Here is a 72,089-nt window from a genome sequence, read left to right on the forward strand (position 1 = left end):
AAGCTAAGCCTCTGTTTGGGAGTTTTGGGGAGAAAAAAAAAAGAAAAAAAAATTTTAATAAGGAGGAAAAAGAAAAAAAATAGAATAGAATAAACTTTCCTTTCTTCTTATTTAGAAGTTTTAGGAGGAAAGAAAGTATTTTCCTTCTCTTGTTTGGAAGTTTGGAGAGAAAATAAAAGAAAGCTCCTCAGATGGTATTTTCCACCTAGGAGCTTCCACCCCTGAGCTTCCTCAAGGTCAATTTTGATGGGTCTGTGCTAAATGGCGGCACGCGAGTCGGTGCAGGTTTTGTCATACGGGACCCGCACTCCAGGGTAGTGGCCGCATGCGGCTGCCAGTTGTTCGATACATCGGTTCCGGGAGTAGAGCTACGTGCAGCCTGGGCGGGTTTTTGACATGCGCGGGCGGTGATGCGGGCCAGCTCAATTATTTTGGAGGACGACTCGGTCACTGTCATTGGGTGGATCCATAGGGGGTCGAGGGGTGAGAGCACAGACCACCCCTCGATCCGCGATATAGTCAGGATGATGAGAGATGGGGGGCCATCCAGGCCAAGCATGTATTTTGGGAGGCCAATGGGGCGGCTGATTGGGTGGCCGCCTATGCGGCCTACCACTCTGAGTATGTCCTTTGGTCGGAGGAGGGGGAGCTGCCACTGGCATTTCGCGAGTTATTGTATTTTGATCTTATTGGGTGTATTTGTACATGTACTGTATAAAGCACCCGCTGTTGCCCAGATAGACAACCCAAGAGGGGGGGTGAATTGGGTTTTAAAATAATTTAGCTATTTAAAACGTTGTGAATGACTAATTAAAACTATTGCAAGTTGTTTAATTAATTGCTATGTGCTGTGAGTGATATGAGAGGAAGAAGAAGAGAGACAATCAATCACAAACACCAAGTTTTATAGTGGTTCGGAGCTAACCCTTGCTCCTACGTCCACTCCCCAAGTCTCACTTGGGAATTCACTATAACCCCCTTGGATTACAGCCGGTTGTTTTCCAAGCTCACAACCAAACTTGTTGTTTTACGAGCTCACAACGAACTCGGTCGGTTTTCCCAGGCTCACCGACTAGAACCACCCCGATTGTTTTCCCGGGATCACAATCGAACCCTTACACACGTTGGTTTTACACTCGGCTCACCAACCAACCTCAATACCCTTGATTCAATCCCCCGATTGAACCAAGCAGATACAAGTTGTAAATAATATAGACAAACAGAAAACTAAGCTTCTCAAAAGCAGATGGAAAACAATATAATCTGAAAAGAGTTTTAAAGCCCTCAAACGCTTTTAAGTTGGAGAAGAGGAATGGCTTCTTAAACTTCGGGTCTCCTCTTGAATGTGTAGTCGACTTGAATGCAGGAGGAGGATTCTTTAATTGCTGGGAAGATGTAGGTGGATGCAGTTAATGCAGCTCTTCCCTCTTTTTTCGTTGAAGAACAGGTTGCAGAGATTGAATGCTTGAATACTTGGAGTGGAATGGTTGTTTTCTACTTTGCTACAGTCTTCTGTGGCTATTTAAACCAACCCCCACGGAAACTAGCCGTTAGACACCTTTTTCTGCCCGTTCTGCACACTCTGCACAGCCTGACAATGTGTCCGTTGGTGGGTTGGAGTCGACTCGCGCGATCAGGAGTCGACTCGTCTGTAGCGGGAGTCGACTCATACTTTTCCGGAGTCGACTCGGCAACTGTTCCAGATTTGAATTAAAGTTGCCTTCGCGACTGGGAGTCGACTCGTCTTGACCCAGAGTCGTCTCGCCAACTTCTGGAGCTGACTTGGCTTTCTCGGAGTCGGCTCATCCCATGGAGTCCGTGGATTTATTTTTGAATTTGGTCCACTCGAGTCGACTCGTCAATCCTGGGAGTCGACTCAGCGCTCAGAGCCCGAACTCCCTATCTTCTGTCTTTTTGGCTCGTCCAGTCTTGGAGTCGACTCGAACTTCCTCGGAGTCGACTTGGCTCTCAGTTTCCGAAACTTGGTCTTCTGCCTTTTTGATGTGAAGCTGCCTTGGAGTCGACTCTAGCTGTCTGGGAGTCGACTCGAATCTCAGAGGCAGTAACTTGGTCTTCTGTCTTCTTTGTGGTCGCGGAGTCTCGGAGTCGACTCGCGTATTGCGGGAGTCGACTCGAATCTCAGACCCGAAAACTGCTCTCTGACTTTTCTGCCTGTGACTCCTTGGAGTCGACTCATACTTCTCCGGAGTCGACTCGGTAAACATTGGAGTCGACTCGCGCACTTCGGGAGTCGACTCGCTGACAGGTTTTGAATTGAAGCTTTCTGTTCGTCTGTCTGTTCTCAGTCGGAGTCGACTCGTACCGATCCGGAGTCGACTCGAGCCCGTGCCAGTGAACTTGATACGCTTGGAGTCGACTCGTGATACTCTGGAGTCGACTCGAGTCTCAGACTTTGGTTCAAGCTGACTTCTTAACTTATCCAAAATACTATGAACCAAGTCTAGAGACACTTAGAGAAGATTTTCACTGAAAACACTTAATTGAATTCATTAGTAAACAAGAAATATACTCAAATGCTTTGAGCTCATCAAAATCAAATAGGGTTTTAATCAATCACTCCACAATCTTCCCCTTTTTGATGATGACAAAACATTGAGTATATGTAAAGTGAATTGCACAATAAACAATGAAATAAAATCCATAAATGAATTCAAATGTCTGGTAATTCAATTTATCCAAGCTTGAAAGGAGTGAAACAGTAAATTTCGGAGTTAAAGCTCCCCCTTTCATTTGGAATTATATAAGCCTTCATATTATGCAATCAATTGTTTGGCTTATATATCTTTAATGATTTAGCTTTGTTAAAATTTCAGATTCTCCCCCTCAACATATGCATTCTACTTTGTTTTGATTCTTTGAATTTCCTTTTAATGCTTTGAAGTTTTTGAACTGAAATTTTGGTTTTTAGAGGGAAAATCTGTCAATTTGTTCTTGAGTAGGATTCAGCTAATCTCCGAATATCCCTTGAATAGATTCTGGAGATTACTCCATTAGGAGCCCCAAAAGAGAGATAATGAGCCTCGAGGTACCGAATCCACTTAGAACAAATTTGTGTGTTTTAAGAATTTATCTTTTTATTGATTTCCATTGATTCCTTTTACATATTTTATGCATATTTCTCCCCCTTTTACATATTTTATACATATTTCTCCCCCTTTTTGTCATCATATCAAAAAGGAGGTAATCAGAACACACAATCAAACATAGATCAAAAGGCACAGTATTGAAGAAAAATGCGGCTACTCATTGTATTAATTTGTATGTAAGTACATTTCAGAATACAATAAGTAAAGCAAAACAATACATGTCAAAATAAAACACAAAAAGTAGCTATGGTCTCCTCGAGGATGTAGCTCCTCCTCTCGAGGATGTGGCTCCTCCTCTCGAGGATGTGTCTCCTCGAGGCATGCGCTCCACGAGTGATTGGACCGCATTGGTGACGTTCTCGAGCTGGCGAATGATGGCCTGGATGGCCCTGCTCTGTGTCGTATCCAGCTCGAGCACCGACTTCTGCAGTCCGTCCAGCTTGTCGATGAGCACATTCGACAAGCGCTCGGCCCCCGCGGTAGTGGTGGACATGTCACGGCCGATGTCATCCCGCATCTGTCGAGTGGTGCTCGTGACCTCACCCATGCTATGGAACTGGGCCTGCATCAAGGTCCTCATGTTGTATATCTCTTGCCGCACCTCAGCCGTCATGTCAGTCACAGCTGTCAGGGAAGGAACCAACGCGGAAGATGTGGGCGCAGGAGAGGGAGTAGGCATCGAACCTCGGAGCTCCCGAAGCAACTCATCCCTCAGATCTCGGACTATCTCCTGCCGCAGCTCCCGGAGCTGCTCAGGATCAATACGGACCTCCATGGGTGGTGGAGCCGAGGAGGAGGGTCCGGCGGAAGTGGTAGGAGCAGAAGTGGGTGGAAAGTCTGGTATGTCAGGAAAGTCAGAATCGGGCTCAGGACTGGAGGAAGGTCTGGTGGTCGTGTGGTGATGGATGACTTCCTAACCCAAATCCCCTCTCTCTTCCGAAACCCCATCCTGTGTAGGGTCCCTGCACGCATGCGATCAGTCCATCGCAATGCGCGAAAGGGTTCCCCCTCAGGGATAGGAATCTCGTACTCCCTAAATAATAATGTGAAGACCATGCCGTAGGGTAGGGTGAGCCTAGGTCTGTCTAGTGGCTCACACATGTATCGATATATGAGTTTGGGGAAGTTGATTGGGGTGTCATGAAGCATATAGAACATGAGAGCTAGGTCTCTCTCAGATACAAAGTCAAATCTCCCGGTCTTAGGGAAGATGGACCTAGACAATATACTCAAGAGGATCCGCATCTCAATCGGTAGTGAGCTAGCGGATACCTCGTCTATGGGTGACTGGGGTGGATGCCCTAGAACGGCCGTAAGGGCCTCAACCCTGTCCTCAGGGTGTGTGGGAGCCACCCCTACTAGTGGAAGGTGGAGGATGTGGGCAATAAGATCCTCCGTAACGAACAGAGGGACACCGGCTACTGTGCCCTCGATACCCCCATCTCTCCGATGGACGGTACCGTAGAACTCTCTAATGAGCCCTGGATATGTGGGGAGATCTAAGGTGAGGAAGTACTCTAAGCCCTGGGCCCTGAGTCTATCACCTATAGTGAACCCTTCCCGAGAGAGATAGTCGAAGTCGACATATCTCCCGGTGGTGACGGCCTTCCCGGCTAATGGCCTCGCGGGAACCGCCCTAGGCGGGGAACGAGCCGGAGGTTGTGGCCTCGCGGGATCGTGCCGAGCCTTGGAGCGCCGCTCGGGACCGGCCTCGGGTCGGGACCTCTTCCGGACTACGGTCTTACGCGGCATAATGACCTAAAATGGGAGGAAAACCTAATGAACGGTGAAGAACCGACGGGAAAGTCTTGGGGACAACCGGGGACGACCTAGAAAGGGAGGAAAACCCTAGGGGACGGTGAAGGGTCGACGGAAAAAGCCTTGGGGACGACCTAGGAGTCGGCTCTAGGGCTTGTGAACAGTGGCGGCTTGAGAAAGAAGTGTTTTCGAAACGACAAAGTTAGGGTTAAAAAGTCGGATCCCGACTGCGAGTCGACTCGACCTCGAGTCGACTCCAGAATATGCGCGAGTCGACTCTCCTTATGCGCATGTAGACCTCGAGTCGACTCCCGACTATATGTGAGTCGACTCCCCCTCAGCTGTCATCTCTGCGAGTCGACTCCCGCAAATGCGCGAGTCGACTCTCCCTCAGGAGTCGACTCTGAAACTTACTCGAGTCGTCTCTAACTTTGGCACGCACCTAAAAATCATGCTACATTCGTGCCAAATGAGGAAAAAACACTAAAGTATGATCTGATTTGATGATCAGTGAAAAGAAACTCTATTTTAACCACAATCTAATCATCAAAATCAATGAATCTAGTGGAAACTACCACTAGGATGGATCAATCACTCCTAATCCCCTCCTAAGCACACTAAACCTCTCTTCACTTAGGGGTTTTGTAAAAATATCTGCTAATTGATCATCAGTACAAACAAATTGGAGTGTCACATCACCATTCAATACATGATCTCTTATGAAGTGATGTCTTATCTCAATGTGTTTAGTTCTTGAATGCTGAATTGGATTTTTAGTTAGATTAATGGCACTTGTATTATCACAATTAATGGAAATTTTATCTTGTTTAATGCCATAATCTTCTAGTTGTTGTTTAATCCACAAGATTTGAGCACAACAACTCCCGGCTGCAACATATTCAGCTTCAGCAGTAGACAATGCAACCGAGTTTTGTTTCTTGCTAAACCATGAGATAAGGTTTTCTCCTAGAAATTGACAAGACCCGCTGGTACTTTTTCTATCAAGCTTACATCCAGCGAAGTCTGAATCTGTGTATCCTATTAAGTTTAGGCTAGATTCTTTAGAGTACCATAATCCTATATTCTTAGTTCCTATTAAGTATTTAAAAATTCTCTTAACTGCAACTAGATGTGATTCTTTAGGATTAGCCTGATATCTAGCACACATGCAAACGCTAAATATAATATCAGGTCTACTTGCAGTAAGATACAATAAGGATCCTATCATACCTCTATACAGTTTCTGATCTACAGATTTACCTGATTCATCTTGATCTAATTTGCATGATGAACTCATGGGGGTGCTGATTGACTTGTTTCCCTCCATATCAAACTTCTTGAGCATCTCCTTGATATATTTGGCTTGATTGATGAAGATGCCTCCTTCAGACTGTTTGATTTGAAGCCCGAGGAAGTAGTTCAGCTCTCCCATCATGCTCATCTCAAATTCACTCTGCATTAAATCAGCAAATTCTTCGCAGAGGCGATTGTTAGTAGCACCGAAAATGATATCATCAACATAAATCTGTACTAATAACATATCTTTGTTTTGCTTTTTCAGAAACAGTGTTGTATCTACATTTTCCCTAGAGAATTTATGTTCTAATAGGAATTTGTTAAGCCTCTCATACCATGCTCTAGGTGCTTGTTTTAAACCATAAAGTGCTTTGTTCAGTTTATATACATGATTAGGGTATTGATGATTTTCAAAACCAGGAGGTTGTTCTACATATACCTCCTCATTAATATATCCATTTAAAAATGTACTTTTTACATCCATTTGAAATAGTTTGAAGTTCTTAGAGCATGCATACGCTAATAATAATCTAATGGCCTCAAGTCTAGCTACTGGAGCAAAGGTTTCATCAAAATCTATACCTTCTTCTTGATTATAACCCTTTGCTACTAGTCTAGCCTTATTCCTTATAACAATTCCATTTTCATCAAGTTTATTTTTATAAATCTATTTAGTACCTATAATTGGATATTCAGAAGGTCTCTCTACTAGATTCCATACCTTATTTCTAGTAAATTGGTTTAATTCTTCTTGCATTGCATTTATCCAATTTACATCATTTTCGGCTTCTTCTCTATGTTTGGGCTCAAAGTGTGAGACAAAAGCTAGATAGTTATTTAAATTTCTAAGGGATGCTCTAGTCCTAACCGGTTGAGATGGATCATCTAGAATTAGTTCCTTAGGATGCCCGTGAGCATACCTCCAAGCTTTAGTTAGCCCATGATCCACAATAGCCTCTTGGCTTGATGATGCTCCTTCACCCAACTTTTGATTATCATCTTGTAATGCCATTTCATCTATCTTTTCTTCAAGAATTTCAACATCATCATCAAAATTAACTTTCTTACTAGAGGAAAAATCACTAGAGTCATCAAATACAACATGTATAGATTCTTCTATAACTAACGTTCTTTTATTAAAGACTCTATAGGCTTTACTAGTTGTAGAGTAACCTAAGAATATTCCCTCATCAGATTTAGAGTCAAATTTACCTAGATTATCTTTCCCATTATTATGAACAAAACACCTACATCCAAAAATATGAAAGTAATTGACTTTTGGTTTTCTGTTTTTCCAAAGTTCATAAGGTGTTTTCTTTATGATGGGTCTCAATAGAACTCTATTTAATATATGACAAGAGGTATTAATGGCTTCTTCCCAAAAGTACTTAGGGAGGTTACTTTCACATAACATAGTTCTAGCCATTTCCTCTAGAGTTCTATTTTTCCTCTCCACAACTCCATTTTGTTGTGGTGTCCTAGGTGCAGAAAAATTATGAGTTATCCCCTTTTTACTACAAAACTCATCAAATGACAGATTTTCGAATTCGGTACCATGGTCACTTCTAATAGCTATTACAGAGGTATCTCTAGCATTGGTTACTTCTTTATGGAATTTCTTAAAAACAGAAAATGCTTGATCCTTATGTGCTAGGAACATGACCCATGTGTACCTAGAATAATCATCTACAATAACTAGACCATATTTATTTCCACCTAGGCTTGTTGTTCTAGTTGGTCCGAATAGGTCCATGTGTAATAATTCTAGAGGCCTAGAGGTAGAGACACATTTTATGGATTTAAATGAGTTCCTAGATTGTTTGCCAAATTGACATGCTTCACATATTTTGTTCTTTTCAAATTTTAATTTTGGCAAACCTATCACGGAATCTCTTTTAACTAGTTTAGTTATTGTGTCCATGCTTGCATGACCTAACTTGCGGTGCCATAACCAACTAGCATCATTATCTTTAGTTTCATTAACAACTAAACATTGGTTATGTTTTGCAAGATCTTCAAGGTCTACAACATATACATTTCCACGTCTAATTCCTTTAAAAACTAAACTATTGTCATTAGGGTTTGTTATAATGCATAGTGATGGTTTAAACATAACATCATACCCTTTATCACATAGTTGACTAATGCTTAATAAGTTATACTTTAGACCATCAACATATCTAACATTATCAATAAAAGTAGAAGGGGTGATTTGAACTTTACCAATACCAATGATGTGACCTTGGTTGTTGTCTCCAAAAGTCACAGCACCTCCCTTCTTAGCTTCAAGGGTGAAAAATTGATCCTTGTCACCCGTCATGTGCCTTGAGCAGCCACTATCCAAATACCAGCAGTTTTTGTTGACCTTGGCTGCAAGACACTCCTACACAAGCAGATTATATAATTTTAGGTACCCAAGTTTTCTTGGGTCCTTCATGGTTAGTCATGTTGGTTTCTTTTGGAACCCATACCCTTTTAATTTTCCTTTTTATTTTACCTTTCCTAAAATTACACACATTTGCTTTATGACCTATAGTTCCACAACAAAAGCAGGTTATTTTCTTAGTTTTACTTTCCCCAGCTTTAACAAAGAAGTTACTAAGAAGTTTTTGTTTATTTCTTGGTTTATACCCTAAACCCGCTTTATTAAATACTGCTCGTTGACTATTGAGTATCATATTTAACTTTTCAGAACTACATGTAAATTTTTCAACCAAAGGTTTGTATTTGTTAAGTTCTTTGGTTAGTGTTTGATTTTCTGCCTTTAGATCATTTAGTTCTTTTGTGAGATCCTTGTTTAAGATTTGTTTATGGTTTTTAAGTTCTGAAAGTTCCTTAGTTAGTTTTTCATTATCCTTAGTTAAGGTATTAGTCTTTTGAGTTAAAAGTTGGTTGCTTGTCTTAAGGTCTATATTTTCTTTGGTGATTAAATCCTTATCCTTAACTAATGAATCATACTTACGGATATAAGTTTGGTTAGTTACTTTTAATTCTCTGTTTTTAACATTTATAGCCTTATATTCAATCATTAGTTCATTAAAAGCATCATAAAGCTCATCAAAAGTAAAATCTAAAGGCGATTCGAGCGTTACCTCATTTCCATTGGCCATGAAGCAGAAATTGGCCTTTTCCTCTTGTTCCTCATCCGATGAAGAGGATGATGAGTCCGAGTCGGATAGTGTCGTGACAAGAGCCTTCTTCTTCTTGTACTTGCTCCTCTTCTTCAGTAAAGGGCACTCAGCTCTTATGTGACCCGACTTCTTGCATTCGTAACACCCAATCCCCTCATTTTCCCTTTCCTTACCTTTGTCCTTGCGGTAGGAATTTGAGGGGCCTCTCCTTTGATGATAGGACTTCTTGTGGTTGATGAATTTTCTGAATTTGCGCACAAGAAGTGCCTCACCATCATCTTCCTCATGTTCTTCTTCTTCACTGCTGCTACTGCAAGATAAGTCCTTGTTAGATGAAGTAGATTTTAGAGCTATTACCTTTTTCTTATGGGAGGACTCTTCCTCGTTGTGTTGTTTCATGGTTAGCTCGTGCGTCATTAGGGATCCAAGAAGCTCCTCAAGTGGTAACTTGTTCAAGTCCTTGGCTTCTTGGATTGCCGTCACTTTAGCTTTCCATGACCTTGGTAGACACCGAAGGATTTTCCTGACAAGCTCACTGTTAGTATAGTTCTTGCCAAGGCTTTTTAGGCCATTGACAATATCAGTAAACCTAGTGAACATGCATGTGATTGTTTCATTAGAATCCATTTTAAATAGTTCATATTTATGAACCAAAATATTTATTTTGGATTCTTTGACTTGATTCGTGCCCTCATGGGTCACTTCAAGTCTGTCCCAAATCTCTTTTGCAGAATTGCAAGTTGAGACCCTATTGAATTCATTTCTATCTAAGGCACAATAAAGCACATTCATAGCTTTAGAATTTAGTTGTGCCTTTCTCATGTCATGTTCATCCCAATCCTTTTCTAGTTTGGGTACCGTGACACCTTCTACATATATGGATGGGATGTATGGGCCATTTACTATAATGGTCCACATCTCATAGTCTTGGGCTTGGATGAATATTCTCATCCTAGCCCTCCAATATGAGTAGTCGGATCCATTAAAGAATGGGGGTCTTTGGGTGGACTGACCCTCAATGTGAGAAGATCCAAATGGAGTTGTCATTTCGATCTTTTACTCTTGGGTGGAAGAGTTTAGGCTCTGATACCACTTGTTGCCCAGATAGACAACCCAAGAGGGAGGGTGAATTGGGTTTTAAAATAATTTAGCTATTTAAAACTGTTACAGGGGAACTTAGCCACCATGCCCCACGTGACCGGCACGCGCGCCCAGAAAGACTACGGCTGCCCCTTGATCCAGCAATCCGACCTCGGGTCGGATATCTTCGGCTCCGCAGTCCGACCCCGAGTCGGTTGCCCCTTGATCCAGCAATCCGACCCCGAGTCGGTTGCCCCTTGATCCAGCAATCCGACCTCGGGTCGGCAATCTCTTGACAACAACAGACTGTTCTCCTGAGGCACGCCGCGGCCCCCTGCTCCACTACTCCCTGCAACGGCCGAATCCGGCGCTGCCCCACGATCCCTGTAACAACCGTACGAAGCGGAGCTCCACTACGCCCTGCCATGGCCGTACCCGGCACTGCCCCACGACACCCTGTAACGGCCATGTCAGTGGCAACCCCATCGTGCCACACGATGACCAATCCCCAGAAAAACCCCCCAGCCTGATATATATGGGGCTGGGGGGGGAAGGGGGAGGGTGAGCAAGATTCTCCATAGCATCATCTTACCTGCTACCTCTCCTTCTCCTTCGATTCCCTCTAACTTGATCGTCGGAGGGCCCCCACTACCCCAGTGGTGGTGCGAGGCTTGCTTGCAGGTTTTCCGGCAGAAGGTGGAGCGCAACCAAAGCAATTCAAAGGGAACCCCGTTCACACCGCTGTGCCAATCGTTCTCGGTTTGGACCCCCAGCAACAGTTGGCGCTAGAGGAAGGAACCGGATCTCAGAGCGATCGTAATGGCACGGCGAGGTGGTCGTGGAGCTTCCAATGCTTCCGGTCGCGGGGCCTCTCGCGCCACTGGCCGGGAGGCCGCTGCATCTCCAACACGCTCTCAGCAACACTCCACCGCCCCACCGCCCATTCAGATGGTCGAAGCCGCCCAGTTCGACCAGCTAACCCAGCAGGTTCGCACCCTCGCGGAAGTGGTGCAGAATCTGCAGGGTGCGATGTCCCGGGCGCCGCAGCGGGCTCAGGAGCCGCCGCTGCCTGAGCGTTCGCCTGTCCTCCTCAACCCGCGCTCCTTCCTCTCCCATGGGGAGGAGCGCCGGCGCGAGGAGGATTCTCGAGCACACTCCATTCTGCCGGGACCTTCCCACCGGAGCTGCGCGGGGTACGAGAGGCGGGCCCGGGCATTCCCAGACCCCCCAGTCCTCGAGGAACCCGCGCTCCAGTCGGTCCCCCTCTCGCCGCTCCTTGTCTCCCACCCACCGGTCGCGCTCCCTGGACCGGCGGGTGGACGATCTCCACCGACAACTCCAGGTCCTAAAGGGCCATTCCAAAGATCCCTTCGCCGACTTAGAGATCTCCTCCCAGCCGGCGCTCGCCTCGAGGATCCTGCGGACCCCGAATCCGCCGGGGTTCAAAATGCCGGCGATCGAGCCCTATGACGGGGCGGCGGATCCGCGGGATCACGTCGAGAGTTTCAGGACCCTTATGCTCCTCCACGGAGCATCAGATCCCCTTCTCTGCAAGGCTTTCCCGGCAACCCTCCGTGGCCCGGCGAGGGCATGGTTCGCCGGGCTGGAGGCTGACTCAATCCGGTCCTTCGACCAGTTCACTCGTCTCTTCATCACTCATTTCGCCGTCAGTAGCCGGCGGCGACTGGTCTCCGACTCCCTCTTTGATGTCCGGCAAAACGAGGGAGAAAGCCTGCGGGATTATCTTACCCGCTTCAACAGGGCTACGCTGGAGGTCCGGAACCTGAGTCAGGAGGTAGCTCTTTCAGCCCTGAAGCGTGGCTTCCGAAAGGGCAGACTCACCTTCTTCCTGGACAAACGCCTGCCGCGGAGCTTCCCAGAGCTGTTGTCCCGGGCGAACCAGTATGCGGACGCCGAGGAGGCGGCCGCCCACCGGAGCAAGGAGGCCGCCGAGATCCCTCAAAAGCTTGGGAAGAAAAGGCGGAAAGAGGCACGCCAGAGGAGGAGCCCGACGCCTCAGCGTCGGCGCAGAAGCCCGTCGCCGGCGAAGAACCACGGCGCCCCACGCCCTCGTTCTCCGCCCCGACGTTTTCACCGGTACACCCCTCTCCTGACTCCCCGGGCCCAGATCCTTATGGAGATCAAGGGGCGGGAGGACCTCCCGGCCCCGAGACAGATGCGGAGGATCCCTGGGAAGAGGCCCTCCCGGGCGTACTGTGAGTACCACCGAGACCACGGCCACGACATGGAGGACTGCTTCCAGCTTCGGGACGAGATCGAGGCTCTCATCCGCCGGGGGCGTCTCGGTCGATATGTGAGCGACCGACGTCCCCCCGCAGACCCGCGTCCGGCCGACCCGGCCCCTCCGGAGCCTCGGGAGCAGAATCGACCCGTTGCGGGCGTAATCCACACTATCACTGGGGGCTGCCCCCGGCCCGTGAGGAAAGCAGGGGGCTCGACGGAAGCGTTAGGGGCGGCCGTCGCAAAGAGGCAGAGGGTCGGCAATGTAATCACCTTTTGTGATGAGGATGTAAAGGGGGTTCAGACCCCCCACGATGACGCCATGGTGATCTCCCACACTATGGCAAACTATGATGTAAGGCGTGTTCTTGTGGATAGTGGAAGCTCAGCTGATATCTTGTTTTACGAGGCCTTCCAAAAGATGGGCTTGTCCAGACAATTGTTGCACAAAATATCCACCCCCCTCATAGGATTCACCGGTGACGCTGTCCCGGCGGAAGGTGTCGTTGAGCTGCCTGTGACTGCGGGCGTCGCACCCGCAGAAGCCACGGTGCGACTCGGGTTCTTGGTCGTCCGTGTTCCCTCGGCCTACAACGCTATCCTCGGACGACCCGGACTGAACGCCCTTCGCGCGGTGGTCTCTACGTACCACTTGCTCATGCGGTTCCCCACGGCGGTCGGGATCGGGGAGGTCCGAGGCGACCAACCGACCGCACGGCAATGTTTCCTAGCGACCCTCAAAGGGAAGAAGCCTGCAGAAGCCCTAAGCGTCGAGTCCCTTGATGCCAGAGACGAGGTGGCCTTGCGGCAGGGGGAGCCGGCCGAGGGTGTGGTCGAAGTTCCCCTCGAGGAAGGCCGCCGGGACCGGGTGGTCCGGGTCGGCGCCAATCTCGACCCGGGAGCTCGGGCCCGGTTGGTGGAATTCCTCCGAGCCAATGCCGATGTATTTGCCTGGTCGGCAGCCGATGTACCTGGGATCGACCCGGAGGTCATTTCTTACGCCCTCAACGTCGACCCGACCCACCGGCCAGTGAAGCAGAAGAAGAGACACTGTGCCCCGGATCGGATCCGGGTGGTCGACTAGGAGGTAGACAAACTCTTGGAGGCAGGATTCATAAGGGAGGTGAGTTACCCCGAGTGGCTGGCAAATGTTGTACTTGTCCGGAAGGCGAGCGGGAAGTGGAGGATGTGCGTCGACTATACCGACCTGAACAAGGCGTGCCCTAAGGATAGCTTCCCGCTTCCGCGGATAGACCAACTGGTCGACGCGACTTCCGGATATCAGCTGCTGTCTTTCATGGACGCCTTCTCCGGTTACAACCAGATAATGATGGCCCCACAGGACGAGGAGAAAACTGCCTTTATAACGGACCGGGGGCTGTACTGCTACAAGGTAATGCCCTTCGGTCTGAAGAACACTGGCGCCACTTACCAGCGCCTCGTCAACAAAATCTTCAAAGAGCAAATCGGCCGGAACATGGAGGTGTACGTGGACGATATGCTGGTGAAGAGCCGCCAGGCAGACCAGCACATCGTGGATCTGGAGGAGACTTTCACCACCTTACGGAAGTTTCGCATGAAGCTGAACCCAGCGAAGTGCGCCTTTGGCGCTTCGGCCGGGAGGTTCCTTGGTTTCATTGTCAACCAGCGGGGTATCGAAGCCAACCCGGACAAAATCAAGGCCATCCAAGGTATGTCCCCTCCGACCAAAGTAAAGGAAGTTCAGGAGCTCGCTGGAAGGGTCGCCGCGCTCGGACGATTTGTGGCAAAATCGGCCGAACGCTGCCAACCATTCTTCAAGGTGTTAAAACGCCCAAAAGACTTCCTCTGGACTGCCGAATGTCAAGCAGCATTCGACCAGCTCAAGGAATACCTGGCGTCTCCTCCCCTACTGTCCAAGCCGCAAGAAGGGGAGATGCTCTACCTCTATCTGGCGGTCTCCCCAACCGCGGTCAGTGCGGTGCTGGTTCGGGAAGAGGCAAAGCTCCAGAAGCCTGTGTACTACATCAGCCGGGTCCTACGGGACGCCGAGACGCGGTATACGAAGGCTGAAAAGATCGCCTTCGCGCTGCTGACCGCGACCAGGAGGCTCCGCCCCTATTTCCAGGCCCATTCTGTCACCCTCTTAACTGATCAACCGTTACGACAGATCCTCAGCAACCCCGAGAATGCGGGACGGCTGGTGAAGTGGGCAGTAGAACTCGAAAAATTCGACATCCGCTACCAGCCTCGACCCGCCATCAAGGCCCAGGTGCTCGCGGACTTCCTCGCTGAGTGCACGGTGCAGGAGGCGGAACCTAGACCGCCGGAAACGCCCAGCCTCGACCTCCCGACCTGGACGCTTCACATCGATGGGTCGTCGAACCCCGAGGGTGGAGGGGCCGGGCTGGTCCTTACCAGTCCTGATGGAGTGATAGCCGAGTATGCCTTGAGGTTTGGATTTCCAGTTACCAACAACGAGGTGGAATACGAGGCCCTAGTCGCAGGACTCAAACTCACCGGGGAGCTCGGCATCCGGCGTTTGAAGGTCTTCACCGACTCCCAGCTGGTGGTCGGGCAGGTCCATGGGGAGTTCGAGGCCCGGAGCCCGACCATGCAGAACTACGTCCGGAAGGTGCAAGCACTCATTCCCGACCTCGGCAGTGTCGACATCCAGCAAGTCCCCAGAAGTGAAAATGCCAGGGCCGACAGGTTGTCCCGCTTGGTGGGCGCAGAGGCGCACAACTTGTCGAGGGCAATCTACCTGGAGACCTTGGATGCCCCGAGCATCGGCAAGGCTGGAGCGGTGATGGCGATTGATCCGGAGCCGTCTTGGATGGACCCGCTCGTCGCCTACCTCGCCGAAGGGATCCTCCCTGAAGACGAAGATCAAGCTCGGCGACTCGTCAAGAAGTCCGCCCACTACGTACTCTATGAAGGGAGGCTGTATCGGACCTCGTTTACCGCCCCCCTCTTAAGGTGCCTCCGCCCCTCGGAGGCGGCCTACGTCCTCGGCGAAGTCCATGAGGGCGTCTGCGGATCGCACTCGGGGGCTAGGTCCTTGGCGCACAAGATCATGAGGCAAGGCTATTATTGGCCTACCTTGTTGGGAGGACTCAAAGGATCACGTACGGAAATGCGACGCCTGCCAGCGCCACGCCAACGTCCAGAGAGTCCCTTCTGTCCCCTTGGCACCAATCACCGCACCCTGGCCCTTCGCACAGTGGGGAATGGATATCCTCGGACCATTCCCCGTCGCTTCCGCCCAGCGGAAATTCTTGATTGTTGCAATCGACTACTTCACCAAGTGGGTGGAGGCAGAGCCGCTGGCCACTATCACGGAGGCGCAAGTCCGGAAGTTCGTGAAGAAAAATATCATTGTCCGATTTGGGGTACCCCGGGTCCTCATCTCGGATAATGGTCGACAGTTCGACAACAAGCATTTCCGTGACTTCTGCGAGGAATTCGGAATCGAGCATCGGTTCACATCTGTGTCGCATCCCCAAACCAACGGTGAGGCCGAGGTGACAAACCGGACAATCCTCCAAGGAATTAAGGCGCGAATCGGTCGGACGGGGCAAGCTTGGGTCGAAGAACTCGAGAACGTCCTTTGGGCGTATCGGACCACGCATTGGACCCCTACCGGGGAGACGCCTTTCAGCCTAACCTATGGCACGGAAGCGGTTGTCCCCGTGGAGCTCGGACTCCCCTCGCCCCGGGTGGCTACGCACCGACCCGAGGCCAATTCGGAGCAACTCCGAGGAAACTTGGACCTCTTGGAAGAAGCGAGGGAAATGGCGCAGGTTCGGATGGCGATGTATCAGCGGAGGGTGGCCCGATATTATAACTCCAAGGTCCGACCAAAACTTTTCAGAATCGGAGATCTGGTGCTAAGGCGAGCCAAAGCATCTCAACCCGCGGAAGGTGGGAAGCTGGCGCCAAATTGGGAAGGCCCGTATAGGGTTCGCTGGGTAAACCGACCTGGCTCCTACCAGTTGGAGGCCCTAGATGGTCGAGAAATTCCAAGGAGCTGGAATTCCGCTAACCTACGGGTGTATTACCAGTAGAAAGACAAAGCCAGAAAGACAGTTCAAAAAATGTATAGTCCTTTTCATTTCAATAATTCCTGGTCGCAATGGCGTGTTCGTGTGATTACAAAGAATTCCCAGAGGGGGATTGGGGAGTAAAGAAAGTAAGGAAGAGGTGGGGACTCCGTAGAGTTGAAGATCCGGGATCCCGAACCCTCCACCCGAAGCAGCTGCAATCCCACCGGGCATGGGTGCTTCTCCCCGGAGGCGCCATCGACGCCTCACGCAAAAGACGAAGAGCCGGCGCGGACGAAGAAGAAGTGGACGAAGGAGGAGTTCACACTGCTCCTAGAGGAATGCCACCTCCAAAGGATATTCCGGCCCTCCCCAAGAGAAGGGGAGGGAAGGAATACAAGGGAGAAGAGCGCGAGGAGGTGCGATCCCGGATGAAGCGTCTGGCACAGAGCTCAATCGGGAGGTGGGACGGAAAAGAGGGGGGATGTGATCCCGGATGAAACGCCTAGAGCGGAGTTCCACCGGGGAGAATCTCCCCGTTGATCCCAGATGAAACGGCTAGTTGGCGGAAGTCGCGAGGGGCGCACCTCCCGTTCTTCCGGCAGGGGCTTCCCAGCCACGCACCGGAGAGGAGGTCCACGATCCATGGCAACCTGAACAGCTCCGGCTTGGCAGGCTCCACCACACCTGCACTTATATTTATAGCCAAACTGTGGCCCCCCGGTCGTTCCGATGCGGGTGGCTCCAATAAATGCGGGCGCATCGAATCTGGAGCCGTTCCGGCTCTCGAGGCGTATCCTCCCACGACCTCCCAAGCGTCGTTCTCCTTAATTACATTCTTCATGCAGGACACTCCGAGCGGCGTGTATCCCACGGCACACGTATCTCCGCACGCGCCCAGGCCGCATCCGCCTCGAAGAACGCGCGTATCGCGGCCGCTTAACTGGCACTCCTCGCAAGCAGCAACTGGCCGATCCGATTTCCCAGGTAACGCCTCAATTAGCATTTGATAGCCTTCTGGTGTTCCCCAGGCGATGCGTCGAGAGGAGGAGAAATACGATCGCAGCTGGCCACGGAGAAACCCCGTCGAGCGGCAAGTGATAGGCGCGCGACCAACGAGCGGAATTCCCCGAGGCTCGGCCCTCGGATGCCAGGCTAACCCGATGATCATCCCGGGAGCAGACTAGCCTGAAGCCCCGACCGGTCGCCTCGACTTGCGCCAGCCTTGGCCGACCAACGAGCGGAATTCCCCGAAGCTCAGCCTTCGGATGCCAGGCTAACCCGATGATCATCCCGGGAGCAGACTAGCCTGAAGCCCCGACCGGTCGCCTCGGCTTGCGCCAGCCTTGGCTGACCAATGAGCGGAATTCCCCGAAGCTCGGCCTTCGGATGCCAGGCTAACCCGATGATCATCTCGGGAGCAGACTAGCCTGAAGCCCCGACCGGTCGCCTCGGCTTGCGCCAGCCTTGGCCGACCAACGAGCGGAATTCCCCGAGGCTCGGCCCTCGGATGCCAGGCTAACCCGATGATCATCCCGGGAGCAGACTAGCCTGAAGCCCCGACCGGTCACCTCGGCTTGCGCCAGCCTTGGCCGACCAACGAGCGGAATTCCCCGAGGCTCGGCCCTCGGATGCCAGGCTAACCCGATGATCATTCCGGGAGCAGACTAGCCTGAAGCCCCGACCGGTCGCCTCGGCTTGTGCCAGCCTTGGCCGACCAACGAGCGGAATTCCCCGAAGCTCGGCCTTCGGATGCCAGGCTAACCCAATGATCATCCCGGGAGCAGACTAGCCTGAAGCCCCGACCGGTCGCCTCGGCTTGCGCCAGCCTTGGCCGACCAACGAGCGGAATTCCCCGAAGCTCGGCCTTCGGATGCCAGGCTAACCCGATGATCATCCCGGGAGCAGACTAGCCTGAAGCCCCGACCGGTCGCCTCGGCTTGCGCCAGCCTTGGCCGACCAATGAGCGGAATTTCCCGAAGCTCGGCCTTCGGATGCCAGGCTAACCCGATGATCATCTCGGGAGCAGACTAGCCTGAAGCCCCGACCGGTCGCCTCGGCTTGCGCCAGCCTTGGCCGACCAACGAGCGGAATTCCCCGAGGCTCGGCCCTCGGATGCCAGGCTAACCCGATGATCATCCCGAGAGCAGACTAGCCTGAAGCCCCGACCGGTCGCCTCGGCTTGCGCCAGCCTTGGCCGACCAACGAGCGGAATTCCCCGAGGCTCGGCCCTCGGATGCCAGGCTAACCCGATGATCATCCCGGGAGCAGACTAGCCTGAAGCCCCGACCGGTCACCTCGGCTTGCGTCAGCCTTGGCCGACCAACGAGCGGAATTCCCCGAGGCTCGGCCCTCGGATGCCAGGCTAACCCGATGATCATCCCGGGAGCAGACTAGCCTGAAGCCCCGACCGGTCACCTCGGCTTGCGCCAGCCTTGGCCGACCAACGAGCGGAATTCCCCGAGGCTCAGTCCTCGGATGCCAGGCTAACCCGATGATCATCCCGGGAGTAGACTAGCCTGAAGCCCCGACCGGTCGCCTCGGCTTGCGCCAGCCTTGGCCGACCAATGAGCGGAATTTCCTGAGGCCTAACCCTCGGATGCCTGGCCTAGCGCCGGAAGAATTTCCTGAGGCCTAACCCTCGGATGCCTGGCCTAGCGCCGGAAGAATTTCCTGAGGCCTAACCCTCGGATGCCTGGCCTAGCGCCGGAAGAGTTTTCTGAGGCCTAACCCTCGGATGCCTGGCCTAACGCCGGAAGAATTTTCTGAGGCCTAACCCTCGGATGCCTGGCCTAGCGCCGGAAGAATTTCCTGAGGCCTAACCCTCGGATGCCTGGCCTAGCGCCGGAAGAATTTCCTGAGGCCTAACCCTCGGATGCCTGGCTTAGCGCCGGAAGAATTTCCTGAGGCCTAACCCTCGGATGCCTGGCCTAGCGCCGGAAGAATTTCCTGAGGCCTAACCCTCGGATGCCTGGCCTAGCGCCGGAAGGATTTTCTGAGGCCTAACCCTCGGATGCCTGGCCTAGTGCCGGAGGAACTTCAAGAGTCAGGAGTCGGCGAGACGCTACCAAGAGTTAAAAAGAGGAAGGACGAAAGTGAAATGAGGAAACACTTTGTTTGCATTAACTTTCGTTGCATCAGGGCCGAGACCCATACAACATGGCAAAACGCCAACATACAAAGAAAAGAACAAAGAAAAAGTACAGAGGGTCAGCTTGGAGGAACCCCTGGATCGGGAACGGCGAGCACGTCCGCGAAGGGTAGGAAGAACGGCTCCGAGAGCGTCAAAGGAGGAGCGAACGAACAGTCCGACGGCAACGGCAACAGCACAAGTGTTGCCCAGAGATGGTCACCCAAGAGGGGGGTGAATTGGGTGTTTTAAAAGCTTTTGACTAATTAAAAATAAAACACACGAATATATGCACTAAAGTAAAGAAGGAGAAATAAGAAAGGTCAATCGCAAACACAATGTTTTATAGTGGTTCGGAGCTTCCACTGCTCCTACATCCACTCCCCAAATCACCTTTGGAAATTTCCACTATAATCCAAGATTACAGTACGGTAGTTTTGCGAGTTCACTACCCAACTCGTTGTTTTACACCGGGTTCACAACAAACCCTAAAACCCCCAATTTCACTTAGGCTTGGGACGCCTTTCCCTTGTTCCAAGTCCCTTGACTGGAACAAGCACCACAATGAAAGAGTTTACAAAGGAAAAGTAAAGCTCTAAAAAGCAAATATGACAATTATGAACAATAGAACCCGGAAGAATCCTTTTGCCGTTGGAAGCGTGAGAAATGTTGATTCTTCCGATGTGGACCGCGTAGGGTTGAGTGTGAGCTTTGAATCCCGAGCGTACGAGAGAGGTTGAGCTTGAAATCACTTGGAAAGCTTGAAAACACTTGATTTCTTCACTTGAATGCACTCACTCCCTTGAACTTTTTTTTCTTACTTTTCTCTTGAATGATCTAGCTTTGGGTTGGTGAAGAGTTGTTGAGAAGCACTTAAGAGGTCCCTTTTATAGCCCAAAAAAGCAAATATAGCCGTTAGAGACAAAGTAAAAAGGATTTGAAATTCAAACCAAACCTGAAAAGCTGTCAGTCGCGTCCCAGGCGCTCCGGGGACGTCTCCGCTTCAACGAGAGACGTCTCGGCTACAAGATTTTGCTTTTTACGTTGTCTGGGGTCGACTCGGCACTTTAAGGGGACGTCTCGGCTTGTTTGTACTTTTTGAATAGGGACGACTCCGCTGCTTTGGGGACGACTCCACTTCTTTATCTCTGAAAAACATGTCCTCTGGAATTCCCTGAGAGAGTCGACTCCGCTCCTTCAGGGGATGTCTCGGCTTGTTTGCACTTTATGCATGGGGACGACTCCGCTGTCTCAGGGTCGACTCCGCTTCCTTATCACCGAAAAAAACCATTCTCTGGAAAACCCTGAGAGAGCCGTCTCCGCTATCTTGGGGACGACTCGGGAAGTCTCCTTTTTACTTGCGGGGACGACTCCGCGTACAGTGGGGACGTCTCGCGCATATCTCTTGAAAATTGCCTTTCTGCCGCCACTGAGAGAGTCGACTCCGCTACTGAGAGAGTCGACTCCGCTAGCGCGGGGATGACTCGGCAGGTGCCGGGGACGTCTCCAAGTGTCCCAGTTCTTCCTGTTTGTGCCAGAGACGTCTCTGAAACTATCCGGAGACGTCTCGGCTGTCCCTGATCTGTTTTCTTTAACTCAAAATATTCTTCAATAAATTCATAAAAATTATGGAAACTTGCCTAGACATTTCTTAACAATATTCTCAATTAATCACATGAATTCCTCAATTAAATTGTTAAGATAAATGGAATTATACTCTAGTGTTTTGTATTCATCAAAATCCATTAGGGGGTCAACAATCTCCCCCTTTTTGATGATGACAAAACACTGAGTATATGCAAAAATTTGAAGTTTAAACATATACACAGTATTTGATCAGATGTACAAGTATAATGTTTTGATTAGAGCTAGATACAGTGTGCATAATTGCATGGGATTGAACTTTATAGCTCTTAAGCAATTTTAGCATATCAACTGAATTTGAATCAAGTTAAAATGAAATATTGATGCTGAATTTGAATCAAGTCAATATTCTTCAATTTTATCTTTTCTAAATCAACTTTGGAGTATGATTATAAATTTTGCATTCCATATTCAATATCCATATTGGTTCTTTCTATATATCTACTCCCCCTTTCAATTATATCTACTCCCCCTTTCAATATCTCCATATTCAATATCTACTCCCCCTTTTTGTCATCAACAATGAAGGGGACAAATTATCATTAGGTGCTTAAAACTCAATTCATAGTATAATATAATTAACCACTCAAGGATATTCAAGTTATCTTTATTAAAGAGTTCAGCATTCATTTTACTCCCCCTTTGATATTCAGGTTGTGCTCCCCCTGTTTCATATGCTTTGATAAGTTGTGCCAAATTTGAATACATAATGTATGTTATGAGATTCTTATGACACATCAAGAGGCACATTCATATTTACATATACAGAGTTGGAAATGTACACAGGGTTGCAAAAGAAATTGTATGTCATTCATATGTCATTGTAAATCTTCGAAGTCAGTACATAGTCAAAAGAAGAAATCATTACAAGTATTGATTTCTAATACAAAAAGTGTTTCAAAACAGCCTAGGATTTACAAAAAGAAGAGCCTGCAAAATGTCCCTCATCGGCGACGTTGCTCATGGGCCCTACCAGCTGTATTTTGATCATAAACCTTACAAGCTGCATCTATGAATGCATTGATGGAATCCATGAGGGTCTTAAATTGATCTCCCTGTGACTTGTGGAAACCTGCCACAAGTGCTTCAAACTCTATGGTTGCCATTTCAATTCTTCCTCTGAGTTGGGCAACCAAGGTGCCCACGTTGCCATCTGATTTTGTCAGCTCTTTGAGACTCTTGGAAATGCTCCTCAAGCTGTCCTTGAGCTCTATTGATCTGATGGTTTGGGTGGCACCCACACCCATTATTTCTTGTGTTGTAGCTTCAATTTGACTTCTAATATCCTTCATCTCTTGTAGAAGCCCTTCATGTGAAGCTCTGATGGGGGCCAACTCTGTAGAAATCATGGATCTCATCTCCTCCCTCATCTGCTGGCAAACGGCAGATGCTAAGGTGCGCATCTGATCCTCTGACAGGAAGGAGGGCCCACTAACTGGAGGAGGTGGTGGCATGGATGTGGAAGGTCCAGCTGAGCTGGAGGATATATCAGGGATATCCAAGTGGCTAGGTGGAGGAGAGTGATGGTCAGACTCATGATGTGGGTTCTCGGGCTCTAGGATTTGGGCTTTTCTCTTTGGTACCTTCACCCACGACCCATCTATCTTATGAAATTCCATTCTTCTCATTGTGCCCTCATTATAATAGTCGGTGTTTCTCAAGGGCTTTGCAGGTTCATTTGTTGGAATGGGAACTTTGAAGTGTTTGAAAACTAAGGTAAAGATCATGCCGTAGGATAAACTAAACCTAGAATACCTATGACATAGGGCAATGTAGTTTAGCATAAGTCTAGGGAGGTTTAGGGGTATCCCTAGTAGGATATGGTGCATTATAACTAAATCTCGCTCCGAAACAAAATCGAAGCGACCGGTTTTGGGAAATAGGACCCGGTTGACAATACTTAAAAGAAGTCTCATCTCTGCATTTAGGTCCTGAGAATTGACAACATCAAGAGGGCCGCAGTCCTCTCTTCCTAAAAGTAGATTTAGGGCTGATTCCCTTTGGGGATGTGAGGTTGGAGCCTCACCGTCCTTAGGGATTTGTAAGACAGTGGATAGGACATCTTCATTGACTTCTACTAATGTCCCTCGGACATATGCAGTGTACCCTATGTCCCCTAAGGCCATATTGCTAAAAAGTTCTCTAACTAGGCCGGGGTAGGTCGAGGTATTGAGGGTACAAAAGTGCTCCCACCCTTGGGCTCGGAGTCTCTCTCCAATAGAGAACCCCTCATGATCTAAAAATGAGAAATCTATGTACCTTCCGGTCGTGACTGTGCGATTTGCACAGGAAATAGTCGTGGTTGGCGGAGCAACCGGAGGAGACGGCGCGGAGGGTTCTTCCCGCCGTTCCTCACCGTCGGCCGCTGCCCTAGGTCGCCTTCCACACGTCGTCCTAGCCTTCTTTGGTGCCATGGATGCTAGGGTTTGTGATGGAGAGCAAACGGAGGCTAGGGTTTTTCGTTTTGGTCGGGGATGAAGGAGAAAGCTCGGGTCGGCTCGAGCTATTTCGACCTATTTTAAAAGCCCTCATTCGGTCCCCGAGACGTCTCCATGACTAAGGCGAGACGTCTCCCCTGGGGGGACGTCTCTGCGATTTGCCAGAGACGTCTCCGGCACTGAAAAATTTCAGACTAAATTCTATCTTCTCCCAATTTTTGTTTAATCACCCTAATCAACATGATCTCTTTTGATAAACTTAGAGTGAATTTGTTTGTGATCCTCCCCCTTAATGATACATCCTATAATAATTTGATAATAATTTTTGAATTATTAATATTGAAATGAGGAATGTTTGACCAAATTTCGAATACCTATGAAATAGGCTCTGAAAATATCTCCATGAAGAGTCCAAGGGAGGGTAACCATCCTCCGGAAAGTCAAACAGTTCGTCATTTAGCTTACATGAATTCATGTTTTCACTTATGTTTACCTTGAGGTTGATTACTAGTTTGCGCAGCAAAACAATGCAATACAAGTTCAATTCATTTGCTAGGATCATACAAGCTCAAAGCATTCCTTAAGAAGTTGAATCTTTCTTTACAAAGGGGCTTTGTAAAGATATCAGCCAATTGATTTTCAGTACATACATATTCAATCATCACATCATTTTTCAGCACATGATCCCTAATAAAGTGATGCCTAATCTCTATATGCTTTGACTTAGAGTGTTGGACAGGATTTTTTGTTAAATTAATTGCACTTGTATTATCACATTTAATTGGTATATTATCCATTTTGATACCGAAATCTTCAAGTTGTTGCTTAATCCAAAGAACTTGGGCACAACAGCTTCCAGCTGCAATGTACTCAGCCTCAGCTGTGGACAAGGCAACTGAATTTTGTTTCTTGCTAAACCAAGAAACTAAATTGGCACCCAAGAATTGACATATGCCACTTGTGCTTTTTCTGTCGAGTTTGCACCCAGCAAAATCAGCATCGGAATAAGCAATTAAATTTATGTCAGATTGTTTAGAATACCATAAGCCTACATTAGATGTCCCTACTAGATATCTAAAAATTCTCTTAACAGCTTGCAAGTGTGATTCCTTAGGACATGCTTGGTATCTAGCACACATACAAACACTGAATAATATATCTGGTCTACTAGCAGTAAGGTAAAGTAGAGAGCCTATCATACCTCTGTACAATTTGCAGTCTATACTTTTACCTTTTTCATCTTTGTCAAGCTTGCAACTTGAGCCCATGGGTGTGCTGATTTCCTTTGCATCCTTCATCTTGAATTTTTCCAACATTTCCTTGATGTATTTGGACTGACTGATGAAGATGCCCTCCTCTGATTGTTTTATTTGTAGCCCAAGGAAGAAGTTGAGCTCACCCATCATGCTCATTTCAAATTCTCCCTGCATAAGCTTGGCAAACTCTTGACAAAGACTGTCATTAGTAGCACCAAAAATTATATCATCCACATAAATTTGTACAAGCAATAAGTCATTTCCTTTTCTTTTAATAAAGAGGGTTTTGTCTACATTTCCTCTCTTAAATTTGTTTTCAATTAGGAAATTACTTAATCTTTCATACCATGCCCTAGGGGCTTGCTTAAGGCCATACAATGCTTTATGCAATTTATACACATAATCTGGATGTAAGTGATTTTCAAAACCTGGAGGTTGTCCTACATAAACTTCCTCCATTATATAACCATTTAAAAATGCACTTTTTACATCCATTTGATAGAGTTTAAAATCCATGAAGCATGCATATGCTAAAAGTAGTCTAATAGCCTCTAACCTAGCAACAGGAGCAAAAGTTTCATCAAAATCTATTCCTTCCTCCTGATTATATCCTTTGGCCACTAGCCTAGCTTTGTTTCTTATTACTATTCCATCTTCATCTAGTTTATTTCTATACACCCACTTGGTGCCTATGATTGAAACATTAGGGGGTCTTTTCATTAGAGTCCAAACTTCATTTCTTTCGAATTGGTTTAATTCCTCTTGCATAGCATTCATCCAATTATCATCTTTTTCAGCTTCTTCTAGTGATTTAGGCTCTATTTGTGAAACGAAAGCAAGATAATTACTAGTGTTTCTTAAAGAGGATCTAGTTCTTATACCTTGTGAAGGATCACCAAGGATTAGATCCTTTGGATGACCATGTGCATACCTCCATTCTTTGGGAAGATCTTGATTTCTTGAAGGAGGTTGATCTTCTTCATCTCGCTGATTTGTATCTTCTTTGATCTCATCCTCATGTTGTTTGTCTTGAGTGGAGAGTTCCTTCATTTGGTCTTCAAGTATACCTACATTACCATCTTCTTCTTTTCTAGAAGAATCTCCATTAGTTTCATCAAAAACAACATGAATGGATTCTTCAACAACGAGAGTTCTCTTGTTGAAGACCCTGTATGCTCTACTAGATGAGGAATAACCTAAGAAGATCCCCTCATCTGATTTAGCACTAAATTTACTTAGATTGTCCTTTCCATTGTTCAAAATAAAGCATCGACAACCGAAAACATGAAAATAACTTATATTAGGTTTCTTACTTTTTATCAACTCATAAGGTGTTTTCTTTAAGATGGATCTAACTAAAGCACGATTTAAGATATAACATGAAGTATTTATTGCTTCAGCCCAAAAATACTTTGGTAGATCCGATTCGCACAACATGGTACGAGCCATATCTGCTAGTGTGCGATTCTTCCTTTCTACCACCCCATTTTGTTGGGGTGTCCTAGGTGCCGAGAAGTTGTGATTGATACCATTTTCTTCACAAAATTTTTCAAAATACTGATTTTCAAACTCGGTACCATGATCACTCCTAATTGCTTTTAGTTTAAGATTGAGTTCATTTGAAACCCTATTATGAAACTTGATAAAAGCGGGAAAGGACTCATCTTTGTGTGCAAGAAATGAAACCCATGTAAAACGTGAAAAATCATCAACAATTACAAGACCAAATTTCTTACCCCCTAGACTAGCAGTTCTAGTGGGTCCAAACAAATCCATGTGAATTAGTTCTAAGGGTTTTGATGTTGAGACTATGTTCTTAGACTTGAAAGAACTTCTTATTTGTTTCCCTAATTGACATGCAGCATAAATTTTATTCTTTTCAAAGTCTATTTTTGGTAGTCCTTTGACTAGATCCTTTGTAATTAATTTTGAGATTAAATCCATGCTAGCATGCCCTAACCTACGATGCCATAACCAACTAGTCTCATTGACTTTGGGATTCATGGCTACAAGACATTGGCCATCCTTCATGGTGAGATCATCAAGATCTACCATGTAAACATTTCCATGCCTATGTCCTGTGAGTATGATCTCATTATCAATTGGACTACTAATTATGCATAGTGATGATTCAAATGATACTTTAAATCCCTTGTCACAAAATTGACTTATACTTAATAAATTATGTTTTAGTCCATTGACTAACAATACATTATCAATAAATGAAGAGGGTGATATGGAGATTTTACCAACACCAATGATTTGACCTTTAGCATTGTCTCCGAATGTGACTACTCCTCCTTCTTTTGATTCCAAGGTGACGAAGAGACTCTTGTCACCGGTCATATGCCTTGAGCAACCACTATCAAGATACCACATTCTCTTTTTGTTTCCGGCTGCAAGGCATACCTGCAAAATGATCATGTGAAGCTCTTAGGTACCCAAGTTTTCTTGGGTCCTTCGTGGTTAGTGTGGTTGGTTCCCTTAGGCACCCATACTTTAGTTATGTTTTTAGCTTTCACAAATGTACTCTTGTTAGTTTGGATCTTTCTTTGAATACAAGAGTAGGCTTTATGTCCATTCTTCCCATAATGAAAGCATGTAGGTTTTTCAGTTTTTACATTTTTTGCTTTTACAAAGAAATTCTTTAGGTATTTTTGTTGTGTGTTAGTTTTATATCCTAATCCGGCTTTATTGAAAACAGCTCTTTGATTTGAAAGAATAAGATTTAATTTTTCAGAGCTTTGTGTGAATTTTTCAACAATTGGTTTGTACTTATGTACCTCATTCTTAAGATTCAAATTTTCTTTAACTAGTTCTTCCTTATCTTTTTTAAGGGATTCAACATTTTGTGCAAGTGAGGTATTATTATCGAGTAGGGATTTTACTTTTAGATTTAATTCCTTAATAAGTGTTTTTGCCTTTTCATTTTCAATGCTAAGTTTTGAATTTTTGATTTCTAGGTTAGTAGTGTTAATATTTTTAACGCTCTCCTTTTCAATTAATAGGTTTTCAAAATCTTCCTTTAGTTTTTGATTGGAGGCTTTTAACTCTTTATTCTTTGCTCCTAACATACTACAATCACCCATAAGTTCTTGAAAAGCTTCATATAATTCTTCTAAAGTAAAATTTATAGTTGGGTTTTGACATACCTCGTCGTCTTCGAACGCCATGAAGCACAAATTGGCGGTCTCTTCCTTCTCTTCCTCGGAGGATGATGTGTCACTATCATCCCATGTTGCCTTCAATGCCTTCTTCTTCTCCTTTCCAAAATACTTCTTTTGTTGAGGGCATTTGGAACGAACGTGTCCCGGTCTCTTGCAATCATAGCATATGATTGGATCTCTTTCTTTTTCCTTTTCTTTTTCCCAATCATTTCTCCCTCCAAATTTCTTTCTTGGGAAAGGTTTCTTTCTTCTCATGAATTTCTTAAACTTCCTTACTATCAAACCCAAGTCCTCATCTTGGCTTTCTTCTTCACTCTCACTACTCTCTTCTTCACACATACTTGAGGTAGCCTTGAGTGCGATTGTCCTTTTCTTCGGCAACTCTTCTTCATGTTGCTTCATTGTGAGCTCATGCGTCATCAATGAGCCCAGTAGTTGTTCTAATCCCAAAGTGTTGAGGTCTTTGGCTTCTACGATCGCCGTGACCTTTGCTTCCCATGCTTTCGGCAAAGACCTGAGAATTTTACTCACAAGTTCTGGGTTAGTATAAGATTTACCCAAACTCTTTAGACCATTAATTATATCGGTAAAGCGAGTAAACATGCATGTGATGGTTTCATTGGGTTCCATCTTAAACAACTCATACTTGTGAACTAGAATGTTCACTTTAGACTCTTTGACTTGATTTGTACCCTCGTGGGTAACTTCAAGCCTATCCCATATTTCCTTAGCGGAAGTACATGTGGAGACTCTATTGAACTCATTTACATCTAGAGAACAAAATAATGAGTTCATGGCTCTAGAATTAAGTTGAGCCATCCTATCATCATTCTCATCCCAATCCTCCTCAGGTTTGGGAACTCGAATGCCATTAACCATGTGTGATGGTTCTTGTGGTCCCCTGACTATAACCCTCCACAAGGCATAGTCTTGTGCTTGAATGAAGATTCTCATTCTAGTCTTCCAATAGGTATAATTTGTCCCATTGAAGAGTGGAGGTCTATTGGTTGCTTGCCCCTCGGCAGGAACATTGTTAAAGGGTGTTGCCATCTAGATCTTTGGCTAAGACGGTTAGGTCTTTCAAGAAATACACAGAGCACCCGCTCTGATACCACTTGTTGCCCAGAGATGGTCACCCAAGAGGGGGGTGAATTGGGTGTTTTAAAAGCTTTTGACTAATTAAAAATAAAACACACGAATATATGCACTAAAGTAAAGAAGGAGGAATAAGAAAGGTCAATCGCAAACACAATGTTTTATAGTGGTTCGGAGCTTCCACTGCTCCTACATCCACTCCCCAAATCACCTTTGGGAATTTCTACTATAATCCAAGATTACAGTACGGTAGTTTTGCGAGTTCACTACCCAACTCGTTGTTTTACACCGGGCTCACAACAAACCCTAAAACCCCCAATTTCACTTAGGCTTGGGACGCCTTTCCCTTGTTCCAAGTCCCTTGACTGGAACAAGCACCACAATGAAAGAGTTTACAAAGGAAAAGTAAAGCTCTAAAAAGCAAATATGACAATTATGAACAATAGAACCCGGAAGAATCCTTTTGCCGTTGGAAGCGTGAGAAATGTTGATTCTTCCGATGTGGACCGCGTAGGGTTGAGTGTGAGCTTTGAATCCCGAGCGTACGAGAGAGGTTGAGCTTGAAATCACTTGGGAAGCTTGAAAACACTTAATTTCTTCACTTGAATGCACTCACTCCCTTGAACTTTTCTTTCTTACTTTTCTCTTGAATGATCTAGCTTTGGGTTGGTGAAGAGTTGTTGAGAAGCACTTAAGAGGTCCCTTTTATAGCCCAAAAAAGCAAATATAGTCGTTAGAGACAAAGTAAAAAGGATTTGAAATTCAAACCAGACCTGAAAAGCTGTCAGTCGCGTCCCAGGCGCTCCGGGGACGTCTCCGCTTCAACGAGAGACGTCTCGGCTACAAGATTTTGCTTTTTACGTTGTCTGGGGTCGACTCGGCACTTTAAGGGGACGTCTCGGCTTGTTTGTACTTTTTGAATAGGGACGACTCCGCTGCTTTGGGGACGACTCCACTTCTTTATCTCTGAAAAACATGTCCTCTGGAATTCCCTGAGAGAGTCGACTCCGCTCCTTCAGGGGACGTCTCGGCTTGTTTGCACTTTATGCATGGGGACGACTCCGCTGTCTCAGGGTCGACTCCGCTTCCTTATCACCGAAAAAAACCATTCTCTGAAAAACCCTGAGAGAGCCGTCTCCGCTATCTTGGGGACGACTCGGGAAGTCTCCTTTTTACTTGCGGGGACGACTCCGCGTACAGTGGGGACGTCTCGTGCATATCTCTTGAAAATTGCCTTTCTGCCGCCACTGAGAGAGTCGACTCCGCTACTGAGAGAGTCGACTCCGCTAGCGCGGGGACGACTCGGCAGGTGCCGGGGACGTCTCCAAGTGTCCCAGTTCTTCCTGTTTGTGCCAGAGACGTCTCTGAAACTATCCGGAGACGTCTCGGCTGTCCCTGATCTGTTTTCTTTAACTCAAAATATTCTTCAATAAATTCATAAAAATTATGGGAACTTGCCTAGACATTTCTTAACAATATTCTCAATTAATCACATGAATTCCTCAATTAAATTGTTAAGATAAATGGAATTATACTCTAGTGTTTTGTATTCATCAAAATCCATTAGGGGGTCAACAACAAGGGAGAAACTCGAGGATGCCTGTGAAGAGAAAGGCGGACGGGGGAGGGCCCCCGGTTAAATAGGCAGAAAGGCGGGTGACGCCTCGGTGACGCCAGAGGACGCCTGGCTACCGAAGGATCGTTCTCGCCCCAAAGGCGAATCGACGCCATTAAGGAAGGATGTCCGCCAAAATCCGCAGACCGCCAGATCAGCGACAACCGCCATACGCCATAAAAAAAGGGGGCGGGGAGCTCGGAGCGCGCGCGCCTTTCCGAGGGATGGCGGTAATCTCGAAGCATCACTCCCTTCACCCGTTCCCCTCCTGGTTCCAGGCTCGGAAGTGGAGGGCTACTGTTACGGGGGAACTTAGCCACCATGCCCCACGTGACCGGCACGCGCGCCCAGAAAGACTACGGCTGCCCCTTGATCCAGCAATCCGACCTCGGGTCGGATATCTTCAGCTCCGCAGTCCGACCCCGAGTCGGTTGCCCCTTGATCCAGCAATCCGACCCCGAGTCGGTTGCTCCTTGATCCAGCAATCCGACCTCGGGTCGGCAATCTCTTGACAACAACAGACTGTTCTCCTGAGGCACGCCGCGGCCCCCTGCTCCACTACTCCCTGCAACGGCCGAATCCGGCGCTGCCCCACGATCCCCTGTAACAACCGTACGAAGCGGAGCTCCACTACGCCCTGCCATGGCCGTACCCGGCGCTGCCCCACGATGCCCTGTAACGGCCATGTCAGTGGCAACCCCATCGTGCCACACGATGACCAATCCCCAGAAAAACCCCCCAGCCTGATATATATGGGGCTGGGGGGGGAAGGGGGAGGGTGAGCAAGATTCTCCATAGCATCATCTTACCTGCTACCTCTCCTTCTCCTTCGATTCCCTCTAACTTGATCGTCGGAGGGCCCCCACTACCCTAGTGGTGGTGCGAGGCTTGCTTGCAGGTTTTCCGGCGGAAGGTGGAGCGCAACCAAAGCAATTCAAAGGGAACCCCGTTCACACCGCTGTGCCAATCGTTCTCGGTTTGGACCCCCAGCAACAAAAACGTTGTGAATGACTAATTAAAACTATTGCAAGTTGTTTAATTAATTGCTATGTGCTGTGAGTGATATGAGAGGAAGAAGAAGAGAGACAATCAATCACAAACACCAAGTTTTATAGTGGTTCGGAGCTAACCCTTGCTCCTACGTCCACTCCCCAAGTCTCACTTGGGAATTCACTATAACCCCCTTGGATTACAGCCGGTTGTTTTCCAAGCTCACAACCAAACTTGTTGTTTTACGAGCTCACAACGAACTCGGTCGGTTTTTCCAGGCTCACCGACTAGAACCACCCCGATTATTTTCCCGGGATCACAATCGAACCCTTACACACGTTGGTTTTACACTCGGCTCACCAACCAACCTCAATACCCTTGATTCAATCCCCCGATTGAACCAAGCAGATACAAGTTGTAAATAATATAGACAAACAGAAAACTAAGCTTCTCAAAAGCAGATGGAAAACAATATAATCTGAAAAGAGTTTAGAAGCCCTCAAACGCTTTTAAGTTGGAGAAGAGGAATGGCTTCTTAAACTTCGGGTCTCCTCTTGAATGTGTAGTCGACTTGAATGCAGGAGGAGGATTCTTTAATTGCTGGGAAGATGTAGGTGGATGCAGTTAATGCAGCTCTTCCCTCTTTTTTCGTTGAAGAACAGGTTGCAGAGATTGAATGCTTGAATACTTGGAGTGGAATGGTTGTTTTCTACTTTGCTACAGTCTTCTGTGGCTATTTAAACCAACCCCCACGGAAACTAGCCATTAGACACCTTTTTCTGCCCGTTCTGCACACTCTGCACAGCCTGACAATGTGTCTATTGGTGGGTTGGAGTCGACTCGCGCGATCAGGAGTCGACTCGTCTGTAGCGGGAGTCGACTCATACTTTTCCGAAGTCGACTCGGCAACTGTTCCAGATTTGAATTAAAGTTGCCTTCGCGACTGGGAGTCGACTCGTCTTGACCCAGAGTCGTCTCGCCAACTTCTGGAGCTGACTTGGCTTTCTCGGAGTCGGCTCATCCCATGGAGTCCGTGGATTTATTTTTGAATTTGGTCCACTCGAGTCGACTCGTCAATCCTGGGAGTCGACTCGACGCTCAGAGCCCGAACAATCCTGGAGTCGACTCGTCAATCCTGGGAGTCGACTCGTCCAGTCTTGGAGTCGACTCGAACTTCCTCGGAGTCGACTCGGCTCTCAGTTTTCGAAACTTGGTCTTCTGCCTTTTTGATGTGAAGCTGCCTTGGAGTCGACTCTAGCTGTCTGGGAGTCGACTCGAATCTCAGAGGGAGTCGACTTGGTCTTCTGTCTTCTTTGTGGTCGCGGAGTCTCGGAGTCGACTCGCGTATTGCGGGAGTCGACTCGAATCTCAGACCCGAAAACTGCTCTCTGACTTTTCTGCCCGTGACTCCTTGGAGTCGACTCATACTTCTCCGGAGTCGATTCGGTAAACATTGGAGTCGACTCGCGCACTTCGGGAGTCGACTCGCTGACAGGTTTTGAATTGAAGCTTTCTGTTCGTCTGTCTGTTCTCAGTCGGAGTCGACTCGTACCGATCCGGAGTCGACTCGAGCCCGTGCCAGTGAACTTGATACGCTTGGAGTCGACTCGTGATACTCTGGAGTCGACTCGAGTCTCAGACTTTGGTTCAAGCTGACTTCTTAACTTATCCAAAATACTATGAACCAAGTCTAGAGACACTTAGAGAAGATTTTCACTGAAAACACTTAATTGAATTCATTAGTAAACAAAAAATATACTCTCAAATGCTTTGAGCTCATCAAAATCAAATAGGGTTTTAATCAATCACTCCACACCCGCCTTCAGCCAAAAAAAAGAAAGAAAGAAAGAAAAAAAAGCATAACTTTTTTAACAATTTTACTAAAATACCGGGGCATGCTTATGAGTAGAGAATAAAATAGGTATTATCAAAAATTTATTAAGTTTCAATTCATTTCTCTCCAAATCTTTCACTTATGGAAGGGAAGAAGATAGGAAATTGGAGACCAAAATTTTCCATTCTCTTCTCATCTTTTCTTTTCCTTTCCCCCCACTAAAAAAAACTCCCAAATATCAAAATTTTCAACTTTCACTTGTATCCTATTCCAAGTTTTCAAACGGAGCCTAACTTCAGAGGGAGAGCAATGGCCGAGGGAGGCGCTCCGGCGGGCGGAGGAGCGTCGCTAAAAGACCAGGGCAACGAGTTCTTCAAAGCCGGCAACTATCTGAAGGCCGCCGCCCTCTACACCCAGGCCATCAAGTTGGAACCCAACAACCCCACCCTCTATAGGTTTTTCTCTCGCCCTAATCGCCATCCATTTCGTTCTTCTTTATCAGTTTTTAGTTCAACACTTCGTAGGAAATACGTTTAACTATCTTGACGTGGTTTGTCTGATTTTAGAATAAAAATTCGATTTTGGGTGGAAAATGTGGTGGTTGCAATCTTGAAAGCAAGAATCTTTTTAAAGAAAGATGTTTTTTAGCTTCTTTGGATGGTCATTCTTGGTTAGTAGTGGAAGCCTGTTGTAGTTGTTTCCTTATATTGGATGTCGCGGTGTTGGCTCGATAGGAAAACGTGAAATGGAAAACGGATTCACTGTTGATTGTTACGAGAGTAGGGATTGCTTTGTGTATGGTTTGAGTAAAACGAGGATAGTTGATTGTTCTCTAAAAGCTCCAAGGGTCAATGGCGTGTGTCACACGTTACAAAGATTGGACAAGGACGTGAATTGAAGTGGAATGGTCTGTTGGGAACTGGTTTGATAGTAGAGTTGGTTGATATTTGCTTGGAAGAGGAATTAGCACAACAATTTGTTTCCAGTGTAGGATCAATGCTACCTTCACAAAAAGGAATATAATGATCAACTAAGATGTTTGGCATGGCTTGAACTCTTATGCTAGTAGACTCCTCATGCTTTGAACACAGTATGAACTAGATTAACTAAATCTTACTGATTAAAGGTTGATGGGCTTGAAGTCAGCTTATGATTAAATTGATTACTTACATAACTCCTATAGAGGGTGTATGATAGGTCATCTGTAATAGTTGAGGATTAAAGTTTTCAATTCCATATTTTGCTATTGAATTTTATAATGGTTTTAAAGTTGATTGTGACTCATCAAAAGAAAGAAATAATCTAAATGTCAAAACCCAAAACCCTGTTATACCATTTTAAAACTCTATGGATGAGAACTACAAGATCCATTTGTAAAATTGTGACTAGAATGCCCTTCATAATGTTGAAAGACATGCACTCAATGGTGGGTAGATACGCTATGACTCGAAGGCATTTGACAATATGATTCAACTACTTGGCAAGCTAATGACCTTCATAAAGGAGGATAGTCATGAAACATCAGATGAGAAAATGGTGTTAATTGGCTTAGAAATGGGGCAAATTTCTGTTAACTGAAGCAAATCAATATAGCTATCTTTCAAATTGGTGATTATTTAAATATTTTAGTTTCTAAGGGCTGTGGTTTACTTTACTGACCATGGCCAACAGTCTTCGAACACGGTTTATAATTTTTCAACTGTGATTTTAAGTTTTATTCAGTTAGAGGCCTTTTTTCAGGGGCATTGCTTGAGCTACTTGAACTACATGTGTCTATTTTAGGTTGTAAGTCCTTATCTCGAATCTGTCTTCAAATGATGTAACTTTATTTTTAATACTTTTGCTGATAGGATTAATCTGGTCCTTCAAAAATGGATGAAAGTTCGATTACAATATAATTGCCTGACTTCAGCTAACATAGACCAGATATTAGTGATTTCTTACCAGAATCCTGGGTTATAATTGGGTTACCCAATTGTTTGTCTTTTCCCTTTCTGATATTCACATCGATTCAATCTTTTGACCATTTCAAATTTTGGAGAATGTCTGGAGCTTCTTCAAGATTGGCTCACACCTGGGACTCTTGGTTGCTTGACCAAAGACCTTGAAGTACATCAGCATGCTTTTAAGCATTGATTAAGCATTGATTCGAAAAATGTGGGATAAAGTTGTCTTGATAGTGGAGAGCATGTATTGTTTTAAGGGATCGAAAGTCACTACAAGGAAACTTTGGTCGGGTATAGAGCAACTTAACAAGGCAACTTGTGGCACTATTCTTTTTATGTAATTGCAATTTATTAATTGTTAATGTCTATCTCCAACACAGTTGGATTTTAACTGTAAAAAGTAAATTATATTTTTAATTGTATGACAGTTGCTTCGATATAGCCTAATGTTTGTTAAGCTTGTTATACATTGTTGACCCTTTCTGTATCAGCTTAAGCTTTTGGGATTAATTGGCTAGCTAACAATGATTGCCATTTCCAATCTGGATTAGGGGGTTTTGCAGCTGTATTGGATGCTATGACTAGATTCCTGATGCTATTTTACTGCTTTTTCAGAGATATAAAAAGGTTCTTACAGGGTATTTTGTGGAACATCTGCTGCAAATTTGCTGCTAATTAGCAGTGAAAAATGGGTAGGGTAAGGCTGTGCTTTCTTTAAATGAAGTGTATTCAATTATAAGATAGTATGTAAGTTTAGTAGATTATGGAATGAGGTCTTGCACATGATTGATCATAAGTGGGTAAAGAAGCTTATGTGAAGGAAATTTTTCATTAATTCTTGGGATGTGGCAACTTTATGATAAAATGACCGAGACCAAAATTTCTAGTTTTTATTGCAGGTCATCAAGTGAAACGGAACAACTTGCGGAGATCTGCATTGTTATAAGCTAGTAATGATGCGTAGCAGGATTGAAAGAAAAGGGCAGCAAGTAATGGTGATGGTAAAATTGTTCATGATCAAGTGAATGTTAGGCTGATTGACTGAGTCTTTTAATGGAAGGGCATTAGTTGATATTTTTAGTCTTCAATTAACATCTTAGCCAGGCATATTAAAAATGGTTTAGGATGTGGTTGTCATGCTACTAAAAAAACTGCCAGATTTAGAGCTCGCACCATTTTCTGAGATGAGGCTTATAAAATGGCAAAATGGCTGTGTAAAATGATAATATCACACTTCATTACTAGACATGAGAAAGATTTGTTGAAGATATTGGCTTAGTCTCTCCTTCTTTTCTTCTGATTTATTTATTAGCTTTCTGCCTATTAGTGCTTTCCATGTCCTAAAAAAAGCGATCCAAGTCTTCTGCCATAGAATTTCTATCATGATGGTAATGCTGCTTGTAGGAAATTTTATTTCACCAAACCATATGAATAATCATCAACATAAATGAGTTATTTGCAGCCCTCCATAATGCTGTAGTTTATATAAATCTATATAAAGTTATTGATATGAGTCAAATGTGGATCCGCATACTTAGCCTTGTAGTGCATCAAGTGTGAAATTTGACCATTAAGGATCATCTATTTACTATTTGTTTCAACTATTTTAAGAGATTTAGTAGTTGTATTTCTAGAATCACATGATTATTCAAAGTGCCCTCTTTTATTGTCTGACAGCAATCGTGCTGCAGCATTTCTGCAATTGGTTAAGCTCAGTAAAGCACTTGCTGATGCTGAGATGACAATCACACTAAAACCCCAGTGGGAGAAGGTATTAACATACACATTTTTTAAGAATTTGATTATTTCCAAATTGTTTTTGCAAAAAAAAAAAAAAAAAAAACCTCAATTAGAACTCATGCTCAATGTGTTTTTATCTTCTATTTTTTAGCTTGACCAATTGTTTGTTTCACGCCCTTTCAGGGTTATTTCAGGAAAGGGTGTGTTTTGGAAGCAATGGAGCGATATGATGATGTAAGCTTAGAAATTTCTAGTACTTTTATGTGTGTATGTATCTAAGAGGGGTGGGAATGGGAGAGCAACGAAGGCAAGAGTCTTTATAAGTTAATGTATTCAGGAAATTCTGCTGCCCCGGCCTAACCTATAGACTTCCAATATATTATTCAAGGTACGCCGTCTTGGTACCGGGCTCCGTACCGGTGCCACCCTGCTATTGTGCTGGTACATCCGGTATGGGAGCCTGTTTGGCGTGCCGAGTGTCGGCACGCTTTCTGTACCATGTATCGGTATGGTACGCCTCATACCATCCGGTTCAGTACGGTATGGCATACCTCAATACTATTACTACTTGGATTGGATGATTGGTCTTGTTTAGGACCTCAAGTGTAGCAAGATGTCAAACCGATTGACTACATACCCAAAAATATCTTAAACTTGGAATATTTAATTAGTGTACTATTCATGTACTGCATCAGCCAAAATTGCCCATGAGTTGGATAATGGGGTCTAATGGCTCGCTGAGCAACTAGATGGGAGATTAGAAATTTTGATTTTATGACAGCAAAAAGGTCATTTCTACTTGTTTTGTTTTGTGGGTACGTTGAACTGTTAAACTTCTGTAGTAATTTATCCTGTCTTTCCTCAAATGCAGGCTGTAGCTGCATTCCAGGTAGCATTGCAGTACAATCCACAGAGTGTAGAAATATCCAAAAAAATTAAGAGGCTCACACAATTAACCAGAGAAAAGAAGAGGGCGGAAGAAGTAGAAAATATCCATATGGGAAAATATTTGGAATCCTTGAAACCTGAATTTGTGAGTTCTTGATACCTAGAAGTTTATTTTACTTTAGCTGATGATTGTTGTTATGTGCATATGCTCTGATATTTCTGGAAGATTTCCTTTTTGTTTTCCATAATTCTGTCACTTCACCTCTGCTTACGTAGATGACCTCTGCAAAGAGGTATAAGGCATAGCTGTTGTGGTTATCAACAACCTTTCTGATTGTTGGCTTCCATATATAGGAAGAATTCAGAACTTGACCTTCTACTAACTGCAGAATGTAAATTACATCTCTGCTTCTAGAAGAAGCTTTGATTTCTAATTTACCTACTGAAGTAATTTTTTTTTTTCATGTCATGGAGCATTAGCAGGTCTCGATCAAACATTTTTTTGTGCACAAATCAACTGGGAATAGACTCATGATACTATCTGATAGTATAGGCAATTTGTATAAACCACAAAATGAGAGGCCGCATGACAGCATCTCGATATCAGAAACTCCTGATTAAAATTTTCTTTATGCATGTCGAGATTAGTTTTCAATAGAACCAAGGATTCAGTGTAGATTACCAGTGATCATGGATTCTGTTCAGATATTTCCTATGTTTGTCACTTCTCTGAGGATAGCATATGCTGGGTTTTTTTTAATTGCAAAGTTGAGATCGTAATGGTGACTGAAATTGTTGAGTTTGTCTCTTGTTTCTTCCTGTATAAAAACAACCCTCTTACTAGATTTTGGTTTTCATTGTCATGTAGTCCTTAAATTGTCTCAAGGGGTTATTTTCTTTGAGAAAAAAAGCTCAGCTGAAGCTGGAGCATCATCAGCTGAAGTCAATTTGGCATTAGCAGGTCTGTTCGGACATTTTCTGGTGCACAAATCAACTGTGAATGAACTTGTGATGGCAAACTTTTGCTAGTAGAGAACTGCAAAAGCATCCAGACATCAGAAACTCTTTGACTAACTATTTTCTTTTGCACATATGTGAATGATGTTCAGTGGAACAAAGGATTGTGTAGTTTAAAGTCATTTGGCATCCTTAACTTTCATTTGCTTGTTCTTTATGCACATTACTTGACTGGGAATAGAATAGCGTCTGCTCAACCCTTAAGTTGAGATTTAAGTGGTGACTGAATTTGTTTAGTCTCTTGCAGGATTTTCTCCCAGTATCCAAACAATCCTATACCTATATTTTGGTTTTAATTCGCATTATGATAGTTACATTTTTTAAAGGTGTTCTTTTCTTTAAGAAAAATTCATCTGAAGCTGAACTTTGCCAAAATATAATGACCTTTGATGAAAGATAAAGAGGGAAGAGGCAGTCATTATTGCTCTCTAATTGGAGGTCACTACCTATGGGCTAATATTATGGCTCTACAACTCCTATTTTAACTAAATGATTCTGTCTAGTGCTGTTTAAGTTAGGAGTGCGACTTGGTTTGGGCTCAACTTAAACTCGCCTGCCCAACCCACTTATTACTTCATTAGGTAGGGTTATAAATTTGGGTCGGGCTTGGGCTCAAATATCTGAACCCGACCCCATATATAAATGGATGAACAATTCATGTTTGTGTTTCTTATCAATTACTTATATATTTATATAATTACAATTTTAATCCTGTTAAATTATTTATAAGTGTACCGTTGAGATTTATGAATGATTGAGTAATTCAACAAATATTAATCCAGTAACATTATCGATATTAAAATCCCTTTTCAATCCAACAACCCAATCAACATGGCACAATGCAACTCAACCCAGCTAACCCTAGCCAATCCAAATCTAGCTTAAGATATGGCTGGGCTGGGTTAGGTTATAGAAATCCTCACTCGAGACTGGGTTAGGGTTAGGGTTTAGAGATTTAGAGGTTGGGTTGGGTTAGAGTTTGCCCTTCACCCAATCAAACCTGCCTGACTTGCAGCCCTAGTTTAATTATGTATAGGAAAAACAAATCAAGTTCCTCACTCTGCGCTGCTCATCAATCTTTGTGGGCTCAGTCGAGCTCAATCTGTTCATTTTTTTAAAAAAAATTCTTTTTTAAACTTTCTTCATTTCTTTTTGAATATTTTATGAGTTATATTTTTACTAATTATTGCTTACTGCTAAATGTCACTAACTGATTCATAACTACTTCCTTTGATTCATTTTTATTAGTGCATTAGCTTAAGACCTTATGAATCATCAAAGTGTGGTGAAATAATTTTTCTGATAGTAAAAATGATCATATGTTTATGGTGACTTAGTGAGTTAGGAGTGCAGAAATTCGAACTGCTCCATCAAACAAAAACTAACCTGATGCTGTTGCATGCAGTCTGCAAAATTTGGAACTGCAGAACTGTGGCAAAATATCTTCTCTTTTCTTGTTGGTATAATGGAGTCAGCTATTAAAGCTTGGCATGAGACTGGGAAAGTAGATCCAAGGGTGAATTTTCTTCTTGACGAGCAGAAGACACAGACTGATAAATATGCTCCAACGGTCAACATTGATGAGGTATTGAATGTTATCCTAGTGAATACATTATATGCATGTATCACATATATTCTGTTTAAGCAACTAGTATGTATCTTATGATATTCCTTTTAACTTTATGAACTGGATGATTCTAATTATTCTCCTTATTATAATTTATGCCAATTAAAGTGCATTTGTTTGTTAAATTGTATCCATAATTGACCTTTCCTCGATGGCATGAGTAGTCGCAACATCTCATCCTTACCATATCTCTGTCTTGCTAGGCATTTGAATCTCCTCACACACACAACAGCTGTTTTACATTTTTAAGGCAGTATGCGGAGGAGTCTTTTTCTAGGGCAGCTTGCTTGGTAACACCCAAGAACATTATATCCTACCCACAGGTATGTATACTTTTATTCTTCAATAAGTTTAATCACTGATTGCATTTGACTGGGTACATGTATTTTTGTGCTGTTCTTATTTTAAACTTGTTCATGCTAATGAGTTTCTCTTAGAAGTGAATGTGTGTTAAATAACCTCAACTTTACCGGATATAGGAGCAATATTTTTTCAATAAGTATAAATTATATGCAAAGCTTATAATTTGGAATTTAAGATACTTCTGTAAACTTTGTAAGCAATTGAATGATTTATTGATGGACCTGTAAGAATGAGCAAATTTATATGATATGTAGGTTTGGAAAGGGCAGGGGTCAAGAAAGTGGAAGCTTGGGCACAGTGATGGCTTTTTTGTGCAATTTGAGTCTCCTGTATTACGTAAACTATGGTTTGTTCCTAGTTTGGCAGAAAAGGGCAGGACCTTGTGCAGGTAATTCCACTCCCCAACTCAGAACTGTGAATAAATTCATTTTGATTATCTTTCTTCAGCTCTTCCATTAGTAATGGGTAGGTGGATGGTCTTCATAGATCTAATGGTTGTGATTTTCAACCACGAGTAAGGACACACTTGTCATTTGGTTTAGCCCCCATCTAAGGATTGCATGTAAGAAGCTTAGATCTGAAAATATTTCAGTTGTGAAATTTGATATGGAATCTAAGGTATTTTCAAATTTCTGCACAGAAAATTTGCATTTGGAATAACACTATATTCTTTTGGCAATAATTTATATTATCCATGGAGGATCCACAAGCTCAGATATAAAAAACGGGACAATTACATAGGAGGAAAAACTGCAACTACAAGTTTCATCTCTTTTCATTGAAAAACCCTGCTACACTCTATTTTTTCCCTACTTTATAACATGATACTAAACTACAATGTTTCTGAAGTCCATACTATCACACTTTTGAAGTTTTCCCCAACAACATAACCAAATATTTTCTAAAAAGAGGAAAATTCCATGTAACCCTATGTAGAATGTGTCAAAGTACTGAAAAGCTCTTTTCTAACTCCATTGAAGCTATACCTGAAGTAGGACTTGTAGACATCATCTTCAAGCAGAATTTAGATGCTTTTCGGAAAGACAGCTCTAAGAAGCGGTAGGAAAATAATAGAACGTAACCTGCTAAAGAGTTTTATAATTTAATAAAGCAGTAAATTATGAAAAAATAGAAACCAATGTCAAGAATAACTAAAACTGAACCAAATTGAATAACTGTGTGTATCATCCTCTAACTGCAAAGCACATTGTGAGTCTGACCATTACTTGGGCTGCTCTATAGAAAATAAAATATGCCCCATGAAATTGGTACCTCGGTTATAGGTGCAAAACCAATACCAATTTCGGTAATGATTGAAAATAGAAGTCATAAAATAAACCATCTCTATGCAGTACTAATAAAACTAGATGCTTGCATGATCTAGAGCTAACATCCCTTTTCTGAGCACAAGTTAGGTGCATGCACAAGATGATTGTAGATCGTGCCTTATGAGTATCTACACTGACGAAATTCATCATTGCAGTTATTATTTGTGAAACATGCTTCTTTATGTCTCGTGCTCAATGTCGATTCTTAAGTGAATTTATCATGAGAGGAGCTTTGAGGTCTCAATGTAACATCATTCATATGCCTCTTTCAGAAGTCACATCAGTATTCTCCTCTTTTTGTTCCACCTTTCAGGAACCCTGAGGCTTTGGATATCGGTGCCCATGAAGTGTTCCCTCGTCTGTTTAAGGAGTCATGTTTGGACATCAGATAAAATTTCACTTGAGACACAACATTGATCATGCTGGCTCCCTGCCATTTATGGTTTCTTGGTGTGGTTTGTGGGTCACAAGCTTGATCATGCCTCGACTATTTCACCACCAAGTGTTTTCACTGCCATGCAAGGTGCTTCAGATTTTGTAACCGTACCATGTCAGTTTTGTTAGTTGAAGCTACAAAAGTTCTCTCTCCTCCATGATGTATGACCACCTCCCCTCCCTTTCTTCCTTTCATGCATGTATACTACTCAAATGCTTGTCCAAACTGTTTTGCTTGATGGTCACCATTTTGTATCGGTTTATTTTGGATCTATATATTTCAGATCCAGTGGATGGTTATTTTTTGGCTTGAAACCATGGTTTGACTTCCTTTATTAACATCTATGCATTTCTGAATCAGTATACACTCAAGATAATTACAATGCCAAAGTTTGCAAGTCAGACATGGGAGTCTCATCTCTTCCTACAATGCTGTCATGAGATCCATAATGAGACACTCTAAACCTTTCCCGGCAATGTATGGTCTAATACTTTCTAAAAAGAGGAGAATTCCGTGTAACCTTATATTAGAAAAGCTTAATGAAAACCTCAGCTCTAAAATTTCTTTCGAGCTATGCCTAAACTCTGGAGTAGGACTTGCAGAAACCATTCTTAGAACAGAAGGCAGAAATCTTTTTGAAAACAGCTCTGAAATGCAAAAACAACAAAACCTACTTAAGCCCCCTAAGACTCGATAAATCAGCAAACTTATCGAAATTAGAACCCGAACATCAAGAATAACTAATCTGAATCAACTTGTACATCTATATGTCATCCTAAGGACCGAGGTCTGTCAAACCTTTCCGGTCTGGGATCGGTACCGGATCAGCGTGGAATTCGGCACTGGAAGCTTATTGTTGGAGAACCGATACGAGCTGGTACGGAATCGGTATACAGAACCTCAATATCCGGCCATTCAACGGAATCGGTACAAAACTAGTCTGGGTCGCCACTGGTACGCTGACCAGTACTGGTACGGTGGATCTTGCTAAGGAGTATAGTTAATCTGAATATCAATTGGGCTGCTCTATGGAAAATAAAATATGCTCATGCAATTTATGAGTGGGCAGGATAAATTAGAATCTACCTTACAAGTATTTCGCTTGATGGAATACATCATGACAACGATTGCTTAACATGCCAATGTGTGTCTGTGTCATGCTCGATGTTGATTGTTAGGTGAATGTCATGAGAGAACCTCTTGAGTTATCCATGAACATCATTCATGGATAAAAAAAATATCCTCCTAAGAGTCCCCTATCTTTGTTCTACCATGTTGAAGGAAGCCGTGTCTGCGGATACCGGTGCCCATGAAGTAGTTTCCTCATTTAAGGAGCCCAGTTCAGGTGTCAGATATTTAACCTTTTTCTAATCCAGAGACGGCATTGAGCATGCTTGCCTCCCGGAATTTCTGGTATCTTTTACAGCCTGCGGCCACAAGCTTGATCATCCCTCAAGACTGTTTCACTGCCAAGAATTTTCAGTGTGCTTCAGTTTCTGTCACTATACCATGGTTAAACTTGTGAGCTGATCCTGTGAGGAGCATGTTTGGATATTCCTATAGAATTAGACTGATAATCAAATAGAATTTATGGATTGCACCAGTTCATTTAAGCATGGCTATATATCAACCAAATACCATTCAACCCAAATCTTGTGGGAATTTTAAAAAAAAGATATTCATAGATTTTATTTTTCTTCCTGTCGCTTAAAAGCTAGGATTTGTGCTAAATTTGGACAATCTCTTGAGGAATGCAAGATAGATGGGCCAATAGGCCCAATCAATTGTTATAGGATTTCAGCTCAATCTCATAGGAATATCTAAACAGGATCAAAACTTTTTTTCTTCTTTTATGTTTTTTCTCTTGTTCATCATATATCGTTTCTTGCCCCCCAACCCCTCTTCTTTTTTGTGCATGTATTTTACTTAGGTTTAGGCAATCCAAACTATAATGCTTGGTGTTCACCATTTTATATTGGATCTATTTGTTTTGGATGCTGGGGATGGTTGAGTTTTGGCTTTTGAAACCATTGTTTGAGTGTTTTTTTCATCAACATCATTTGTATCCTTTTGACTGTGGGTTTTCTACTATGGGTTTTGGGATCAATGTACAGTTAAGATAATCGCAGTGAGGAAGTTTGCAAGTCAGCCATGGAAACTTTTATTTTAGTAGGAATGATGTTTACGAAGGGCTTCTGGGGCAGAGGCCAGAACTGTGTGTTGTTTGCCGAGCAATGAGCATGAATTGGTGTAGTTGCTTTGGATTCGTTACATGAGAGAGGCAGCAATCTCACCACAGTGCTAGTATTATTTGAGGAATTAAATCAAGCCAGTCTTTGTCCACTATGCTCTAAGATCATCAAATTTCTTAGGTTCCCTAGATAACATTGGTCTATGGTGTTTGTGGTGAGCTCAGGTCCATTGATCACATGGTCCAGATTTGCTATTTCTTGGCTTGTGAACAACATGGTTTTTGGTTCATGTGATTCGCTTTAATTTCACTAATTACCTGAACTAAAGAGTAGTAGATCATAAATGCCACATAGTGTATGGATTCGAGATTTTTTTTTAAAAAAAAAAAACTGTTTACCCAAGAAAATAAATCATCAGCTGTGTGAATTTGTGAAAACAAGTTATGTAAGCCATATCATAACCATGAAGCCTTGATCGAAATAATTGGTTGGCTACGACAGGTCCTTAATTATTTGCCAATCATTTATATCAGGGACTTCTTTCATGTTTTCCCTGAGGAGCAGGCCATATCTAGAGTTCAAGCATTTTTTTTCATATCCTTTTCTCATAACTTCTACAAAATCAAAATTTCGTATCTCCTCCTTTCCATATTTCAATTTCATTAGATTGCACCAATCAAAATGTTAGGTCTTCTGCACTGTTGCACCATTTCTTGCATGAGCAACAGCTGAGGTGATCACCCCTTGGGCTGTTCTTCCCTTTTCTCTTTTTGTAGTTGTTGTTGGATAGCCAGCCATGACTGAAGTGGTGTTTTCTGCAAACAGTTGGTCACAGTGGCCTCCTTTCAGACTCCACTATAGGCAGCAATCAACAATTCCTTGCAAGATGATGATTTTGTTTGATGGCCAGGAGTGGAGTGGAAATGTATTGAAAAATTTTTGTCGGTCGCACTTTCAGGGCAGATGCATAATTTGATTGGTCTGTTGTTACATGAAGTTGGAGCAGATTCGGGTGCCGGGATGAAGAAACAAGAACCCCCAGAAAATGATTGAATTTGGAAGTGCTTAGAATTATACTTGATGGAGTAGACTGAATGTCTTTTTAAGAGAAGATGAAGTAAGCTGAAAACTATTTTTAATTGTTCTTGGCATACATTACTGATTTTCGAATTCAAACCAGACAAAAAGTGAAGATAGCCAATGAAAAAATGCCAGAGCCGGTGATTTGGATAAAGGTGCCTGAGCAAAAGTTAGCAACATAAGAGCATGACTGCATGAGTGACAATGAGTTGGTGAAACAGGTGCAGCATTCAAAGTAGAAGTTTTTTCATCGAAGATATGAATGCATTGGGATGCTGATGTTCCATCATTTGGCCCACAATCACCACTTTTAGGCCTCTTGAAGGTGAGGGGGGTTGGGCACGCACCCCCTCTTGCAGGATATTTGGCGAGAAGGGGCACCTCTACAATAGCACATCTACCATGAGGCAAATAGAGCTGCAGATTGGGTGGCTTTCTTCGTGGATGACCACTTGAGTGGTGTGTTATGGACCGACTTGACACTTGCTCTGAGAGCTTTGTGGGATATGTTACTTCCTGATTTTTTTTTGAATGTGTTCATTTTAGAATAGTGTGAATCACCCATCTTAAAAAAGAAAAAAAAAAAAGAGATTTTTTTTTTTAACACTTCACAACAACCAAGTACTCTTGTAGGATTGTGAAAGTGAAACTGATTTGGTATTTTTTCACGCAGAGAAGCTTCATCTTTGGTATTTTTTTCAGGAGCACTTAGCTATAATAATAGTGTTTGAGATGGTCATGATCATTGTCAAAACAGCACCATGACATATGAAAAAGAGTTTTGTTGCTATGGTTATGATTAGTGAGGCTAGATGGATTTGAAAACATGATGTGGTTGGACCAAGAGGGACTCTTCTACAGCGCATTTAATAGTTATTTTCATTTTAGTAGGATCGTAAACTAAGCTCAAATGTCATTCTATTGATGTATCGCATGCTACGATTGGTCATCTTTCCTGCCATCCACCACTAGAACAATGTAGACAGAATTATAACTCTGCTGTTCTGAAAGATCTTGAATTTTGTGTTCTAAACTGACACAATATGCTTAAATCTATTTTTTATCTTGATAAACTTATCTCATAAAAGAGACCAAACGACATGGTAAACAAAAAAATGGCCCTCTTGTTCAAGAAGAGTAGACATGAACACAATTATCACTTATTATGTGTACTTATCTTATCATCAAAGAGACCGAACGACATGGCAGACAAAAAATTGCTCCTTTTGTTGATTGAGGGTAGACATGAACACAATTATCATATGTTATGTGTACTCATCTCATCATCAAAGAGACCAAATGACATGGTAAACAAAAAATTGGCCTTCTTGTTGATTAAGGGTAGACATGAACATTGTTCCCGTTCTTCATGTCCATATTTAGCCCTCTATTTCTTTTTTTCTTTTTTCTTTTGAAGAAAGGACCTACATCTGTGTCTTGTCGTCCGTAGTCTAATATCCACAATAGTAGACAACCTTTTATACTGTACCTTGGTTTAAATATACTTGTTGCTGAGAAAATAAAATGATGGATTTTTTTTTTTTAATTCTCTTAGCAATTAGTATATTTAAACAAAGATATATACAGTATAAAAGTTGTCTACGTTGTGGATATTAAACAAGAATAAAATGAAATATGATTAGTTGGTGAGAAGAATCTTGGTTTAAATATACTACGTCCTCAGAGAACAAAATGATATATGGAATTAGTTGATGGGAAGAATCCTAGGCGGCCACCCGACAAGATGGGGGACAAAAGTAGATGGAAACTTTCCATTAAAAAAAAAACAAGAGGAAACTTCCGGTTCAGCTCTCTCTTTCCCCATCATGTTTTCAATTTTTTTTTTTTTGAGCAAACTAAGAATATCAAATTACACTAAATGCAAATTTACCATATTAGCGTCAATTAAAACCCGAATAGGTTGAAGTCCATATATAACAGACACCATGATCTGCACCAAAGTTCACTTCCCATTTCACAATCCAGGACCTCATCCAAAAAAGCTAGCCAGAAAGTATTATTTGGATTTCTTGATCATGTATAAATACCCAAGATCTATCCAGCAAATAACTGATATAGAAGGGTTCTCCCATACTCTCCTCATTTAAGCCATGATGTTCTCGTTAGGCTAAAGATTCAAATCCATTTAAATCTAATTACAAGCACCATGATCTGTCCCAATGGATCAGTACTGCAGTTTTCCTTAGTCCACATTGATTATAGGCTAGATTCTCTCTGATACCATTTGTTACAACCTAAGATCTCATCCAAAAAGACTAGCTGGAAGTTATTATTTGTGTTCCTTAGTCTTGTATAAGTACCCAATATCTCTTCGGCGAATAACCAATGTGGGACTAAATATATGCCTACACAGGTCCTCACACCCCAAATCCACAAGATTCCTTCTCCTTCATATAATGATCAACCTCCTCTAACATATATATATATATATATATATATATATATATATATATATATATATATATATATATATATATATATATATATATCGAGAGAAAAAGAGAGACACATCTATAATATAATTATTAGGTTTTAGATTTTTGACGATGCACCATCTAAGAATCAATTCTTAATATAGTCATTGGGACAAGCTGACAATTGTTAAGATTTTTCAATTTTGCACGGTCATTAAATGAAAATCTAATGCAAAATGAGAATAATTAATACATTTGAAGTTATAATTCACGTAGATGTACCATACATGGCTTCGATGCTTGTCCTATTTGAGTCTCTTAGATGCATAAGATTTTTAATTAGAAAGCAATTCCATTAAGAGAGATGGATTACAATAAATGGTGGTGTGATTTTGAATCTACAAGATTTGAACAGTAAATTTGTCTTTGGACATCAAGCTAGGTAATAGGATGAACCTAAGTTACTATTTCTTCTCGATGAAATGATTCCAACCTTATAAGAGATGATTTTTGAAAAAAAAAATATGTGGGTTGAATTGTATTTTGGATTTTGTAACTTAAAAGTTCACCAAGATATTGCATGCATCATGGATCCAACCTGAGGTTCGACCAGTTTCTGAAATGGTCCATTTTTAAAGAGCTATTCATCCTACCTTTTTTTATTGTTTATTTTTTTTGTATACTTAATTGACGTAATTTAATATGGCCATGCAAGTTGGTAGGATTACGGAATCCAAGCAAGTTTCTCAGATACTGGTGTTAGGTATTTCAAATATCAGTGAATCACATGCCTCAGCACATGCCACGAAGCTTGATAAATCTATATTTCTGGTTCCAAGTTTTTGCTGTTCATTTTATGTAGTCTTCTAGATTTCTTCTAGAGCTTTCAACTTGTGACTCGATTAAATTTGTATGCAAACTTAGGTATGAGATTGTGAATAATAAAGAGAGGTTGCTTTTTCCCCTTTTTTTTTTTTTGAGTAAAGGAAATTTATAAGGATTATATGCATAAATTTAACCTCATTGTATTAGACTATATAAGCAATAAAATTTTCATAAAGTTGAAGCTATTGATGCTTTGGTCTCTGAAAAACAGCTTGCTATAATCATGAGAAGAAGATCCAGTTGTACTCCTCGCTACTTATAAGTAGCACCTTGGTTTTCCAAACCCAACTCTGAATATTCACGATAGGAACTGCCTCATCCATCAGAGAGATAGACACGTATTAAAATCAGTTACGGAGATTGAGATGGGCATTATTTTCACTTAACTTTATCGCAACAATTATAAAATATGTTGACACATCAATTTTTTGGGAGTTTGTCGGAATCAATTAAAAGAGATAGAAAGGCTTCATAGTCCAAACATATAAAGCTTAAAAGTCGCATATGTTGACGCATCATAGAATATTTAATAATGATCATTTAAAATTATCTACTAATATGCACATAAAAAGCAAATCTTAAAAACTAAATTTGTTGTTCTTGTTGTTTAAGAATGGCTGATTTACGTGATGGCTATTTTATAATCATTGCAGCATGGCTAGAAACTTCAGCTTGAAATTTTCTTGAATTAAAACTCATGTCGAATATATTAAACCTGGGAATGCCTTATTTAGCTCAGGATATTCTCCAAAGAAGACTTAGTAGTTTAAGAAATCGATTAACTTGCAATCTCGACTACCTTGATCGAAGTCTATGTATTATGATTGTCGCTCGGTCGTCATGATTCATTTGATTCATGTTCGGTCTCCACCAAACACAACTTAAATGATCATGGCTTTAACCTTGCACAACAACTACGGTGATATTTGGTGGTTGTGTGTTAAGGTAGGGCCCCATTTAGATATCTAGTGAGATTGATGAGTGAATCGAGACAATGATCATGGTAGCTGCAATTCTTGCTCATTTAGGAGTCATGGTTGATTAAAAACATGGCTTGCCCTCCTCCTTCTTCTGCTTTATAATTACTTCCTTAATTTCCTCTCGTCATTGTGCATGAAATGGACGTGGTTCTGCTATTTGTGGTCACTAGCACCTAATATGGCACTTATCCAGCTAAATTAGACGTAAGTACATCTTTAGACATCTACTATCTTTTCTTTGTTTAAAAAATATTTTTATTTGGAATTATTCATTTGCGTCTCCGAGCATTAGCTATGTACGAAGATTATACATGCATATAGCTATGGGAGTGTCATAACAATTGCCTTTTTCTTGGACTAATTAATTATAATCCCCATGCTTACATAGATGTGGATGCTGAAAAATATAGATATAAAATATATTTAAAAAATAATATGGATCAGCACTGATCATTTCTTGAAAATTATTTAAAATTATTATTATTATGGATAGATTCAGGTTTTACTATGCCCAACAAATTACTGGAAGTTGAACTTTCGATGATGCGAGAGTCCTTGTACCTAGAATCATGGAACAAATTATTATACCTACAAGAATTTCTCCCTTAGATTCTCTACTTCTATAGTAATATAGTTTCAATTTTTCAAGAAAAAAAAGATTTAATTAAAATTATAATGGAAACTAAAAAGTTAGGGAATTATAGTTTCTCTTGCAAGCTAACACATTAAACAACTTGACCTATATGGTAAGAGGAGTCATCGAGCAATGTTAGACAAACCATACCAAGAAATTCGGCAAAATCATGACTGTACAAGGAGGGCTACCACATCATAATTCAGCCGGCGTGGTAGCGGAAGTCTTCGAGCTAGATCGAACGAGCCATGCCAAGAAATTGATGAGAGCACATGACCTTGATTGGCATTGTCTATGGATCTAAACAATTTTTGCCATCGAAGACGGGACGTGACATGAGCTGTGTCAATTGTATGTGCATGGAGACAATAAAAGGCACAACTGCAATGACAACCATATATATAGCTAGTGGTGCTGTATAGCATGTAACAAATGTTCTGCTTGTCATCCTTTTCGAATACTTCAAACTTATTTTCTATTTTTTTTTTTTTATGTATCCATAGTCATAATGTATGAAACGTCTAAAAAAAAAAAGTGGTGGAAGAGCGGAAGGGGAACAAAAAGAAAGACCAACCTCAGTCTCGTACGCGGAAACATCGGACTTGTCCCGGTTTCCCCCTCCAAACCCATGTGACGCGGACCTCCCAAAAGCGACGCCTCCGGTGTCGCGTCTATTTTTGTGAAAGGATTGGGGAAGGGCCGAATGGTTCGGACTTCGGCCCGGTTCAGCGGCGGAGATGACACGTGGGCCACCGCAGAGGTTTTGCCGACTCACGTAGGAGACGGACTAAGGCCGCGTCTATTAACGGATAACGAGAGGTTTTACAAAATAAAGATGCTTTTTTTATAATCAATTTTATCAATGAGTTCAATGGAATTAATGCACTCACAGAATATTATTTTTGGATAATATCAACTTTGCGGAGTGATTGATTATAACCCTATTTGATTTTGATGAGCTCAAAGCATTTGAGTATATCTTATGTTATACTAATGAATTCAATCTAGTGTTTTAGCCAAATATATGTGAATGTATGTTTAATTGTCTCTAGCTTTGGTTCAATAAATTTTGGCTAAGTATGGAACTCAGTTTGAACCAAAGTCTGGACCTCGAGTCGACTCCGGAAGATTTCGAGTCGACTCCAAGTGTTTCAGACGTTCTGGCACAGGCTCGAGTCGACTTCGGCACATTACGAGTCGACTCCGACTGAGAACAGACAGCAGGACAGAAAGATGAATCTCAGACCCTGTCACCGAGTCGACTCCTGAAGAATTCGAGTCGACTCCGATGCTTGCCGAGTCGACTCCAGTAAAGTGCGAGTCGACTCCAGGGAGTAGCAGACAGAAGACCAATTTTTCGGTGTCTGAGAGCCGAGTCGACTCCAGCAAAGTCCGAGTCGACTCCGAGGCAGTTCAACTCCAAAGACAAAAGACCAGTTTTTCGGTGTCTGAAAGCCGAGTCGACTCCAGCAAAGTCCGAGTCGACTCCGAGGCAGTTCAACTCCAAAGACAGAAGACCAGTTTGTCGGTGTCTGAGAGCCGAGTCGACTCCAGCAAAGTCCGAATCGACTCCGAGGCAGTTCAACTCCAAAGACAGAAGACCAGTTTTTCTGGCTCTGAGAGCCGAGTCGACTCCAAGAGAATCCGAGTCGACTCGAGGAAGTAAACCCGAAAGAAAGATCTTTGGATTCCTGAAGAACGAGTCGTCTCCAGAAGGGAGAGTCATCTCCGGACATTGGCAAGTCGACTCCAGGTTTAGCCGAGTCGACTCCAGAACGGGACGGCACTTTATTTCAAATTTTGAACAGTGGGCGAGTCGTCTTCAGTAAAGCATGAGTCAACTCCAGCAACAGCCGAGTCGACTCCAGATCGAGCGAGTTGACTCCGATCCCAACGGACACTTTGTCAGGAGTTGCAGATTGTGCAGAACGGCTCTAAAAGTGTGTCTAACGGCTAGTTTTCGATGGGGATTGCTTAAATAGCCAGAGTGAACAGTAATAGAGAAAGAAAGAGAGACTCCATTCAAAGCAAAAGGGATTCCACCTACCAAAGCCTCTCAAGAGTTAATACAAGAGAAAGAAGGAAGAAGTGCATTGAAGTCCATCCTCCAAACGTCTTCCTCGCATTCAAGGCTCTCCTCTGACATCAGATCACCAGTGCATTCAAAGAGGAGACTCAGAGTTCGAGAAGCCCCTTCTTTCTCTCCCAAAATCTGTTTGAGGGCTTCTAACTCTACATTGGTTTATATTGTTCATATTTGCTTTTTAAGAAGCTTTTTCTGTACTTTTTACAAACTGTTTTCTTGTTACTTGATTCAATCAGGGGATTGAATCAAGGTTGTTGAGGTTTGTTGGTGAGCCGAGGTTAAAACCAATGGTGTAAGGGTTCGATTGTGATCCCGGAAAAACAATCGGGTGGTTCTAGTCGGTGAGCCTGTAAAACCGACCGAGTTCGTTGTGATCTCGTAAAACAACAAGTTGGGTTGTGAGTTTGTAAAATAACCGGCTGTAATCCGAGGGATTATAGTGAACTCCCAAGTGAAGCTTGGGGAGTGGACGTAGGAGCAAGGGTTAGCTCCGAACCACTATAAAATCTCTTGTGTTTGTGATTGTTTAATTGTCTCTCACATTTCCCTTACCCACTGCATACAGTAAACTAATTAATCCACTTGCAATAAAGTTTAATCAGTTACTCATTAAGTTTTTAATTTTCAATTATTACTTAAAATCCAATTCACCCCCCTCTTGGGTTGTCTTCTTGGGCAACAAGTGGTATCAGAGCCGGAACTCTTCTACCAAAAGAGTAAAAGATCAAAATGACAACCTCATTTGGATCTTCTCATATTGAGGGGCAGTCCATCCATAGACCTCCATTCTTCAATGGAACTGACTACTATTAGAAGGCTAGGATGAGGATATTTATCCAAGCTCAAGACTATGAGATTTGGACCACCATACTTAATGGACCATACATTCCATCAATTTTTGTAGAGGCTGTTACTATACCCAAACTTGAAAAAGATTGGGATGACAATGATATTAGGAAGGTACAACTAAATGCCAAAGCAATGAATGTGCTTTATTGTGCCTTAGACAGTAATGAATTCAATAGAGTCTCTACTTGCAATTCTGCAAAAGAGATATAGGATAGACTTGAAGTGACCCACGAGGGCACGAATCAAGTAAAAGAATCTAAAATAAACATACTAGTTCATAAATATGAACTATTTAAGATGGATTCTAATGAAACTATTACTTGCATGTTTACTAGATTTACTAATATTGTCAATGGCCTAAAAAGCCTTGGCAAAAATTATACTAACAGTGACCTTGTCAGAAAAATTCTTCGATGTTTGCCAAGGTAATGAGAGGCCAAGGTAACGGCAATTCAAGAAGCCAAAGACTTGACCAAGCTTCCACTTGAGGAGCTTCTTGGATCCCTGATGACGCATGAGCTCACAATGAAACAACACAACGAAGAAGAATCCTCGCATAAGAAAAAGGTAATAGCCCTCAAATCTACTTCGTCTAACAAGGATTTATCTTGCAGTAGCAGCAGCGAAGAAGAAGATAATGAGGGGGATGATGATGAGGCTCTTCTCGTGCGAAAGTTCAGAAAATTCATCAACCGGAAGAAGTCCTTTCATCAGAGGAGAGGTCCCTTAAGTTCCTACAACAAGGATAAAGATAAGGAAAGGGAAAATGAAGGAATCAGATGCTATGAATGCAAGAAGCCGGGACATTTCAGAGTTGACTGTCCCTTGCTTAAGAAGGGCAGCAAAAATAAGAAAAAGAAAGTCCTCGTCTCCACTTTGTCGGACTCCGATTCATCATCATCATCATCGGATGAGGAACAAGAGAAAAAGACCAACTTTTGCTTCATGGCGAATGAAAATGAGGTAACATCTGAAACACATTTAGATTTTACCTTTGATGAATTGTATGATGCATTTAATGAATTAATTGATGAATATAAGACTATAAATCTTAAGAATAAAGAGCTAAAACTAACCAATCAATCTCACTTCCATAAATGTGATAAATTAATTAAGGATAAGGATTTTATCATTAAAGAAAATTTAGAACTTAAAACAAGCAACCATTTGTTGATTCAAAAAACTAATACCTTAATTAAAGATAATGAAAATCTAACCAAGGAAATTTCAGAACTTAAAAACGATAAACAAACAATAAGAGATAATCTCACAAAAGACTTAAACATTCTAAAAATAGAAAAATAAAAGCTAACAAAAGAACTTGAAAAATACAAACCTTTTGTTGAAAAGTTTACATATAGTTCTGAAAAATTGGAAATGATACTTAACAATCAACGAGTTGTGTTTAATAGAGCTGGTTTAGGGTATAAACCTAAGAATAAGCAAAAGCTCCTTAGTAACTTTTTTGTGAAAGCATGGGAAAGTAAAATTAAGAATATAAGTTGTTTTTGCTGTGGAAAAGTAGGACATAAAGCTAATGTGTGTGACCATAGGAAAGAAAAAGCTAAAAAGAAAATTAAAAAGGTTTGGGTTCCAAAAGGAACCAACATTACTAACCACGAAGGACCCAAAAAAATTTGGATACCTAAAATTGTATGATTTCCTTGTGTAGGAGTGTCTTGCAGTCAAGATCGACAAAAACTGTTGGTACTTGGATAGTGGCTGCTCAAGACACATGACGGGTGACAAAGAGCAATTCTTCACCCTTGAGCCTAAAAAGGGAGGTGCAGTGACATTTGGAGACAATAACCAAGGTCACATCGTTGGTATAGGTAAAGTACAAATCACCTCCTCAACCTTTGTTGATAATGTACGATTTGTAGATGGTCTTAAGCATAACTTACTTAGCATAAGTCAATTATGTGATAAGGGTTTTGATATTCTGTTTAAACCAACCCTCTGCATCATAACCAACACAATTGACAATAGCTTAGTATTCAAAAGAATAAGACGTGGAAATGTGTACGTAGTAGATCTTGAAGATCTTGCCAAAAATAACTCTTGCTTAGTAGCTAGTGATACTAAGGCTAATGATACAAGTTGCTTATGGCACCGTAAGTTAGGTCATGCAAGTATGGATACAATATCTAAGTTAGTTAAAAGAGATTCTGTAATAGGTTTGCCAAAACTAAAATTTGAGAAAAATAAAATTTGTTAAGCATGTCAATATGGCAAACAATCGAGGAGCTCTTTTAAATCCATAAATTGTGTCTCCACCTCTAGACCTCTTGAACTACTACACATGGATCTATTTGGACCAACTAGAACCACAAGTCTTGGTGGAAACAAATATAGTCTTGTTATTGTAGATGATTTTTCTAGATATAATTGGGTCATGTTCTTAGCTCATAAAGATGAAACATTTTCTGTATTTAAGAAATTTCATAAGGAAGTAACTAATGCAAGAAATGCTTCAGTCATAGCTATTAAAAGTGATCATGGAACGGAATTTGAAAATCATCTATTTGATGAATTCTGTGGTAAAAAGGGGATAACTCATAATTTCTCTGCACCTAGGACACCACAACAAAATGGAGTTGTGGAAAGAAAGAATAGAACCCTAGAGGAAATGGCTAGAACCATGTTGTGTGAAAGTAACCTCCCCAAGTATTTTTGGGGAGAAGCCATTAACACATCATGTCATATCTTAAATAGAGTTTTATTGAGATCCATTATAAAGAAAACACCTTATGAACTTTGGAGAAATAGAAAGCCCAAAGTAAACTATTTTCATGTTTTTGGATGTAGGTGTTTCATTCACAATAATGGCAAAGATAACTTAAGTAAATTTGACTCTAAATCTAATGAAGGTATCTTTTTGGGATATTCTACATCAAGTAAAGCTTATAGAGTCTTTAACAAAAGGACCCTTGTTATTGAAGAGTCTATACATGTTGTTTTTGATGATACTAATGATATCTCTTCTAGTAAGAAAGTAGCTCTTGATGATGATGCAGAAATTCTTGAAGAAAAGATTGATGAGATGACATTACAAGAAGATGAACCAAAGCAAATTGGAGAAGCATCAACAAGCCAAGAGGTAATTGTAGATCATGGGCTGACTAAGGCTTGGAGGTATGCTCATGGTCATCCTAAGGAATTAATTTTAGATGATCCTTCTCAACCTGTTAGAACTAGAGCATCTCTTAGAAACTTAAATAATCATCTAGCATTTGTCTCACACTTTGAACCTAAAAACATAGAAGAAGCTGAAAATGATGCAAATTAGATAAATGCAATGCAAGAAGAACTAAACCAATTCACTAGAAACAAGGTATGGAACCTAGTTGAACGACCCACTAAATACTCAATAATAGGAACTAAATGAATATATAAAAATAAACTTGATGAAAATGGAATCGTGATTAGGAACAAGGCTAGACTAGTAGCAAAGGGATATAATCAAGAGAAAGGTATAGACTTTGATGAAACTTTTGCTCCTGTAGCTAGACTTGAAGCAATTAGATTGTTACTAGCATTTGCATGCTCTAAAGATTTCAAATTATTTCAAATGGATGTAAAAAGTGCCTTTTTGAATGGGTATATTAATGAGGAGGTGTATGTAGAACAACCTCCTGATTTTGAAAATCATCAATACCCCAATCATGTGTATAAATTAAACAAAGCACTTTACGGTTTGAAACAAGCTCCTAGAGCATGGTATGAAAGACTTAGCAAATTTCTGTTAGACCATGAATTCTCTAGAGGGAACGTTGATACAATATTGTTTCTAAAGAAGAAAAACAAAGATATGTTAGTAGTTCAGATTTATGTAGATGATATTATTTTCGGTGTTGCTAACAATCGTCTCTGCGAAGAATTTGCTGATCTAATGCAGAGTGAATTTGAAATGAGCATGATGGAAGAGCTGAACTACTTTCTTGGGCTCCAAATCAAACAATCTAAAGAAGGCATCTTCATCTGTCAAGCAAAATACATCAAGTAGATGCTTAAGAAGTTTGATATGGAAGGAAACAAGTCAATCAGCACACCCATGAGTTCATCGTGCAAATTAGATAAAGATGAATCAAGTAAATCAGTAGATCAAAAGATGTATAGAGGTATGATAGGATCTTTATTATATCTCACTGCAAGTAGACCTGATATCATGTTTAGTGTATGCATGTGTGCTAGATATCAATCTAATCCTAAGAAATCACACTTAATTGCTGTTAAGAGAATCTTTAAATACCTAATAGGAACAAAAACCATAGGGTTATGGTACTCTAAAGATTCAAGCATAAACTTAATAGGGTATACTGATTCAGACTTCGCTGGTTGCAAACTTGATAGAAAAAATACCAGCGGGTCATGTCAATTCTTAGGAGAAAACTTAATTTCTTGGTTTAGCAAGGAACAAAACTCAGTTGCACTATCTACGGCTGAAGCCGAATATGTTGCTGCCGGGAGTTGTTGTGCTCAAATCTTATGGATTAAACAACAACTTGAAAATTATGGCATTAAACAAGATAAAATTTTCATTAACTGTGATAATACAAGTGCCATTAATCTAACTAAAAATCCAATTCAGCATTCAAGAACTAAACACATTGAGATAAGACATCACTTCATAAGAGATCATGTACTGAATAGTGATGTGACACTTCAATTTGTTTGTACTGATGATCAACTTGCTGATATCTTCACAAAACCTTTGAGTGAAGATCGATTTTGCATACTTAGATGATTATTTAAGTTCCTAAGAGATGCTCTTGTTCTAACAGGTTGAGAAGGATCATCTAAAATTAATTCCTTAGGATGACCATGAGCATACCTCCAAGCCTTAGTCAGCCCATGATCTAAAATTACCTCTTGGCTTGTTGATGCTTCTCCAATTTGCTTTGGTTCATCTTCTTGTAATGTCATCTCATCAATCTTTTCTTCAAGAATTTCTGCATCATCATCAAGAGCTACTTTCTTGCTAGAAGAGATATCATTAGTATCATCAAAAACAACATGTATAGACTCTTCAATAACAAGGGTCCTTTTGTTAAAGACTCTATAAGCTTTACTTGATGTAGAATATTCCAAAAAGATACCTTCATCAGATTTAGAGTCAAATTTACCCAAGTTATCTTTGCCATTATTATGAATGAAACACCTACATCCAAAAACATGAAAATAGTTTACTTTGGGCTTTCTATTTCTCCAAAGTTCATAAGGTGTTTTCTTTATAATGGATCTCAATAAAACTCTATTTAAGATATGACATGATGTATTAATGGCTTCTCCCCAAAAATACTTGGGGAGGTTACTTTCACACAACATGGTTCTAGCCATTTTCTCTAGGGTTCTATTCTTTCTTTCCACAACTCCATTTTGTTGTGGTGTCCTAGGTGCAGAGAAATTATGAGTTATCCTCTTTTTACTACAGAATTCATCAAATAGATGATTTTCAAATTCCGTTCCATAATCACTTTTAATAGCTATGATTGAAACATTTCTTGCATTAGTTACTTCCTTATGACTTTGAACCTAAAAATATAGAAGAAGCTGAAAATGATGCAAATTGGATAAATGCGATGCAAGAAGAGCTAAACCAATTCACTAGAAACAAGATATGGAACCTAGTTGAACGACCCACTAAATACTCAATAATAGGAACTAAATGAATATATAAAAATAAACTTGATGAAAATGGAATCGTGATTAGGAATAAGGCTAGACTAGTAGCAAAGGGATATAATCAAGAGGAAGGTATAGACTTTGATGAAACTTTTGCTCCTGTAGCTAGATTTGAAGCAATTAGATTGTTACTAGCATTTGCATGCTCTAAAGATTTCAAATTATTTCAAATAGATGTAAAAAGTGCCTTTTCGAATGGGTATATTAATGAGGAGGTGTATGTAGAACAACCTCCTGATTTTGAAAATCATCAATACTCCAATCATGTGTATAAATTAAACAAAGTACTTTACGGTTTGAAACAAGCTCCTAGAGCATGGTATGAAAGACTTAGCAAATTTCTGTTAGACCATGAATTCTCTAGAGGGAACGTTGATACAACATTGTTTCTAAAGAAGAAAAACAAAGATATGTTAGTAGTTCAGATTGATGTAGATGATATTATTTTCGGTGTTGCTAACAATCACCTATGCGAAGAATTTGCTGATCTAATGCAGAGTGAATTTGAAATGAGCATGATGGGAGAGCTGAACTACTTTTTTGGGCTCCAAATCAAACAATCTAAAGAAGGCATCTTCATCTGTCAAGCAAAATGCATCAAGGAGATGCTTAAGAAGTTTGATATGGAAGGAAACAAGTCAATCAGCACACCCATGAGTTCATCGTGCAAACTAGACAAAGATGAATCAGGTAAATCAGTAGATCAAAAGATGTATAGAGGTATGATAGGATCTTTATTATATCTCACTGCAAGTAGACCTGATATCATGTTTAGTGTATGCATGTGTGTTAGATATCAATCTAATCCTAAGGAATCACACTTAATTGCTGTTAAGAGAATCTTTAAATACCTAATAGGAACAAATACCATAGGATTATGGTACTCTAAAGATTCAAGCATAAACTTAATAGGGTACACTGATTCAGACTTCGCTGGTTGCAAACTTGATAGAAAAAGCACCAGCGGGTCATGTCAATTCTTAGGAGAAAACTTAATTTCTTGGTTTAGCAAGAAACAAAACTCAGTTGCACTATCTACGGCTGAAGCCGAATATGTTGCTGTCGGGAGTTGTTGTGCTCAAATCTTATGGATTAAACAACAACTTGAAGATTATGGCATTAAACAAGATAAAATTTCCATTAACTGTGATAATACAAGTGCCATTAATCTAACTAAAAATCCAATTCAGCATTCAAGAACTAAACACATTGAGATAAGACATCCCTTCATAAGAGATCATGTACTAAATAGTGATGTGACACTTCAATTTATTTGTAGTGATGATCAACTTGCTGATATCTTCACAAAACCTTTGAGTGAAGATCGATTTTGCATACTTAGAAGAGGGTTAGGAGTAATTGATCCATTCTAGTGATACTCTCCTCTAGTTCATAGATTTTGAGGATTAGTTTATGTTGGACATAGGATTTCTTATCTATGATCATCAAATCTGTTCTTAAATCCTAGATAAGCTCATAACTCTCTCTTTTGGCACGAAAATAACAATATTTTTGGTTGTGTGTCAGAGTTCGAGTCGACTCGGACATATCTTAGAGTCGGCTCATGGGGGAGTCGACTCGCGCATATTTGGGAGTCGACTCACGGTCGACTCGACTCACGACTTACCGGAGTCGACTCGAGGTCGGGAATCCGATTTTTAACCCTAATCGAAACGTTTATTCCTCACTTCTATTCACAGCCGACACTGTTCCAAAATCCTGGAGCCGTCTCCGAACTCGTCTCCGACCCAATCTAGGTCTTCTCCGTCGAGTTTCCTCCTAGTTTTCGTGTCCTTCCCCGTCCTTAGGTCAAAATGCCTAGGAAGGTCATTGTACCGAGCCAAAAGAGACCCGTCTCCGCGAGCGGGGCCGAGCGACGGTCCAAGGCTCGGAACGAACCGGCGAGGCCACCACCTCCGGTTCCTTCCCCGCCTTGGTCGGTTCCCTGCGCTCATGCGCCAGAAAGGTTGTCTCTACCGGGAGGCAAGTCAACTTTGACTTCCTCTCTCGGGAAGGGTTCAACCTAGGGCATCACCTTAGAGCCCAGGGTTTAGAGTTTTTCTGCACTCTTGACCTCCCTACCTATCCAGGGCTAGTTAGGGAGTTCTATGGTACAGTCGCACGGGTTAGCGGGGTTATCCAGGGAACTGTTATGGATGTCCCTATTTTCATCTCGGAGGACTTCATTGCTCAAGTCCTCCATCTCTCGAGTGAGGGGATTGTTCCCACACACCCCTTTGATAGGACAGAGGCCCTTACGGCCATCTTAGGGAGTCCACCCTTGTCCCCCATAGAGGAGGTGTTCGCAAATCAGCTTTCGGCGGAAATGCGGCTTCTCCTTAGTATCATCTCTAAGACTCTCTTTCCAAAGACTGGTAGGTTTGACTTCATTTCCGAGAGAGACCTGGCCTTGATGTTCTACCTCCTCCAAGACACTCCCATCAACTTTCCAAAACTCATCTACAAATACCTTTGTGAACCCCTAGATAAACCTAGGCTCAGTCTCCCTTGTGGCATGTTATTCACCCTTATATTTAGGGAGTTAGAGGTCCCCATTTCTGAGGGGGAACCCTCTCGCTCACTGCGGTTTACAGATCGCATGGGTGAGGGGACCTTTCATAGGATGGGATTCCACAAGGTAGGGGGAGTCTGGGTTAGGAAATCATCCACATCTTCTGACCCTACCACTCATCACTCACCCAGTCCTGACTATGACCAGGACCACTATACAGATCCTCCCGCCTATCCTTCCACCTCTGCTCCTACCTATACTGAGCCTTCCACCTCCACTGCCCCACCTTCTCAGCAGCAGCCTCTGGAGGTCCGGATATCTTCTGAGCAGCTCCGAGAGTTGCGACAGGACATAGTGAGGGATCTGAGAGATGACTTGCTGAGGGAGCTCCGAGGTCCTTCGAGTGCTCCCTCCACCGAGCTAGTTCCCACCCTGGTAGCAGTAGCCCAGATGACTGCGCACTTGAGGGAGGAGATATCCAATGTGCGCAGCCTGGTCCAAGCTCAATACTGGAACATGAGTGACGTCAAGGACGACACGAAGAAGATGCGAGACGGCATCAGACATGAGCTAGGGAGCCAGAGCCAGGGTGCAGAGAGACTAGCCCATGCACTGCTCTCCAGGTTGGACACCCTTCAGGCGAGTGTGACCGAGCTTACCACGACACAGTCTAGGGCCACCTCGGAGATCATCAAGCAACTAGAGAACGTCTCGGAGGGGATAAGCTTAGTCTTGCAAGTGACTAGGCTTAGAGGAGAAACTTCATCCTCCACTGCAAAGAAACCCTAGTGTAGCTTTATTTTCAATCTCTTGATGTATTTGTTTTCTATACTTGTATTTTTTTTACAATTGTACTCAATTCAGCATCAATACAATGAGTAGACATTTTTTTTACAAACTGTGCAATTCTTTTCTATGTTCTGTACTTCTTTTTGCTATGATGACAAAAAGGGGGAGAAAATATATTGAATTGAAATGTAAAGGAAATCACTAAAAAGAAAATTCTTAAAGCAAAAAGTAATTTGTTCTTAGTGGATTCGATACCTCGAGGCTTATTATCTCTCTGTTGGGGCTCCTAAAGGAGTAATCTCCAGAATCTATTCAAGGGATATTCGGAGATTAGTTGAATCATACTCAAGAACAAATTGTCAGATTTTCCCTCTAAAACAAAAAATTTAAGCTCAAAAACTTCAAGACATTAAAAGAAAATTCAGAGAATCTAAACAAAATTGAATGCATGTGTTGAGGGGGAGAATCTGAAATTTTAAGAAAGCAAATTCATTAAACACATATAAGCCAAACAATTGATTGCATGACATAAAGGCTTATATAATTCCAAATGAAAGGAGGAGCTTTAACTTCAGGATTTACTGTTTCACACCTTTCAATTTTGGATAAATTAAATGACTAGACACTTGAATTCATTTCAAAACTTTATTATAAATCTCCTTTTGGTTAAGCAATTCACTTTACAAATACTCAATGTTTTGTCATCATCAAAAAGGGGGAGATTGTGGAGTGATTGATTAAAACCCTATTTGATTTTGATGAGCTCAAAGCATTTGAGTATATCTTATGTTATACTAATGAATTCAATCTAGTGTTTCAGCCAAATATATGTGAATGTATGTTTAATTGTCTATAGCTTTGGTTCAATACATTTTGGCTAAGTATGGAACTCAGTTTGAACCAAAGTCTGAACCTCGAGTCGACTCCGGAAGATTTCGAGTCGACTCCTGAAGAATTCGAGTCGACTCCGATGCTTGCCGAGTCGACTCCAGAGAGTAACAGACAGAAGACCAGTTTGTCGGTGTCTGAGAGCCGAGTCGACTCCAGCAAAGTCCGAATCGACTCCGAGGCAGTTCAACTCCAAAGACAGAAGACCAGTTTTTCTGGCTCTGAGAGCCGAGTTGACTCCAAGAGAATTCGAGTCGACTCGAGGAAGTAAATCCGAAAAAAAGATCTTTGGATTTCTGAAGAACGAGTCGTCTCTAGAAGGGAGAGTCATCTACGGACATTGGCGAGTCGACTCCAGGTTTAGCCGAGTCGACTCCAGAACGGGACGGCACTTTATTTCAAATTTTGAACAGTGGGCGAGTCGTCTCCAGTAAAGCATGAGTCGACTCCAGCAACAGCCGAGTCGACTCCAGATCGAGCGAGTCGACTCCGATCCCAATAGACACTTTGTCAGGAGTTGCAGATTGTGCAGAACGGCTCTAAAAGTATGTCTAACGGCTAGTTTTCGATGGGGATTGCTTAAATAGCCAGAGTGAACAGTAATAGAGAAAGAAAGAGAGACTCCATTCAAAGCAAAAGGGATTTCCACCTACCAAAGCCTCTCAAGAGTTAATACAAGAGAAAGAAGGAAGAAGTGCATTGAAGTCCATCCTCCAAACGTCTTCCTCGCATTCAAGGCTCTCCTCTGACATCAGATCACCAGTGCATTCAAAGAGGAGACTCAGAGTTCGAAAAGCCCCTTCTTCCTCTTCCAAAATCTGTTTGAGGGCTTCTAACTCTACATTAGTTTATATTGTTCATATTTGCTTTTTAAGAAGCTTTTTCTGTACTTTTTACAAACTGTTTTCTTGTTACTTGATTCAATCAGGGGATTGAATCAAGGTTGTTGAGGTTTGTTGGTGAGCCGAGGTTAAAACCAACGGTGTAAGGGTTCGATTGTGATCCCGGGAAAACAATCGGGTGGTTCTAGTCGGTGAGCCTGTGAAAACCGACCGAGTTCGTTGTGATCTCGTAAAACAACAAGTTGGGTTGTGAGTGTAATGTCCGGGCCCAATACAGACCGGGCCCAATACTGTAGGGCCCAGTTGAATAGTATTGGGCCAGGGATGGGTTAGCTGGCCCAAGATGGCCATAATCTTCCGCCTGAGGGCTGAAAAGACAGGATCACAGATGGCCAACGGAGAGACCCCTACAGGCATGCACAACCGGAGCCCGCCACCTCCCTCCTCCTCGGCAGCTGGGCCTCGAGCTGGCCTGAAGAGGGGGGGGTAGCTGGTGGCTCCCGAAGCCCTGAGCAAGGAGAGGATGCCACCTCTCCTTGGGGTCAAATCACAAGCTTAGTTTTTATAGACCTAAGCCCTGCTAACCCTAATCTTGGATATACCCTCTTAAGCTTCTAACCCTCTGATATTCGGTACCAGAGAGCTAGATCCTGGAGCTGGAGGTGGAAGGTGCCCCACAGCCCCAAGGGAGGAAGGAGGGAACTTGCTGAGAAAGGGTCACTGCCCAACTCCACTCAGCCAAGTCAAGGTAAGCACACTGCCAGTAGACTAAAGCGAGAGAAGAGGGGAGGAACCCCCTCGGTGGGGGTGTTCTCCTCTCTGTTCCATTCGTGAACAGAGGGGAGCACATCGGCACAAGGAGAAAGATCGGGCAAGACAACAACAAAAAAAAAAAACCCAGGCCGGACCCACGGGCCGCGGGCCGGACCCAGGAAAACCCAAGCCCAGGCCGGGCTGCCACCCGGGCCGAGCCCAACCGGACTCGGCCTACGGGGTGACAGTCCCCGGCCGCTGCCGCCCTAGGGTAGAGGGGCAGCCAGGGGGCCGCCGGTTCTGGCCGTGCCGGCGACCAATGCGGCCCCCAAGGCCGCCAGCCTCCGCCCCCGCCTCCCCGCCGGCGAAGGGGTGGCGGTGAAGAGGGGAGAAGGAACCCACAAAAAAAAAAAAAGAAGAAAAGAGAGAAGAAAAAAAAAAGGGGAGGATCGATCCTTACCTCGAGCCACGGCCTCACCTCGCCGTGGCCGAAGGCGGAGAGGATCTTCCCCGGAGGAGATCCCACCTCGGACCCATCTTCCGGCTCCTCTCCTTTCCTCCGGCATCATCTCGAAGAAGGGGGAAAGAGGGGTCTCGACCCCATGCCACCATCACCCCGCCTCCCCGGTCGCCGACGAGAGGAGGAGGAGATGTCGGAAGGGGTTCCGGCGGAGGCTAGGAGGGAACGAGGGAGAGGGAGAGACGCGGGCGAAAGGGGGAGGGGCAGAAGCCTCTGGAAGCTCCCAGAAGAAGAGAGAAAAAAAAAAAAAGAAAAAAAAAAAGGGGAAAGGAGGGCCTTAACGGGCTAGCGGGTCGGATCCAAGTCCAGATCCGAGACCCGTTAGGCCCAAATGATTCAATCGGTTTGGGTGAGCCCAATGAAGGGTTGATCCAAGCCCAATTGAATTAAACGGATCAATTAAGCCTAATTGATGTTGGGTCTGAACCCGACCAAGCCTGAATGAAACCAAGTCAAGCAAATTGGGCCAAATTTGAACCCAATTAAGTTGGGTTAGATCCAGCAGACCCAATTGAATATAGATCAGGCCCAATTTAAGCCCAATTAAATTGGCAGAAGGCCAAATTGGCTAGAAAAAGTGGACTTAACCACAAATCAGGCCCAATCTTTCCCATAAGAAACCCAATTAGGCCTGGTAGACTCAAATTTACTTTAATTAGGTTAAAATTTATGATAATAGAGGATAATGTGGGTCTTATAATATGGTCCTAGGAATTATAGACTTGTCGTCCGGACTCAAAGGATTGATAACAACTTATTGTAAGTAACCTGTTCTAATCCTGTTTTGGATCATGTCATGTTATTAATGTTTCCTCAGCATTTCTTTTAAGTATATATGTTTCATGCTTGATATGTTACAATGCTTAAGTAACTTGCATGAACCCAGAAGCTATGGCTATGTATGCGATATGATGATACTGATATTTTAATCATGCATGTAAGTTTATAAAGTCTTAGCTAGCCCAGAGGCACTATAATGGGCTCAAAGATGCTACTGAGAATGACTGAGCCGCCAGTGGCTGAATAGTAACTGAGCTTGCCCCGCCAGTGGCTGAATAGTAACTGAGCTACCCCGCCAGTGGCTGAATAGTAACTGAGCCTGCCCCGCCAGTGGCTGAATTGGAATTGGGCCTGCCCCGCCAGTGGCTGAATAGTAACTGCGCTTGCCCCGCCAGTGGCTGAATAGTAACTGAGCCTGCCCCGCCAGTGGCTGAATAGTAACTGAGCTGGCCCCGCCAGTGGTCGAGTCTGACTTCGCAGTAGCATCCGAGAGAAAAAGGACCACGGCATGCCGGGGGCACGATTTCATATGCATATATTATGAAAATTTCTGTGATTTGCACTACTGCTTTGTTTAGATTGCATACCTATTATGCCATGATGATTATTAGATGAATATGCATGTCAGCTTCTCAAATCCTGATTTACATGTTTAGCCTACTGGTTGATCCGGTAGGATTATGCAGGATTACTTACTGAGCCGTGTAGCTCACATCTGTTTATGCTTCGTTTTCTTTCAGATCCTCACCAGTGATCGCCATCAGATATGTTTTTATTTTGTTACAGAGCTTCGTATTTTTGGAGAAGCTTATATACTTTTTGTACATTTGAATAGCATAGAAGTTCTGTATTTTTGGTTTCAAACTTGAAGGTTGTACTGCAAAACTTTTAATTTATATAAGTTTGAATCCTTTTGGCTACCTGTTACCCCTGTATGAGGCTGCGTGCTACTGTGGGCGATAGTCGGCAATAGCACGGCCGTGTCACGGATCCGGGTCCGGGGCGTGACATCTAGTGGTATCAGAGCCTTAGGTTAAACAATAGAATAACCATGCCTAAGGAAAGGGGTAGTTAAGAATGTCACTGTCATAGAAAATGTTATAATATGCTAGTTTATCATAATCTCACTGTAAAAATTTTTGACTGCTAGGCGATCATTAGGAAGATATGGACGACGATCGGAGACCACCCTCCCCGGAGCCCAGCGAGCGGTCAGCTTCCCCGGATACTCCACGGTCTGCAGCGGGTCAGGCAGGCCTAGCCGGAGTGTATCAGCTCATGGCACAAGTGCTGCAACAGCAGCAGATGATGCAGCTGGCCGCTATGCCATCAGCAGACTCCTGCTATGAGAGGTTCCGCCGACTGAACCCCCCGACCTTTGAGGGTGGGTCTGACCCTATGGCGGCAGAAACATGGATCCGGGAGATGGAAAAGATGTTCCGAGCCCTCCACTTTCCTGATGAGGTGACAGTCCGACTGGCGACCTCTATGCTGACAGGAAACGCCGAATACTGGTGGACGGCCATGGAGACGGCTTATGCCGTTGACGGACTCACCTGGAGGGACTTTAAGAGGATGTTTTACAATCAATACTTTCCGGACTCAGTTCACCTGGCGAAGCAGAATGAGTTTTTGACGCTGACCCAGACTGACCAGATGTCCGTTCTGGAGTACGCCAATAAATTTAACGAACTGGGACGATTTTGCCCCCAGTTCATGGAGGATGAGAGAAGTAAGGTGAACCGGTTTGAGCAGGGATTGAGGTACGGGATTCGGTTCCGAATATCCTCCCATCTATTCTCAAGCTACAAAGATGTACTGGACCGAGCCTTGAAGGTTGAGGCTGACCTGATACGGTCCGGGAGAGAGAGGGAGGACCTGAAGAGGACCCGGTCATCAGGAGCACCGAGTAGTGGGTCTGGAGGCAGCAAGGGGTCTGTGCCCAAGAAGAGACAGAGCAGAGGCTGCCCCACTTGTGGCGGAAACCACAAGGGTACCTGCATGAAGAAGACCGGAGCTTGTTATTCTTGCGGGCAGACAGGACACATCGCTCGCAACTGCCCTAGTCGAAAGAAGGACGAGCCCAGACATAATGCACCAGAGGACCAGAGATCGAGGGGTAACCCTCGAGTTTTCGCACTGACTCGACAGGATGCCAGTGCTAGCGATCAAGTGGTGACAGGTACACTTCTGGTCAACTTGGTTCCTGCCCTCATTCTATTTGATACTGGTTCTACGCATTCTTTCGTGTCAGTTAGCTTTTCCAGACAATTACATAGCACATCTGAGAAATTAGTGGAACCATGGCATGTTGCTACACCCCTTCAGAAAACCGCAATTGTTGACACTAAATATAAAGATTGCATAATTCAGATAGGGGAAAAAGAATTAGAGACAAATCTTTTACAGCTTGACATGCAAGACTTTGATATTATCTTGGGCATGGACTGGATGTCACAGTATCACGCCCACATTGATTGTTACCACAAGAGGGTGGTATTTCGGATACCTGGGGAGCAAGAATTTTTCTTTCAGGGCGATATACCCCTTCAAGATGCTCCTACACTACACTTTATTTCTGCCTTGAAAGCTGGAAAGGCTTTGAGAAAAGGGTGTATGGCCTATCTGGCCTGTGTAGTGGATACCCAGAAAGAGACCAAACTGGAAGATATTCCAGTAGTCAGAGAATATCCGGATGTCTTCCCGGAGGAATTACCAGGATTACCCCCAGATCGAGAGATCGAATTCACTATCGACCTCGCACCAGGAGAGGGGCCAGTCTCCAAGGCTCCTTATCGGATGGCCCCTGCTGAGTTAAGGGAATTGAAGGTACAACTACAAGAACTCCTGGATAAAAAGTTCATCCAGCCTAGTGCGTCGCCATGGGGAGCTCCTGTCCTGTTTGTGAAAAAGAAAGACGGGAGTATGCGGCTATGCATCGATTACCGGGAATTGAACAAGATAACCATAAAGAACAAATATCCCCTATCCCGGATCGATGACCTGTTTGATTAGCTGCAAGGCGCCCAAGTCTTCTCCAAGATAGATTTGAGGTCGGGTTACCATCAGCTGAAGATCAAATCTGAGGATGTGCCAAAAACTGCATTTCGAACCAGGTATGGGCATTATGAATTTCTGGTTATGCCTTTTGGACTGACCAATGCCCCGGCTGCATTTATGGACTTGATGAACAGAGTCTTTAAACAATATTTGGATCAGTTCGTGATAGTTTTCATCGATGACATTTTGATATACTCAAAGAGCCGGAAGGAACATGAAGACCATTTGAGGGTGGTGCTATAAATCCTTCGAGAGAAGAGGCTGTACGCCAAGCTGAACAAATGTGAGTTCTGGCTGGACAGTGTGGCGTTTCTCGGCCATATAATCTCCAAGGAAGGAGTGTCAGTGGACCCCAAGAAGATAGAAGCGGTGGTGGATTGGCCTCGTCCTACCAACGCCAAGGAAATAAGAAGCTTTTTGGGATTAGCCGGGTATTATCGGCGATTTGTGGAAGAGTTCTCCAAAATAGCTACCCCCTTGACCCAGTTGACTAAGAAACGGGCCAAGTTTATCTGGGACGGCAAGTGTGAGAGGAGCTTCCAGGAGCTTAAACAAAGGTTAGTTTCTGCCCCAATTTTAACATTGCCGTCCTTAACTGGAGAATTTACCATTTACAGTGATACTTCCAAGAATGGGCTAGGCTGTGTGCTGATGCAAGATGGCAAGGTGGTAGCCTATGCCTCGAGACAGCTGAAACCCTATGAACAGAACTACGCGACACATGACCTGGAGTTGGCCGCAGTAGTGTTCGCCTTGAAACTTTGGAGACATTATTTGTATGGCGAACACTGTGAAGTGTACACCGACCACAAGAGCCTAAAGTATATATTCACCCAGAAGGAATTGAATATGAGGCAAAGAAGGTGGTTAGAACTCCTGAAGGATTATGACCTGAGCATTAAGTACCACCCAGGGAAGGCCAACGTGGTGGCTGATGCCCTAAGCAGGAAATCAGTAGTGGGATCCGCCGCGTTACTCACCACTCAACCACAGATTTAGGGGGATCTCAATAAACTGCAGGTTGAGGTGGTTACCCGAACTACAAAAAGTTTGCTGGCCGCTTTGAGCATACAACCAACCTTGATCGACAGGATAAAGGTTGCCCAGCAGTCTGATGAGCACATCTGCCAGCTCAAGGATGAAGTGGAGAAAGGATTGCGACCCGAGCTCCAAAAGCACCCAGATGGCACTCTAAGGTTTGGCCATCGACTGTGTGTACCGGCAAATGTTGACCTAAGAAGGGAAATCATGGAAGAGGCCCACCAATCCCGTTTCTCTATTCACCCAGGCAGTACTAAGATGTACCGGGACCTTCGGGAACATTACTGGTGGAAGGGGATGAAGAGAGAGATAGCTGAGTTTGTGGCCCGATGTTTGACCTGTCAGCTGGTAAAAGCAGAGCACCAGAGGCCGGCAGGGTTGCTGGAACCAATAGAAATTCCTGAATGGAAGTGGGAGCACATCACGATGGATTTTGTTACAGGACTTCCTAGAACAGTAAGGAAGAATGATGCGGTATGGGTGATAGTTGACCGTCTCACAAAATTGGCCCACTTTCTACCATTCAGAATTGGTACTCCTTTAGACAAGCTGGCCCAATTATACATCGACGAGATTGTACGCCTGCACGGAGTACCAGTGAGTATCATTTCTGATCGTGACCCCCGATTCGTGTCCAGATTCTGGGGAAGCTTTCAAAAGGCCATGGGTACCGGACTGAGGCTCAGTACAGCATACCACCTCCAGACTGACGGCCAGTCAGAGTGGACAATCCAAACTCTGGAAGACATGTTGAGGGCTTGCACTGTGGACCTAGGTGGAAATTGGGATAGTCATATACCACTGGTGGAATTTGCTTATAACAATAGTTACCATTCTAGTATCCAGATGGCCCCCTACGAAGCCCTCTATGGGAGAAAATGCCGGTCCCCCTTACACTGGGATGATGTCGGGGAGCGGAAAATGCTAGG

At 43.2% G+C, this 72,089-nt stretch overlaps 1 protein-coding gene across 2 annotated transcripts; it reads left to right on the top strand.

Annotated features, from left to right (window-relative positions):
• The first annotated feature begins 33,910 nt into the window (after positions 1–33,910).
• Positions 33,911–43,502, top strand: LOC103713346 (uncharacterized). Of its 2 annotated transcripts, none has more exons than XM_008800233.5 (8): positions 33,911–34,259; positions 37,428–37,521; positions 37,674–37,724; positions 38,362–38,523; positions 40,801–40,980; positions 41,226–41,345; positions 41,640–41,773; positions 43,027–43,502. In XM_008800233.5, exons 1-8 carry the CDS (start codon positions 34,114–34,116, stop codon positions 43,103–43,105), a joined length of 966 nt encoding a protein of 321 aa, XP_008798455.2. In that variant the 5' UTR covers positions 33,911–34,113; the 3' UTR covers positions 43,106–43,502. The 2 variants fall into 2 exon arrangements, with proteins under 2 accessions (XP_008798455.2, XP_088578051.2); XM_088721925.2 differs by lacking the exon at positions 33,911–34,259 and adding an exon at positions 36,652–36,751.
• The last annotated feature ends 28,587 nt before the right edge of the window (positions 43,503–72,089 follow it).

The sequence above is a fragment of the Phoenix dactylifera genome, chromosome 1 (assembly GCF_051530095.1).
Source record: "Phoenix dactylifera cultivar Ajwa chromosome 1, Ajwa_hap1_PhDact_Kaust_v1.1, whole genome shotgun sequence".
Classification (NCBI taxonomy): Eukaryota; Viridiplantae; Streptophyta; class Magnoliopsida; order Arecales; family Arecaceae; genus Phoenix; species Phoenix dactylifera.

What these genes read in the sequence shown, in the direction of transcription:
- LOC103713346 (XM_008800233.5), top strand. Translation starts at nt 34,114, where the DNA reads ATGGCCGAGGGAGGCGCTCCGGCGGGCGGAGGAGCGTCGCTAAAAGAC. An exon ending in AACAACCCCACCCTCTATAG is followed by an intron (nt 34,260 to 37,427) that starts GTTTTTCTCTCG and finishes ATTGTCTGACAG; the next exon opens with CAATCGTGCTGCAGCATTTC. An exon ending in CAACGGTCAACATTGATGAG is followed by an intron (nt 40,981 to 41,225) that starts GTATTGAATGTT and finishes CTGTCTTGCTAG; the next exon opens with GCATTTGAATCTCCTCACAC.